We start from the raw sequence: 72,089 nt of genomic DNA, 5'->3' as shown, positions 1-72,089 counted from the left end.
CTTTTTTTATTCGGCTGTTTTTATTTTTAATGTTTTCATTTTCCGATGAGGAGCTATAGTATGGTATGCTTTTGCAAGATCTTTTTTTATATAAGATAAAGTAGAACCTGTGTAGATGATTTTTCGAATGCGTAAATAGATTGAACCTATAAGTCAATGAATTAATGAATACACAAGTGGATTAATAAATATTCATGTGCATTAATTGTATTGATAAATGAATAAATAGATACATGAATAAATAAAACAAAGGTAAATATATTATGCATATAAAATAATAAATAAATAAATGAATAAGTAAGTAAGTAAATAAATAAATAGATAAATAAATACATTTAACTATATTCTCCATAGAAAATAAGAGCGATAAACTATAAAGGTCAGAATGAATAAGAGTGATATCGCAATGTAAAAAACAAAATCATATTTGACTCAATGGTTTTGGAAATCCTCGTGAATTATTGTAAATAAAAGTATATATATTTTTTTATAATGGGTGCAATAATATTTCTGTTTGAGTAATTTGGGGGTGATGAGTCAGGATATTGTGCGTGAGTCACTGGTGTGCTATGCAAACAGAGGAGGAAAATGGGAGAGGGGTTGGGAGGGGGAGAGGGGGGGGGTGAATGGTAAGGTGAGAGAGAGAGATAAAGAGAGCGAGAAGGGGAAAAGGGAAGATGGGTGAGAAGGAGATGGAGAGAAGGAGATGGAGAGAAGGGGAGGGAGAGAGGGGGAGGGGTGGGAGTTTTGGTGACAGAAGGGGGAATGCCTGATGTTTAATCACAGACTGTCGCCCCGGGCCACACATAATTACAGTAACATGACATTGCACTCCATGTATGGGTGGAAGCCTCTCATATCATAGGATCTATGGGGATCAGCCAATATCACCATCCCAGGTCCTTGTTAGATGACATCTGAGAGGTTGCTCACAACAAGGAGAGATTTTTTTCTGTATTTTCAAACGAAAGCATTCAAAATATCCAAAGTATGTTGTAAACAGTCGTTAATTCATTTTCGAATGTGAAATTAGAGTTACTTCCGATATCGGAACTTTCGAAGTAAATAAACTCTTTCTATCTTTTTTTAAAATCATCTTTGAGTAATTTTCCGTCTTTTTTATATTCCTCCTTCTTTCATCTACTGCTTCTTTATAATTACCTTCCCCACTCTCTACACTTAAATGATAAATTTCAAAAGAAGTTCTTAATCCCTTTTTCTTCGTCCCTTCATCTCTTTCTCTCCGTATTATGTTGGTTTATCCTACTTACTGTCCCCCTCTCTCTCTTTCTCCCCCTCTCCTCAGTCACTGCCCCTACCTCCCCTCTCAGCTGCTATTGTAATGAATGCTCCTTTGTACACCCCTCATCATCCCAGGAATCCTAACCATCCCATACATGTGCTATTCATAGTATTCCCTGTCTCATTATAAACCCCCTCTAATAATCCAAATGGGAAGAGTATTCAGACGGTATAGATGATACAAACATATTGGGAAATGATGTATCATCATCCGCTGGCCCCCGGAGCAATGAGCAGTCAATGGGTGAGTTCAAGTTCAGTGATGATGTGTATAAGGAATATGAATCGGGTCGCAGTCACACCGATGTCACCGACTCCAAACCGACCGATGATATGTAATTGGAACATAACGTAATAGCGTTGGTCGATCTGGAATCGGTTTCGACGGTGTGACTGCATGTGTGACTTGATAACAGTTATACTGATAGCTCATCACTTTGTGTTTCGAGTACGGTTCTGTTGTGACCGGTGTCAAAATCGACCCATCATCAACACTTAAAACGTATAAGATACTCCAATGTAAGTCTACCGAGATTCCCAAATGGCTCTATTATTGAAAACTTGAACAAAAGGTACGAATATGAATTATTCAATAATGGATTTTAACAGTTTGCTAGCTGTTGGTTCGGTGGGAGAGCACTGAACTACTAACTGACAGGTTCAGGGTTCGAATCCAAGTCGATGCGACACTACACTTTAAAAAGAGATACACTGATCTTTGTTAAAACTGTAAATAATACTTCACGAAGAACTGGCTATTCTAGCTAGGACCCTAATACTTTTCGATCAACTGATCATCAACGCCGTAAAACAAAACATTAGAACAAAGAAACAAATACTAAAAACATTGTCACTACATGATTAGGAACGATATGATACAAATTCATAAATAATGTCTAACGATGCATACAACGAATCAGCTCCATGCATAATGTAAGTAACTATGTGATTAGAACACAATTCAATGCGGACAGTAGTGTCTTAGGCCCTTTGGGCTCTCACCAGTAATATACAATCGGCATAGTGACCGAGTTGACGATGATACCACCCCTATCACAATTTCTTGAGAGTCTTACGCCCTTCTGGCTCTCACCAGTGATATACATTCGGCATAATGACGATGATGCCATCCCCATCACCGCTGATGAGTCATATCAACTTCTTTGTGAATGAAACCTCTGAGATGTCTCGAGTACATTCCCCCCTCGGAGATGATGGTCTCCTTTCCTTCATCTCCATATGGAAATGGACCTTGAAATTGCATCTCACCAGAACTGACGACTTGATACCATGAAATCATTTTCCTCTGGTAGTACTCCTGCCCTTTTAATAGACAAATATGAAGCTCAGGTCGATCACAGAGCTAATAGCTATTCCTGTGAGTCCTGAACCATTATTGAACGCATGATTCAATCTTTGTTTTGGTTTTTCGGAAGTATCCCGTTTGACAATATTCTCTGATAATCATTATTGAGGGCACTGACATTTCAGATTCAACTATGGGCCAGGAAATAAGTGAAAGGGTGATGGGCCTAAGAAGACAATAAAATTGAATTAAATTAGTGATTGAATAACACACAATAATATATATTACAAAATATGAATGTCTGTTTGGCAGGATGGTTAGGGACTCAACGAACACTAGATTTTTTTTGCGAAATTGAAGGGCAAACCGTGAAGAAAATATCAGTAATGTAAGAGATTTTTATTATACAGGATTTTACATTTGGCAGAGATTGAGCATGCTTGTCACAAAGAGACGGAGCAATGATAACAAAAATTGAAGGAAAGAATTGGAGGAGAATGGGTCCGTCTAGGGGTCAGAAAGACACAAAGACTCCATCAGTTGAACTTGAGTGAACAAAGGTTCTATCGCTCCAACAGACATCCGTTCTCTACCAAACACATCTCAGCGTCACATCCAATCCGCATCGCTAATAGTCTAATCTACCAGACACTCTTTCACTGAAGGACTTTCGTAAATATTTATGATATCCATCTCGGCGGAGGGGGTTGAGTTGGCGAATTCGTTTTATCACGATCAAAAGTTAAGTTAGATTCATATTCATCTACATACAAGATGGACAAGAATTAACATTTTTTCAGTAAAGGCTATGCTGATCTGCAATTGGATTGGTGATGAAGTTGACGAGGAGGAGCTGGGATTCCGTGACATTCGCCCCAGCTACAAACACTCTGCTGTAAATTCCACACACTGATGGAATGACCAACTTCAACCTTAGATTTAACACTATCCTATCCTAAACCTAACCCTTAACATAAAACCATATTGCGACCCCAACCCTATATCTTCGACGAAATGAAGCCCGGAGCAATTATCGCCGGAGCAAATGTCGTGTCACCGGTGATGATGGTGGTGACGTACTGTCGTGTGTCGTCTTTAATAAAAAAAAATATGTCATCGAAATGGGTAATGAAATTTGTCATGTCCTTCATCTTTCATAGTGGCTAAAATCACACCAATTGACAAGTCTCCATTTTGAACAAAGCATTAATAACGATGCACTTGCAGCAATTGGGGGCTGGACACAATAGACTACGTGTCCCATCCGAGATGAACATGAACTTTGTACTCAGCATGACTCCTCTAAGACCTGGCATTGATTCCAGACACAAAGAGAAGAGAGAGAGAGATGAAGACAAAGTGGACAAAGCTTTGTTACGTTACTCACCCCAAGACAACAATGACTCGAAACTGACTTCATCATCAACTGGGTTTATGATTCATGTGAGGTGGTTTTCAATTGAATTTGGTTCGCTGAAACGGGATCGAGATTTTGAAATGGATAGTACAGATTAACATTGTTGTCCTTGTCATTAATACAGTCATTACTACGTCATCATAATCATGACCGATTTAATCACTGTCACTATTAGGCCCATCATCATCATCATCACCGTCGTCACCATTTATTAGCATTCATCATCATCATCATTACCGACGTCGTCATCAGCATTTTTCACCACCATCACTGTAACCACCATTCATCAAAATCAACTCCACCATTACCACCACCACCATTCTCCTCTACAACATCATCTTCATCGCTCACCTCCTCCTCATCATTATCATAAGTGATCATCGCGATCATAATTGTCACCACCATCCCACCACCATCATCATCATCATCATCATCATCATCATCATCATCTTCAACACAACCTACCAACAACACCAAGTACTCCTCCTCAGTATCACAATGATTGTCGCGATCACCATCTTCTCAATCTTCGATCACCCAAATCCTCATCATCTTCAATCATTATTTCGAGGGCACCTGCTTCCCTGCATCCGCTTGCAAACAAACCTCGAAAACAAACCATAAAGTAAAAGATGTCCGAGTTGAGGGTAACTATTTGACCCGGGTCTCTCATAGCCCAAGGCGGCTATAGGCCAAGGGTACAGAGTGACCGTGTTCTTTCATACAACCATCCATTATTCAAAGGCAACAGGTCAGTGAAGTTCACGTTCTGTGGGGTTATGGGAATCATTTTGACCTACTTCGGTTTTAAAGTATTGGAGGACGAGAATGCTAGCAGCATCTTGAAATGAGAGCGAGTGTATCCTGTCAGTGTAATCAACTAAAAATTCTAATAACTCGTTCATTAGACTTTTTTCAAGTACTTTGCACTTCACTCCAGACTTTCATCAATACAGATCTGCCAGAAAAGGTACGGAATTGTGATTATCTCTATATTGGTTATTGATGCAGTGCTACAAGATAAGGAAAAAAACAAAACACAATGATAACGATGACAAATGACAAAAGTATGCCTACAATAATACATACTACGATCCCATTTACAATTGAAAAATAAAAATCCAGTGATAACTTCAAACCCTTTAGTATATTTCGATCTCTTCCAAACTCTATTTGCAGTGAAACACAGAAATTATCGGTATCAATTTTTAATTTTAATTTTTTAATTAACATAAAGACTTAATCTAAATCATGTCATGGCCACAACACAAAGGATGGCCACATAAAATATTTCTATTCTGCTCGAGACAACTGCAATTCATTTTTTTACCAACATAGATGGCGCCATTGCACAAAAACATGAAGTCACTTTTTTCCTCGTCAGCAAGTTGCAAAATAGACAAACATTACGAAATTCGTGATGGAAAATTTTGAAACACTTTCTTTGACAAAATGTCGAAAAGAATAGCAATACACAAAGTACATGGTTGTGAAATAAGATAAATATCGCTTAACGTAAGATGTTGCAATGTCGGAGAAATCACGAGATAATATTTCATCAGAAAATTTAAAAGGAAACCTAGATCTAGTGTTAATCATTAAATTTTGAAAGCAAAGTCTTTAAAAATAGAAATTTAGGACTGTACTATCATCCAATCAAGGCGATGAAAGTAATTATAAATGAGGTGTAATTATAACAAAAGATCGGAATATTAGTTTGCAGTCAAACACTTGCTTTGTATGACTTTGGGGGCAGAGAAGAAAGAAAATACTACTTGGGCAGGCAAGGCGCGCTCAATTTATGATATAAATGACACCGCTCACAAAGAAACTTAAATCACCTTTTATAACAATTAAACAAGACCTCTCTCACTCAGACTTCGAAATAACAATTTGTAAGATATCTTGTACACACTTTGAATGACCCACACAAATGTGTAAGTTTGACGTAATGAAGAGGGTTTTTTGGCGGGAAATCAGCCACTTCCAGGGAGCGAGGAACATTATGTACACAAAAAAGAAAACATTAAAAATATTTCTAACATAACAGGAAAAATGTTGTTATAGAAGTCAGATAATAATGTTAAGTCATGAAAATAAGATATGTGCCTTTCTATTCATATTAAAAAATATAAATACAATATTTCTTTTTCGGTATAATATAGTTATTTGAAAATACACGTTATTGAACCAAAATTAGTAGATTTTAAAGAATATGACACCGATTTCCCTGATTCATGATCATGAGATGGTTGATTTCACACGCTGAAAATAAGCTATATAAGATTCAATAAGAACTAATGGGACATGCAGTGTAAAGTATTTGAGGGGGCAATTATGGATACGAATTCATCTTTTCCCCTGAAATTTCTGATTGAGTGCTGTAAGTAAGCCAGAAAATTCGTTTTAAATATGGCATCCAAAATGTCGAATTTGCCAGGTATTCAAAAAGAGAGTATTGAAAATTTAGTTACTGAAAAAAAAAATAGCAATTTTAATCACAGTTCTTTAAGAGGGCGATTAAATGTTAAAAAGAAGCAAAGGGGGCAAAAGCAAAAAATGGGACGAGAAAATTTTGGTAATTAGCAAGAGGATACAGAGTAATTAACTTAAGGGAACAATATTAATAGAAATACAAGACAAACTTCGAGTTAGATAGATAATGAGATATGGGAAGCTAAGAATAAAGAGAAACTGGGAGGGGTGAGGACTGAACTGGACAAAATTATATTAATTATCTAGGCGAGACACTTAAGGCTATGGTATCTTTAAAAGCTTTAAGGAAATTGAAGTTCATGAAGAGTGCATAGACAAGTATTACTAAAGAGGAGAAAACATCCCTCCACAATACTTTGGAAACTTAAACTGGAGTAATAATTAGCACATATCTCTTACAATGAAACACAATCTGTTCATTTTTTTTGTTTAAAAAATGAACTCCCATTTGTCATGTCCGTTGTAATCATTTCAAAACTAAAAAGTAATCTGTTTTAAAATGAAAAGCTCAATTACTTCAATATCATAAGGTATGGTCAAACAAGACTGGTAGCTCTAATGATTGTAGTCCTATATAGAGCTCTTTATAAATAAATAATTTGCATGTAACTCAATTACCATGGTGTGGTTTAACCAAGGGTTTGAAGAAAAAAAAATCAATTATCTTAATTCCATTATGACATCACAAAGATGATGTCAATGTCACTTGTTGTCCAATCACCAGGAAGTATTCAATTCGTAGGAGGGGCCCCAGAGGAAGAAGAGAATAACCTTTGCTGGGGTGCTGCTACCTGATTTCCCCTCTCTCTACACTGGATGTAGATCACTGTCGTTGCTGTTGGAGAAAGAAAGCAAGTGCCAGAATTCACCTACCTTCAGATGTGAATATTTTCATGTTCTAACAAGTGTGATTTCTTGCTGGGCCAAATCTCAAACTAGAACGGTTTAGAGCACACAATTTACTCCTCTGCTAATCTATCTGAAGATTAGGGTTAGGGTTGTGATATGTTTTTTGGTTCAGAATGATGTCAGGACTACAAGGTCAGGTTTGGGATTTGATGCCATGACATATCTAGCTAAGACAGATATTTGTTTATGGATGTTTGGTCTGAATCATTCGATGGACTTTCTCTTTGAACACAACTGCTAGACCACTAAACCCATTTTGTCCAGTGAATTTTACAAAACTGGCAATTTGTCTGCTTGAGGGTCCAATTCTCTCGGTTTAATTACTACTTTGTTTTATTACAGCACAGTAGAATATATCAAATATAAGTGAATATTTTTTTAACTCTGTTAGTCTCTGTATCACTATTATTAATCTTATTACCAGGACCATTTTATCTATACCAAAGAGCAAATTAATAGTGTAGTAGACAAAGTTAAATTAGCCCAACTGGATGTTAGACAAACTGGCATTTGGCTATGTGTGGAAATTCAACAAAATTATGAAAAGATGAACTGGTTGTAGACAAATTACATCAGACCACATGGAATTGTTATGAAAAATGAGAGATAAACAGTACACTGATATACCAGGCAAGGGATCATGGTATCGCTCTGATTTCAGTGGAGATGATAACTGCTCTTTCACGGGTAATGTCAGTTGGTTCCTTTTATCATTGTAGAGCAGCACACACCTGTCCGTTTTCACAGGATATGAATTTACACACAAACTACCTGACAATTTATATCAGGATGTCACCTTAGGAGTACCTGGCATATCGACAGGATGTCCGTAACGACTCGATCATTGCAGTTATTTCCTCTCTAAATTGGGGTAAAAGTGTGGAGTCACCCCTTGCCAACATTAATGTTTCACATAAAATTTCAAATCAATTTATTTTTCAACATTATAAGAATACAAAGGTGTTACTGTATTTATTGCCAATCATCGCAATTCTTTCAATCTTGCAATCGCTTTGCTCTGAAAGTAATTTATTTGGAATGAAATAGACAAGAATGTTGATTCAAGGGCATAGGCAGGAGGGGGAGTGGGTGCACATGCACCCTCCCGCTGAGGCAGAGGAGTTCCGACACTGGCAAGCAAAACAAATTTGTACCCCTTCTTCTGTTTTCAACAGTTGATTTTCCAAGCTTTAGTTCCACCTCCCTAAGATGTGCACCCCCATACCACTTTATGTCCACCTCCCCATGCTCAAACCAGCCTATGCCCTTTCAATTTATACAAAAACCTCATTCAATCAAGAATAATTCACATCTGATTATTGACAATGCAATGAAATACATTATGACTTTAAAGTAATCTGTGCAAATGTTGTAATTGGATGTCACAGCATTATAACATTTCATTCTTTTTATCTTGCAATTCAAGTATTTTCTCTTTTATCCATACAATTCCTCTCCTCTTACTCCTTTCCCCTTTCTAACTATACAATAATGATTTTGGCTATTATACTACTGCTATTCTACTACAAATAAAACAAAACTAAATATATAACGGTTTCTGACGAATGATCAGTTTCTGGTATTTTAGCTTTATAAAGTCACAATAGTTGACCACCCTATATACCTAGATGTGTTGCTCTCTTAAATGTTTTTCTTTGAGAGTGACCAAATTACTGAAATCGGCTTCCCACAGGAAATGTTATCACACCACAGAGAATAGCTGGAAATGACACACTACAATAATTTCCATGTTGATTTCTCTGACTTGATTCATTGCACGAACAAGCAGATTACAAAAAGAAATGATTAAGTTCTAGAATTACCAAATTACTTAACACCAAAAAATATAAATGGGTTTAGAACTTATCAAAAAGTTCAGTCACTTCTAAGTCAGTATCACAGTGGAATAGATCAGTCACACACACACACAATCATGATAGAATGTAATATAATTCCATTGTTAATCAAAAATACATGTATGTGTATATTTCTTGCAAAATATCATAGTTGTAAAAAAAAATTGGTGATAATACATCATATTTTAAAATGTTGAACAAATCAAAGGCAAATTTTCATTCAAAGAGGAATAAATCTGTATATCATTTCAGTTTGTGACAATAAGGAAATGAATGCGATGAAAAATTGCATAAAGAAATAATCCATTCATGTTTAATTGCCCATGAAATTTTGTTAGTAACAGATTTTATTGATATTTGTACTGATTAATTATTTTTGTTCGTTTGTTAGAAATTAATCATATTCAGTATGAATGCAGAAGAAAACAATAAATCATAACCAAATGTTATCATAGCTACAGTATAATAGAAAATTGTCTTTTCCCCCTAAAATAATAAAAGAATATTGAAAAAAAAAATTCAGTGTAGTTACAACCTGTTATATGATACAGGCCAATCTAACCAAATTACAATGGCCTCATGTTATTCACGAGTGTAAATTATCACCATGGCATCTAAAGTTGAACGTAGCAGCAGTTTTGGCGAGAATTTCTTTTTTTTTCTCTCAATCAAATATGTCTCCTTGTCTTTGATAATAATCTATATCCTCATTAACAGCTCATGTGACAATGACAGTGCTCTATCCCCCTCTTCAATGGGGGTAGCTTTTTGGCTTTGAGACAATTTCCCTTGCTATGTTAAGGTTACAGCCAAGTTGTAGACCTTGGTCGGAATTAAGGTGTCCTTGTGACGGATGAGTGTAAATTACTTGTAATGACAACCCCCAAATTTCATTCTTGTCCCTCTTAAACATTATAGCAATATCATTATTCATGTTAATGAAATAAAAAAATTGATTATTGAATTGAATATCAAATAACAATGATAGAAGTAAATTTGTTATTTCATATTTTTCACAATCAAAACAGTCATAATGCAAGTTCACACATTTTGATTCCTGGTAAACATTAATATGAAGAGTTTGTAATTGGCTATTGGGTGACAAAATATAGATTGATACCTTGCTACAAGGCATTTGGTGCCATGTCAGGGTTTTTTTCAACAATCTTTACCTTACAAGTGTTTTTTTAAGTTATCATCTATTTGTCACTTTAAAACATATTCATATAAGAAACAAGTGACTGGGAATGATAAACAAATGCTATCCTATGTTACTCTAATGATCTAGATATTGCCTGTGTTTTATATATATATATATATATATATATATATATACTATAATTCATTTTTGAGAAATTATTCTCACAAGGCCTCCATGCTTATCCTCAAGTTCTCTTTCATTCAATAATATATAATCAAGGCAATGTCATGTTTATGTATAATATGATGTTATTTTGTATTTTTTTTGCATTTCTTATAGTTTGCATTGTACATGTTTTTTAATCTAATTGAATTTGAATGAATAAAAAATTGATTGATTGAATGCAATTTTTATAGCAGCATACTCAGTGTATCAGATTAAGAACTTCTTATTTTTCTATACATCTATATATTAAAAATATGTTTCTATAACTCAATCTCCAATCCCAAAAGAACACAGGCCTATGGATTCAATATATCTTACTTCAAAAGTGACTGAGTTTGGTATACAAATGCAATTTTTGTAGCAATTATACCCAGTGCGTCAGATTAAGAACCACAATTTCTACTCCTCTATTAAAAGTATTAAAGCTTGTAACTCAATATTCCATCCCAAATTCTCTGAAATAAAATTAGGCCTGCCAATATTTGAAAATGAAAAAAAAGGAGTCCTAATCGCACGGCGCAAATTTTCTGCTCAATATCAGGTGTGTCTCCCTCAGTTTTTTTTTAAAGTTAAGACATGTTAGCATTCTTATATTTAAACATTGAGAAATTATAAGTGTTGAAAAACTGCATTACCCCAACACCCATACACACACGTATCCATACCCCACTACACAAATACATATATGGGCTGAATTATCATTATCTTATAATGAATGGATCTTTTTGGTTGATAAAAAATCTTAAATGGAGTAACTTCTGGAAAAAAGGGGCAGTTGGCAGGCCTGTGAAGTATCATTCAAACAGGGAGTAGTCGTCAGTGATGTAAAGTCAACTTTTTCTGTTGATTCACACAAATTATAACCTTGGCTGGAATACTACATCAAATCCCTTCTGATTTTACTGCAATTATTTTGACATCTGTTCACAATTAAACAATCGTCATGGCAGAGGTCATGAAGACGACCTAGTTCACGCTGGGAAGCAGGAAGACGGAGGTTACATCACAATGCATCTTAACGTCAATCACAATTCTTGGAGAAAATTGAATTTACAATTTGAATGCATGCAAGATCTTATCTCGAACCACACCACATCGAGCAGACATTTCAATTCTAATTTTAATAGGAATGCCAGAGAGCAGGCATCGGGCTGATATAATTGAATTAAACAAACAATTCTACAAATACAGATGATGATGATGATGATGAAGATGACAATTATAATAATAATTGATATAACAATAACAATTATTATAACAATAACGATATTATCAAATAATAATGATAGTAATAATAATGATAATAATAATGATGATAACAATCATCATCATCATCATCATCAACCTTTAGCAGAAAAAATCTCTGATTCAGAAATGTGTTATGTGATTTCCTGAAAATTAATTGCTGTTAGTAATACGAATATGAGAGTATGACAGAAAATTTGATGAGGACGAGATGGGAGAGGTAATTTACAGAGTCGATCACCAAGAAACATTAATTAGAGATCTCTAATAATCATGAAACAATGGGTCCTTTCATACCTGCAAAATAACGACAAAAATCAATAATTTGATTGATTGGTGGGGATTTTTTTACCTGATTGCTAAGAAAGCATGAATGCTTGTAAGCAGGCAACCAGAGGACCGACGGCTTAAGGTCCTCTCCATAGGACCTGGTAATGAGGATTAATGCCACACCAAAGGGCACTAGCGCACCAAGTGGGAATCAAACCCGGATCACGAATCCCCCGCTCTATCGAGCTATCGCGCCTCGAAATTTACAAACTTCATTAGGGGACCTAATAACCAATTGTGTCAGGTATTTTCACCTAATTACACCCAACACATTTGTTTTGTGGGGATATTATGAGAGTTTTATTCCTCACTGATATACCAGTTAGTTTTCCCATCCTACTGGTGTAAAAGCACCCCTAACAACATGATATAGGGGCATCACCATCACATATTGCCTCAAGGCTTCCTCTGACTGATTGCCTGAACTATTCCCCTAGCCAGCATGCAATAGCCACAACAGGTAGGAGGTTGAGAGATTACTCAGCAGCATAACGTTGAACGGAAACACGGTCCATGGCAGATACTATTCACCCACCTTTGTGTCGCAACATCAGGAACATCATGAGTGCTTTCACACTGTGGTATAGAGCATAAGTAGTAGGTCCATGTTCAACATCAGGAACATCATGAGTGCTTTCACACTGTGGTATAGAGCATAAGTAGTAGGTCCATGTTCAACATCAGGAACATCATGAGTGCTTTCACACTGTGGTATAGAGCATAAGTAGTAGGTCCATGTTCAACATCAGGAACATCATGAGTGCTTTCACACTGTGGTATAGAGCATAAGTAGTAGGTCCATGTTCAACATCAGGAACATCATGAGTGCTTTCACACTGTGGTATAGAGCATAAGTAGTAGGTCCATGTTCAACATCAGGAACATCATGAGTGCTTTCACACTGTGGTATAGAGCATAAGTAGTAGGTCCATGTTTAGAGTCACACCATGAATTGCCATTTGGTCTTACCCCACTTGGCCTAATCCTGAATTTGTATGAAAAGATGTATGGTCCCATGCCACATGGTCTAAAGCATTTTCATCTATTCACCGTCTACTGTACTCTATGCTTAATAGCTGGTTCCATGACATTTGCTCTGGTGACAATTGCTCTGCTCTAAATTCCACACACTAATCAAATGACCAACTTCAACCCTCCATTTAACACTATACCCTACCCTAAACCTAAGATAAAACTCTATTGCAACCCTAACCCTACATCTTAGACAAAATTAACCCGGAGCAATTGTCGCAGGAGCAAATGTTGTGTCATCCCACCATTAACCACTCTATAAAAAGCTCCTTTTTCTCATGATTTGATGGTTAAAGAAATTATATATTTATTATCATTCCCCTGACAGCTTTTGGGTGCCTTGTTGTTCTGATGAACTGAACCCTTAATCAACATTGTAGATTTGTTTTGGCTACCCATTGGAGTTCTGAAGATGGGCCCATTTTTTTTAAGCCAAAGTATTTTCGAACCAACATCATAAACATTAGATCAAATGGAATTAGACTGAGTGGCTATAAATCTAAAAAGTTAATATTTTCATTTTCACGACAACATTAATTACAAGAAAACCCTGAAGTGCCATATAAATAGACAATGATAATACCCTGGACCTACAACAGAAAATGATAATACACGTATAAAAAGACATTTTGGGGCAGAGAGAGCCAGAGATGGAGAGAGATGACAAGATCTAATTATAGCATCCTAGCTACCTCTCGGTGGGATTATTCCCCGGGATTATTCCTTCCATCTTCTAAGAACTGAAGTGCAGGAGAGATGACTTGCTTCCGATGGATGAATTTGAATGTCATTGAACCTTCCTAAATGTTGCCCCATTCCCAGCAGGTAGGAATGCTCTGCGGGAGTTTTAAAGTAGGAGGCCTATACTGTTCTTCTGGTTTGAAATCACTAGGGAGCATTTCATGAAGAGTTTGGTCACTGATTTTTCACTGCCTGATGTTATAAGCTACTGAAAATTGGTGCATCTGATTGGCTAAGAGCAAATTAGCCAGTGAATAATCAATGATAAAAATTCTCATGAAATGTGCTCCCTTGGTCTGACATTCCTTTGATAATGGTTACTGTTTTGGAAAACATTAATATGTCTAGTGGTTCTTTTCGGTATTATGATCTTATTTACCTATCCTAATTAAATTAAAGATGTTAAAAAAAAAAAATTGAATTATTGTAATAGTTAATGAAATAACTACCCTCCATCATTCAATTTCATATTAACAATTTTTCTTACAATCTTATCGGCTCTAGTCTATTACATGTATTATTGTGAATCTGTATTTTCTTTTTGTATATGAACCCTTTATAAATACATACATTTCAGCCATTGGCTATCGTATGTATATTTTTTTTAATAAATAAATGAAAGCATATCTAACATTTTGAAAACAAATATATCACCCACTAATGGTGATTACCTGGTATTTATTAAACCAAACAAAAAATAAGATGAACAATTTGTGACAGTTTTTAGCAAAACAAAGTGTAAGACAAAGCAAAAATATCATAAAAAATCTTGAGATCAAATTAAACATACTGTATAACAGAGAAATTTAACAAGTGACAACTTTGTCTCCTAATCATTCTATAAAATATGAATAAAAACAATTGAAAAAAAATTCTCCTCTCGGGGAAAGGTGAATGATGTATGAGCCATAAATGTGATCATTACGAATGTTTCTTTGAAATTTTACTTAGAACTAGGTTATACTGCATTATGTAACAATGGATGGCCTAGACTTCAAACTCTGTGAATAATGATGTGTCATTAGCAAGGAAACAGGTGCAGAACGCAATTAAAACTGGTAATTATCTACTTGCGGATCCCAATTAAAATGGTCTACTGGGAACAATCAAATGAGAGCATCATCTACAGCATGGGTTTTCTTATATATGCATGACATATCTACCATAATATTCTGATCCAGGTCCCATCCAGTTACTAGTAAATCTATCTTTTCAGAATTTTTAATTTTACCGTAAAATCTCTGTTAATGTTAGAAAACAGCATTTACATAGTAAAATGCAACTGTTTAATGTTGCCTACAGTACTGGTAATATATATTTTTTTAAATCAAGTCACTGATAATAACATTGTGTTTCAATCAACCCAGGTGAGGTAAATGGGTACCTGGCAGGAATTTATTCCTTGAAAAGCTTTAGCATGCAAGAGAAGCTCAGCTAAAGCCAGGGTAATTATGCTCCATGAGGTTCAATTTCAATATAAGCAAGTATAATTATTAACATGGATAGTGAGCGTTACAACCCCAATTCCAAACTAGTGGATATCTTACAGGTAGCACTGTATAAAAATAATGATTTATATGTACTTTGCAACCAATTAAACCTGAATATCATTAACACTATATTTTAGCTCTTGACTTTATTTCTTAGAGGTCCTTATTCCAAATTATTTTTACCTGCAGATCTAAAATTATTTCTCTTTGACAGATGTTTGAGTGATATGTGACATACATCATTAACACTTCTTAATTAGAGCCATCAAGATTAAGAAATCCTAAAATAACAAAGTATTTCCTTCTTAACACCCACAAGTTTCTTAACACTAGTAACAAGATTAACACCAACCTGATTACCAACTTGACCACAGAAGAATGTAAAGGCATGCTTCCTTCATAATTGTATCACAATTTCAATTAAATAGATCTTGTTTGACACACGAGGGATATAAAGCAGTTCTCACCAATATTTCCTTCTTATAACACCAACTTATTTCTTGACATTGAGTTAATAAAATAATTAACACCAACTTGACCACACAAGAAGGTGAAGACACGTTCATCCTTGTAAAAATCAAAAGTAAATGGACTTAATCCAACAATAGAGGGCAGAATAGCTGTTTAAACAATAGAAAAGTATTCCATGGACATGTAGTGGCCGAGCGACTATAAACAATTTATGTAATTTGAGATTCTATTTTTGTTGATGATTATCGATTTGATTCATTGAGTTGCAAGTATTCCAAGTACCCACAAGAATGCAAGAAGTGACAGAAAAAAGATGATGCAATATAACACCAATCACCAAGAATTGTGAATTCAATAACATAACCCATCGTTTTCCAAGTGTTCATGGAATCAGGCCTAAAGAAATACCAGTTACAAGGCCTTTAGTTTTAATGTTGGGTTTCAGTGACGAGTTCTGGCCCCCATTCCAGAAGAGTTGCTATTATGGTATTCACAAATATTTGCCATTCAATGCTTATTTTCACAGAATCATTGATTTTGATTGGCTGTTGGCTATTGTTAACAAACTAGTTACCATTTTTATACCATTGAATAGGAAAGATACCATAGTAGCAAGTATTATGGGTCCCGAGAATAATTATCAGATCAGGGCTCCATTTCATACAGACTTGTTATTGTAACAAATGAACAATATCTTTATCAACAATTTTATTATCAGCCGATTTCATGACTTCAGTAGCTTAAAACTGTTATTGCTAATGTGCTATTAAAACAAGTTTTATGAAACTGGCCCCATGGCCGGAGGTTAGACTTGAGCATCAAGACTTGGAGCTGCACCTATCGTCATTGTCACCAGAGTGTAAATTTGCTCAAACCCTTGAAGGACCATTGCAAGAACTAATGAATGAGCTCATTACCATCCCTTGGTTTCTTCTAAACTCCTACAGATCACTGCAGGAAATTATGGGCTTACTACCATTTCTGGGCTCCTTCTAAACTTGGTCTCAAATCTCCAAGAGATCGCTGCAGGAACTAATGAGCCATAATCATCTCTAGGCTATTTCTGGACACACTTCAATTCCTTGTTTCGATTGCTTGGCCATCATAGAGTACATGTACACTAGGGAAGTCGATGGTTAATGACATCCGGTCAATAACTAGGAGTCGCGACTGACAGGAAATGATACGCATTGTCCATGTGGCCGAGTCCCAACAGCGGATATTCCCAATACATTGTATGATAAGAACCAGTGAATGGTCTAAAGTAATTGATTGGCAAGATACATGTGTTTCTTCATCAGCTTGAACTAGTTTGATCTAAAGCTCATTGCCCAATCTACACTGAGATTAATGTCAGGATTCAAGCTAGGAACCTGATCGCCATTAGCCCATATACAGACTTTTTTTTAGGGTTCTTGTTTTTTTTATACAAAGTGTGGTAGTATTGTACCAAATTATTGAGAGCCAAAACACAGGGTGCATTTTCACTCTAATCAAATGCAAACATCAAATTGTTTCCTATCTGTAAATTAGCAAAAAATATAAATGCTACATGTACGTTTTAAAATTTACTCAAGAATACCCTTGAGATGAAGCCCATAAAAAGCCAGCTAATTCATTACACATCTCACCGGGGAAATTTGGCAGAGCAAAAATGGCAAATAATTTTGAACACTTCGGCTGATTGAGTGATGGAAATGGGACTATTATCCTTTCTCTGTGAAGATGCAAAATATTGGGTTGTTAAACACCATACACAATAGAAGACGATTTCCTTAATTTTGATTGGGAGTTGGATCAGAAACTGTCTTGACATGTACATGTATATCTGCATCACATCCACCAAATAAGCCCTGATGAACTACTGCTATCACCATTTTTGCTCCAAGTCTACAAGATGAGAATCAGATATGATACATAGGATTGACCAACCTTCACAATACCTCTCTTTCAATATTCATTGTTTTAAATGACGAAAATCTGATGGTAACCATGGCAATCTGATATTTAAGGACCTCACTTTTTTCACTTATCTCTCTATCTATATTTTCTTGTATTGTAATCTCCTCATCATTTACTTACTGAGCATATCCATGCATTTCACCTAACCTTTCTTCTTTCTACCTGTCCATTTAACTTTCTCTTTATCTCTCAATCATATCTGATCTTCCTGCCTTGCATTCTACTATGATATATTCATACCATCTGTCCATAATATTTCCTCTATCATTCTATCACATTCATTCTTCCTGCCTTGCATTTGATTGAATACCATCTATGTCACATTTTCTCTTGAATACTCTTTTTCAAAGTCAATCACTTTTTGCTTCATGGGGCTGCATATTCATAGGGTGTCCCAGAAAAGGCAATGTCATGGATTTTCAAGTACTTTGCCATCAAGATGTACTTCAATACTTGTATACGTCACTGCTTCATCTTCTAACAAACATAATGATGACCAAGATCGTTGAATTTGATGAATAAATTTAGATTCGATGCAGTCATTTTTGAACCTCCCCAACTTGGGGGCGCAGATATGAAGAGAATTTTGTCATGAACGGTCTTTCAAGGATGTACATTGGTTTGGAGAAGCCTTTTGGTATGACATACCATGAGACAGACAAAACGAAAACATTCTCATATGAAAGGTCATTTTTACCCAAAGTCAGATGCATAACATGGATTTTCAAAATACACCGATTCAAAGATATTGGTATAATTCCTTTTCAGTAGAAGAATGCTTGTAAAATAGAATCAAACTTTTTGAAATCACAACACTTGAAATCCACAATTCTGCTTCATGTGGGATATCTGGCATACTATAAACTGAAGCACAATAAGAAAGTACGTAAAATAAATATGCATGTAAAATAACAATACAAAAGACATTTATTATTCCAACAATTTAACTGCACATGAAACAACAAGTCATTAATTCATCGCAACAGATAAATACGAGAGTGCGTTATATCAAATCCACTTGATTGTCTTGCCAACAACAACTGCAACAATATAGACAGGCCAGGATCAACTGCCCCTGGTGTAGGTAAAAAAAAAAATGTGTTACATGTTGTGCTCAATAAAGCACACAAAAAATAGTTCTAAAGCCTCGGTCACATATGAACACGGATCCTCAGGGATCTACATGGCATTCTGCAGAGGTCCTGGGGCCCGTTTCATAAAGCTGTTCGTAAGTTAAGAGTGACTTTAAGAACGACTGGTGATCCTTTCGTGTGGTAAATGATGTTCACCATCATAATGTTAGTGATTATTTAGCACGTAAGAAAGGATCACCAGTCGTTCTTAAAGTCGCTCTTAACTTACGAACAGCTTTATGAAACGGCCCCCTGGATAGATTCGCCCCGGATGGAGTGTCAGAGATCATTGATGGCTGTACACATAGTATCAACACGGCATCTACACGGCACTTACACGGATCTACATGGACCATGCCGGCAGAGCACGGCGTCATCATCATCATCATCCGTTAAAGTACAGTCCACCAGGTTGGTGTATCATCGTACTTGTAGAATTGTGCAGGAGTATGTACAGTGCTGTGGAACATCTATTCTACGTGCGGTTAAAAAGAATCAGCGCAGTCTTAGCGCAAATGAGTTACCGACGTGCATTTTCGTAGAAATTTCTCTTCACAGACCATCAGGACCCATTGCATAAAAGTTACTATTATGGTAACTTTGCCATACAATGGTAACTTGCGTGGAATCCTTGATTTTGATTGGCTGTTTATCAGTGTTACCATGGTAGTGGATGGCATAGTTACCATAATAGTAACTTGTCTGTAACAGGGCCCTGGGCAGCTAGATGGACCATTCCGAATTGCTCTGCCGAAACGGCAGTCTATGAATGATGCCAGATGTTTTTGACTCCCCAAAAACTGCCGCGTTGGCCTCACGGACCTCCAAGGATGCCAGAGACATCTACATGGATCGGTCTCCCTGATACCCCAGATCTGATCCGGGATGGTCCGGCATCTATGGGTGACTGGGGCTTTAGCATACTTTGCATATTTAAAAACTACAAGTAACATGCAAATGGGGTTTATAAAATGTATCTATGAATTTCATTTTGCTACATGTAACCCATTTTGGGAATCTCTGACTAAATACATGAAGAAGATTTCGTTAAAAAAATCCTAGAACTGACTTTTAAAATTGAAGTATTAAATACATCATGCACATGTATGTATACGTACGGTACACGTACCTCCGGGGAGTATTTCATCAACATTTTCATCCGACAAGTTGTCAGATCTGACATCTTTCTCTGATGTTGATTGGCTGAGAGGTACTGTTACTATGGTAACTATCGGATAAAATGGGACTTGTCGGATAAAACGTCCGACAAGTCCTTTCATGAAACGCTCCCCAGGTGAAGGTTTGTGTAGGCTCCACTACACTTCACTACCGCTACACCTACCTGTTCAGGTAGGTATAGCGAAGTGTAGTGGAGCCTACACGAACCTTCACCTGAGGTAACATACTGTACATGTATCATATTTTGTAACTATTCAGTAGGTATAACCAGGGGGGTGTTTCACAAAGATTTAAGTATGACTTAAGTCGCACTTAAATGCTGACGCGTACATGATATGCAACGCGCGATCGTATTGATAGATACGCAGTGGTGCGCGTCCTCATGACACGATCTGACCAATGCGGTCAAGCCTTTCATACCGTACGCAACTCAGTATTTAAGTGCGACTCTAAGTCATACTTAAATCTTTGTGAAACAACCCCCAGATTATAAAATCACAGGGGGCAAAGGGGGGGGGGGGTGGGGACTCCAATGATAAAATAAATAAAATCCAACCTTGGCTACATAATTCCCAACTTTACTTTCTCAATTCCTGGTATATTTGCATACTTTAACCTCACTATCAAAAAGATGTAAAGTCTTGTACCTGGTCCAACTGTTAAATCAGCTTATATAGGCCTACCTGTCAGTTACAAACTAATCACAATCTTCCTTGATCTTCAACAAGCAGAGTCGTAATGATTTTTAAGCTTCTATTAGACATATTTCATCATTCTCATCTCCTTAGCATTGAATATATTTAATTGACTTGTTGGGCCCATCTTTACATTGTGTCAAAACCCTTGTTAAGTCATCATAGAGATACAGGGTTTGGACTTTTCACTCAAAAGTACCTTGAAGTCTGGAATTTCTTCTGGGTCAACCGTCATGTCTTGTCACTGACTGCTTCCAAGAAAGTTCCATGCATTTTCTGTTGAAAATAAACAAAAAAGAAGAAAAGAAAAGAAATAAAAAGGATGATCTTACGCATACTACTCTCCATAATGTGAGAGCTCATTTTATTTCATTTGCTTCCAAAAAAAAAAAACACTTTCTGTCCAACAAGTTGTCAGATCTGGTAACTTTCCTTGATTCTTACTGGCTGACAAGCACTGTAACTATGGTAACTGTTACACAAAACTGGACTTGTCAGATAAAACATCAGACAAGTCCTTTCATGAAATACTCCCCTGGCTACCATTTGAAGAATTTGTAAGCACTGACAAATTGGCACTCTCATACATGTAGTTACCATAGTAACAGTCAGAGGTCAGCACCTCCCAGCCAATCAAAGCCAAGGATTTCACTCAAATGGTCAGAGATAGTCAGTGCTGGCAACTTTCATAAAATAACCTGATGACCCACTTACAGGATGGTACATTTAATTGTACAATTAATCTTATACATTAAGTCTATGGAAAAAAGATACATTTAGTGTATCTCTCTAGTATAATATATAAAGGGGCTCAGAGCTCTGTTGCCTAAACTTGAGTATTACCACAATTGTAACTATCCTTTCAATGGTATATACAATCAAAATCAAGGTTTCCTTTTTAATTACCAACACCATCAATTGCAATTTTTTTTTTGCACGAGTTCACATTTCCTTGGCCGGAAATCGAATGCCATACTTTTGCGTGTTCACCAGGCTCCTTAGACCACTTGGCCATGTCACCTCCAACTCTGCCATTAATAGCAAAGTTACCATAATCGTAAGTTTTAAGTGATGGGGGCTAGCAGGGATGGTTAGCGAGCTGGCAGACAGACACCCTTTGACCAATGAGTAATAGGGGAAGGGTGCTGTCATGCACCCTTTATCCAGGGGTTCAACTAAAGCCTAGACTTTGATCAAGAAATCCTTAAGTGTTTCCTGCAGGCATGACAGGGCGTCTCACCCTGAGTGATTCACACCCTGTATGAGGACCACACAGGTCCCCGCTTTGCTATAATTACATCGTGAGGACATGCCAATTAAATCCGACCGTCTGTCGCTGTGTCAATTTCATGACAAGAAAAGACAATTATCATTGATCATCAATTGCCCAGCTCATCACCCTCATAAGTCAAAAGAATTTCATATGAATTATACCCAATGTTAAAACAAAAATATTCAATTACTTGATTTTTTTTTGCTGAAATTCCTTCTCTCTTTCTATTTTTTCCTAAGCGCTTAGAGACATGTTTGTGATAAGCTCTATACAAATAATGTTAATTATTATTACTTCCCAACAAACATAATTAACAAACTTCACCTATGATGGAAAAGACGCTATATAAATCCTATGTATTATTATTATTATTATTATTATTATTGCACATATAGCATATGTGGCAAATCAAATTATCATTAACAACAATAGTTAAGTTGAATTATGATCTATAGATACACATGTAATTAAACATTCTTTAAAATATTTTTCTTTATACGCGTTATGATTTGACCTAAATCAATCTGAAAATATTGCAAATAAGTTCATATCTTATTGAAATATCTTAACCACCTGACAGTATGTCCTTTTTCACTTCCCAATCCATTTAATTGTAAACCATAACTTGAACACAAAAACATGCCTCCCCTCTCAAATATAGTCAGCGTCTTTATCTATCTTGGCCCTAAACTTTCACAGAATTAGTTTTAGCTTCGTCTTTCACATCCTAAAAAGTACAGAATACAGGTCACTAGATAGACAGAATGAAATGAAAATTTCTGAGAAATAAAATATTCGAGCTTTGTAAGGATTTACTGTGACATCCTGTGGCCATATTTTTACCATAAGCTCTTTCCTGAACAACTTCTGGAAAGAGAAAGTTACTAAAAACCCTTGAAACAGGAAACAGAGCCCAATGAATCATGTGATTGGTTCTTTAAATAGAGAACATTGGAAGTGATCAATAAATACTTGTAACCCATTTACTTAAAGCCTGTCTACACTTTTTATAAAGATTGAATAATTTTAATTATATTTCAAATCTCTGAAATTGGAATCTTGTTCATATCCATAATTTAACAACTTTCAAAAGCTGCATTTTATGTTGCTCAGTGTAGAAGCCCCTGACAAATAAAGTTTTAATGTGCCAAAAACACAATCTCTTATGTATGCATGCACATGTAGGCTGGAAAAAAGGAAGAACAGAAATAAAGTCTAAGTGCATATGTAGCCAAATTTGTTAAGGAACTTTAATTAAAGATTTCACCTGAAAAAAAATGTAATTCCTGATTGTTAATCAATCCAATTGTAAAGTATTGTATGGAATGCTGCATTTCTAATGCCAACTATATACAAATAAGTACTAAAGTCAAAGTTTATCAATTCAATGATTGTTATCTCATAATCACTAATTTGGTGCAACTTCATTATGAAGTTTTGATTGGAAGAAACAAAGTCAATAATACATGAATAATTTTAACAGACCAACAAAAGCAAGATATTAACTTATAACATGAAGAATTGCATGTAAGATATTCTTGTATTTTAGACAAAATGATATATGAAAATTATCAAAAAAATAAAATAAAAGAACCTGTGTTGCAGTACTAATAAAAAGGTCTATTGAACTTTCCATTCCACAATAATCTAGGCTTAGAAACTTCCAAGTTCAAAGTTATATCTAAACCTCAACCACGGTTGAAGAGTGTTGGTCTTTAATATGAACTGTCCATGCTGGTTTAATCCAGGATTACAAACCGCCAAGTTCATACTTGAATGCTACTAGTCATTGGGATCTGCATTAGATGAGTAATAAGCTCTAAACAGAGGCCACTTAATCCACCAACAAACCACTCACTCATGGAAAGCATTTCATAAAGTAATTTTTCTCTGACAAGTGTTATAAGCTACTGAAATCCTGGCATCTGATTGGCTAAGAGCAAATTAGTCCACTGACAAGATGTTTTGTGAAACACTTTCTTGGAGAGTATTTCATGAAGTGCTTTGACTTTCTCTGACAACTGTTTAAAGCTACTGAAATCCTTGCATCTGATTGGCTAAGAGCAAATTAGTAAGTGAAAACCACTGACAAGATGTTTCGTGAAACACTTTCTTGGAGAGAATTTCATGAAGTGCTTTGACGGTGACTTTCTCTGACAACTGTTAAAAGCTATTGAAATCCTTGCATCTGATTGGTTGGGAGCATTTCCATCAGTGAAAAATTACTGAAAGATATCCTTCGTGAAAGGCTCCCCTAATCAGGAGGAAGTGTCCATCATGGCATGTATAAGAGGCAGAAACAGAACTTCATATTTTTTTTCTGAAAAGTGGAATATAATAAATAAGTGAAATAAGTTGTGGAAGTGTCAATCAGAGGGCTGTGGGTTTGAATCCAATTTCCTTCAGCAAGAAATTTATTTTCATTGGCTTTACTTACACCCGGTGAGGTGAATGGGTACCCGGTAGGATCACCTACACGTCCGTACACCTAGAGTTATAATATGATATCAAGTATCAAGCGCAGTAGAGTATACATATAGTAGCTGTGTTTATATTCATTTGGAACTATCAATTATACTTCGGAAATCAATCAAAATAGAATTTTCCATATTCTAGGGCAAATTTTCTATGGTATATTATCAAAAGACCTTAACTTAACTCTACACCCCGAGAAATATAAAATCTCAATATCCCTTCAGGAATATGATGCACACAATATCCTACTATTCCGATGATGCCTCACAATAAAAATCAACCAATCATGGGTCACAAGATGGCGCTGTTGACTATAAATCAACCACCATCACTTGCAATCTCCTCCACCAAGCTCCATAAAATCCCTATATATTGCATAATTTGTAGGTGCCTATCAGTGTGGTACAGTGCCGGAGACTGTTAATTACAGCACATGATTACCGATCACCACATGCCATGATGTCACACAAACATGTTTTCAAAGAAAGAAATATCCTGGAAGGAAGTCACTGATTCTATTGAGTCTGGGACCTGGAAGACTGTATCACGATCTCCACGAGATCTATCTACACCGACTATCTTTACACAGTGCTATTCTAATTCTTTGTGAACCCTAACATTGGGGTTCACTTCCTTATTGTGTCACAATCCTAATTTCCTCTTGTCAATCGTCCCCCTCCCTCTTCTACTACTGCTGCTGCTGCTTCCAAATATCATTGTTTTTCTATTTCTTAAATCTCGACTTCTTTTTTCATAACATACACATAGCACGTTTGACTATCTGAAATTAACCATTTTGATAAGTTTATATTGACTGTTAAATACAGTTTTTTTCTGTTAATCTCAATAGACTCCATACAGGGTCCACCTGCAGAGCATTACATCATGAAAGGACTTTCAGGATTTTTCTTCCATGTCTATTTTATCAGACAGCAACCATAGTCAGTTGAATAGAAATCTGAGTAACTACAAGCATAGCCAATATTATATGCATTCTGTAAGCAACTACAAAGTAAATCATAAGTTCTCCATACTTGAACTGTAAACATTACACCTTTTAAGCATCTAAATCTGAATAGGTAAATTAACTACTGAATCCTGGGAAAAAATGACACAACATCCCTGGAGAATTTCCAGAGAGTTCAAGATTACCGACACTCCCTTCCGCTTTTCAAAGCCACCAAGATGACGCAGCCTGCCACACCTATGTACATGTACATCCTAAGATTGTCAAGGATCCAACTACTATTAGCTTGAGGAACTATAAACGTGTCTTGATTGGTTAAATCACACACATAGGACAGGAGAAGTCAAATTGATCATCAAGCGGAGGATGAGAGGCGATTCCTGCAAGTCATTTAACCGTTTCATTCCCACTTCCTATCTGTACTTCTTACAGACAGAGAGTTAAGATGTACTTTGCAAAGGAATTATCAATGATAAGTTTGGAATATATGTGCAGGTTAGATCATCTCACTGCTTGGAGATAGAAAGAAACAGCAAGATCGGGAGAGAGGAAGAGATTCAATTGCAGAAGAGGCTCCCCTCCTGGCATGGGAATTTTGCTGACTGGTCTAAATCTGCTTCGTCTACAAACGTTTGGTTAAACTGCCATTTAGCCAAGGCAAAAGAAAAAAAACTATGTATATTTCAAATTTTGGGGGGCTACTTTTAAAAACTTACTGTCTAAATCTGCAACATTGGATAAGCTCTAATATTGCGATGAATGGGGATTTCCAGGGCTCCGGGTTTTTGTTTGTTTGTTTTGTTTCCAGGGCTTTTTTGAGCATTTCGGTGGGTAAATAACCCAAGCCCCCATGTACTTTGTTTTTTATATAATATTGACTGGCCTTGAGGGGAACATAAAATATATTGCCCACAAAAGAATCATATTGGCCCGAGTCTTTAGACGAGGGCAATATGGTTCTTTAAGGGCAATATATTTGATGTTACCCGAAAGAACAGACAGTCAATAATTTTATTATCATCCAAATCAGACATCAAGAGCAAAAATCATAAAAATGGAGATACATGTATTTCTTTCAAGTATATATGGTTCTACTGTGTCATGTTTATACCAGGGGACAGGCTCTCATTATGACATACTTGTATAAATTATTAGATCAAGTCACTAGGAACGCATATCCAGCGCCTGGATAAAGTTTTGTCTTTATTATGACGTATTGAAGCTGCGTGGATCATTATGAAGCAAATCTCTTTCTACACATCATCAAACGCCCGGATGTGAGACCAGGAAAAATGCAAAGGTATATTTTGCTTCGTCTCTGCAACCACTTCACGTAAAGCAGCCTTGTTGCTATGGGAACATTCTCAGTGGGGTGACATGTTTCGCGCGAAATTTGACACCGCAGCGTAGGAATTCCACATACAGTGTGTGGAGTAGCGCGCTCGAAATGTGTGAAGATCGCTTCCCAAGGAACGGTTGTATACGCTAAAAACAGTTTAACGAGGCAAAAACAATCTTCAAAACTACATTGCGAGGTGGTTTTCTGAACCGGTTTTGAAGATCGCTTCCAAGACTGCTTCAGCCTTTCTCATAACACGTTAAACTAGTTTTAGGACGGTAGTCAGAACGGTGTCATAGACACACGAAAATCAGACAGACAGCGTGAGGGAGCAGAGCATAAGAGATCAGAGAGAGAGAAAGAGCAGGAGAGAGCATGAAAGAGCATAGGTAGTAAGGATGATGCACACATCCCTTCATGTGTATTGAGGAGTGAGATAAGGATGTGACCTCATGGTGTTATCACCTGTGCCAAATCTCTTGAGTTTTCCTGGAGATCTTAAGGTGAAAAAGAGTACACTTATAATTGAGATTCTTAATCATGTCCTACACGTCATATGGCATGAAACCAGTTAAAAGTTCATGACAGGTTAATGTGTTATACAGGTCCATCTACATGTATCTTTCCATGACTATAGCCAAAGGCTAAAGGAGAATGAAATGGCATACAAAAATAACAACTCAACATTAGAAGTCTTCCATTGAGCAAAAAGATCATCAAAATCGACAAAAGTTTTCAAATTAACCTAAAATTTATACAGGTATATTTGTAATGAAATATAATTTGCAGGGTTTTTTTTTTTCTAAGGGGGGGGGAGTGGTTGCCAGGATTACAATACTGTGTCAACTTTGGCTATTTTTTTGTGTCCAAAATACCATTTGCCAAATCATTCTGCTTATCGGCAAGTGAAGGTGTACCTGGGGTTTGGCTCCAGAAAAATAAGTTTTTCATTCACGATACCAGACAAATGTATATTATCTGAAACATGAAGCGCCAAGTTACCCAAGGCCACAGACTCACTGAATATTGAACACTCCACTTTTTCTCAATGAGGGATGAATGAGATGGAATCTCTAGACTGAACAGACATAGTCTGATGTAAAATTACCTTTTGTCTTCAGCAGTCTTAAAAAGTATTTCATTACAAAAGCCTAAAAATTTGTTAATCAGAGGCAAGTAATATATAGGCCTACATGGATGAAACCCTATAAGGATTCTTGAATTCACACAGCCAAAATGTATGCCTGTAACAATGCTAGACCAAGAATATTCTTCACAATTTACAAAAGAAAATATATATATCAAATGATGAACTCAGTGACCCTTGACCTTCAACCATATGACTCCCAATTCTGCTTGATTCAGCTTCGCTCACATATCCATCCGTGATGCAAGATTGAAGATGATCCCACAAAAAGTTCTCCAATCATTGCAAGAAAGAGATGTTCACAAATGACATATGACCTTACTGCCTCAAGAGTTTTTACATTAACGGCCCCATGAAGTGTAGACTGTTCCAAAGCTGGATGACACTTTCCACTGACGAGGTAAATGCCCAGGAAGCTTCACCTAGTCAAACCTACAGATTCTTGCATCAAGATCAAACTGGTTATTTGCCAAAGTATTGTCATACAGGAAAAGGAGTAAGGAAGAAAGAGTGAACAATGTCCATGAATCATAAGACAAATATCAAGGCCATCAGGGGTCCGTTTCATGAAAGTTGTCAGCACTGACAAGTTGTCTTTCTCCGACAGTTACCATAGCAACAGTCAGAGGCCAGTGCTTCTTAGGCAATCAAAACCCAAGGATTTCACTGAAATAGTCAGCACTGACCATTTATTCAGTGCCGACACCTTTGATGAAACACACCCAGATCAAGAAAATCAATAAATGTTTGAGACAGATATCCTTGATTTTGGGGGGTTGTACAGATCATGACAGTAGATTAAAAACACACAGGGAAATCTGGAATAAATTCATACCAGAAATTATTTCATTAAATACCCATGTTCACCCTGCAAGTCACTTGAACCTAGAAGACCTTGACTTTTGTGCCAAATATAGCAGTTTCCAAGGAACTTAATAAATTTTCATTTCATAGTGATTCTAGAAAACAAAATCTTTGCAGGCAAGTGTCCTTGAAGAGATCATCTGTTTGGTTTTAAGAAGCAAGGAAGTGATTGTATATAATTTGTGGAAATGGAATTGATTCTGAAGGGAAGAGATATATCAGAGATAACATTTGGGGAAATCATTTCAAAGAGTTTATAATGTTTTGAATCAAACGAGTTTTGGCAGAAAATAAAAGAGGAAATAGAGAACAGAAAATACTTTTTTTGTACAGAACAGTTGAATTGGAGAAACCTCATTTCAGCACAGTGATCTGTGAGATCAGGGGCCTGTTGCAGAAAGAGTTGCATTTAAACGCAAGTCAAAATATCAAGCGCAAGTCCCGAATACGGGTGCCTCATTGGCTGAAAATCAAGTTGCGCAAGATTTTTTTAGTTGCGTTTGATCGCAACTCTTTCTGCAACAGGCCCCTGATCTCACAAAGTACAGAAAAGTTAGTGTTGTTCTTCATTACTGTAAAAAATAGTGATTTGATTCATTATATAGTATTCTTTCAAGTCGTCAGATTTTAATTTTGATATATATCTTTGTCTGCTTTATACATTAAATTATATAAGAAGTATAATTTGGTAGAAGGTATCTGATTGGTCAGATTTGCTCTCCTTAGAGAGCAAATCTGACCAATCACCATTGCACAATTCATTGTATGGAATGATACATCATAACCATTGGTTATTCTTTTCTACTGGTTGAAAATGTGCGAACAATAAACCACTCATATATAACACATAGTGCATGCTTATTGTCAAATATACCAATGAACATTCATTACATAAAACTTGGTTCCTGTCCTGACTAACACTGTATATCTCATCGAGGTATTAGGTCTAGGTGACCTGCAATTGACAAATTCTATATTCATGAGTCCCTAAATAACTAGTAGTATACATTCAACTCCATGTATTACACATAAATAAAAATAACAAACACATATAGGCAAAAAATAAAAGTAAGAAAACATTCTACGAAGGGAAGCTGATATTAGGAACATCCTAAAAAACATATTTCCAAACAAATTAAGGTCTTTCATAGACAGGAAAATCACAATTGTCACCTCCCTGGGAAAACCTTGTCAGAGACTGAGATTTGAAGCAATCAGTGTTTTGCCAACGTCTGGGCACTCTCTTTTATTTTTGGAAATGTTGACAGTCACTCCCGAGGGAGCTAGACTAGTTTTAAAAATTTTGAATGACACAACGGTGAGTAAAAGGAAGAAAGTAGCATATATAAGGAAATCCTACAACCAGATGTTTATCACGATTAAATAATCCAACTTGTGAATCGACCAGGTCTTGTTATAAATTGGTTAGAGACCCCTTCTTTGCATTTGGGATATGATTATAATCCTGCACTTGATGGCTTGAATCTTGAGATAAAAGAGTCTGAATCATGAACGATAATTTGACGTCTTCGGCAGGGGGAGTTCTTGACGTCATTCCTCCGGACAAGGAATTTGGAAAACCTTGCTAATATCAGTTAGCATCTTTAGAAATCATTTGGAGATATTTTAGTCAGACCTACATGTATGACACATGCTCAGTTGATGCGATATTTCCTATATTACTTTATGTTAAAGGTTAGGTATTATGGAAGCACATGCTTTCCATAGTACAGAAATGATGGTAATCAACTGAAACACACACCAAAATGGGGCAAACATACAAAAACAGAACCTCATTTAATACAGGGAGTAACAAAAATTGGAAACCCAATTTTCATATATGTTTATGAGAGAGTATCAAATAAGTGACAATGAATATCAATAGAAAAAGACTAAAAGAGATTATGTAATAGAAACAGCTCGCTCAATTTTACATGTTTTTATTACTTTCATTATAAATGTTTAATGCTCTTGGTTTCCAATGCATGTTGAACAGTGTAGAAAATACATGAGGGTGATTTCCCCCGCATGAAAGCGTCAAATCACTCAAAATCGCCCCTAAAATTCCTCCAAAATGCCTGCTTTGGGGCAACCATTCTTTTTAGAGTCACCCCAAGATCTGTAATGAAAAATATTCAAGATTATTTGGAAAATCAATATTATAACCGTGGCAGAAGAATAATATTTGCTTTTACTGCACAATTACTTTGACCCCTAAAAAGTAGCCCTTCAAATTAAAAAAATTGCCCCCCAAATTCTGCAATCGCCCCAATGTGGAAAAGAAAAATAGCCCCTAAAAAGAAAACATTATTTCCTATACACAAGTAAAACACTGTTTTCCTGGACAAACAGACAGAACTGAAAACAAAACATGTTTATCAGGGTCAGAGCAGTGAGAGATCCAACACAACAAGAAAGATTCATCCATCATTGGCATACTGATGGGGGCTTATGGGGCCATGGACCCCCCCCTTTTAACTACTAAGAAAAAAAGGAGAATAGGAAATAGGAAAGGCAAAAAGCTGAAATACACTTTTATCAGAAAATTAATGTCAAAATCTATCAACAATTACATTTTTGTATAAAAAATGTCAATTTTTTTGCCTGCTCGCTCGCAGCTTTTCAAAAATTTTGTCCAATATGGCATGTCTGGCTCCTTCAATTTTTTTTTACTCATTACACTACTGTCATACATTGGTTCCATGACATTTGCTCTGGCGACAAATGCTCCGACTAACTTCAACCCTGGGTTTAACACTATATCGTACCCTAAAGCTAACCCTAACGTGAAACCCTACTGCAACCCAAAACCAGAATAATTGTCGCAGGAGCAAATGTCATGGAACCAATATGTATGACAGTAGCGTAATGAGTAAAAAAATTTGAAGAAAAAGCTCCTTTTTCTCATGATTTGATAGTAAAATAAATTATATATTTATAATTTCCCAGACAGCTTATTATCAGTTTTGGGTGCTTCATTGTTCTGATAAGCTGAAACCTTATTACAGATTTGTTTTGGCTACCCATTTGAGTTCTGAAGATGGGCCCATGGATTTTATGCCACAGTGTTTTATAACCAAAGCAACATCATAAAGTAGTAGATCAACTTGAATTAGATTGAGTGGCTATAAATCTAAAAGTTAATATTTTTATTTTCATGAGAACATTTATTGATAGTGGAAGCATTGTGGTGCAGTGGAAGTGCCGTGGTGTAGCAGTTCTGACTATCTCCTTGTAATCAGAGGGTCGCGTGTTCGAATCCTACCATGGCCTAGCGTCCTTTGGCAAGGCATCAATCCACAATGTGCCATTCTCCACCCAGGTGTTAAATGGGTAACCGGTAGGATGCGAAAGCCTATGTAGTATTCTTAGCAATTGAGTCTTGGAACTCTTGTTGGAATGCTCCCCAGGGAGTGGAGAAGGTGCATACATTGTATGCAGGCATGCCAGGATCCAATGTCTGGGGTAATAATATATCTGTACAGCACTTAAAGACGTCGTTCCGATGTACTAAGCGCTATATAAAAGCGGATTATTATCATTATTCATTTTTTTAAATCCTGAAGTGCCACTTTAATAGACATTGATCATACAATGCTCTTTAAACATAGCAACAGAAGATTTTTGTGCAAAATTCTTGCTTTAAAAATATTTTTGCAAATTCTGTGAACAATGTCAAGATTCAAGCTCCTATTTTATTTTCTATTCACAAAAATGAGGGGAATGGATCATAACGTCGGTGATAGACACCGAACAAGTTGTTTGTTTATTATGCACTGTTTTGGCCACAAGATGACACACTGTAATCAGCACTGCAAAACTAGCATGAACTGATTTGTAGAGAATAGAGCTCACGATAAACAGACTTGGTCGATCTCTATCATGACCATCTAATCCTCTCATTGCAAAATTTCAATCTGGGCCCAGTTTCATAAAGACTTGTTATAATATCAAATGCTCAGTTACTATAACAAATTTACTATCAGCCAATCAAGTTGAAGGATTTAAGTAGCTTTTAGCTGTTGTTGCAAATTTGTTATTATAACAAGTTTTATGAAATAGGCCCCTGGTTTTTTACCACATGAATAGACAAAAAAAAAAATCGAAAATTGGCTTGTGATTATCCTGGCATAATTAAAAGAATTTGCATATTTTTTTTCAAAGTAAATATTTATTTAAAAAAAAACCCCATTTTAGTCATGAAATTGCAATACTGAGCAGAGCTGTCAGCTACTGTAATGCTTTTCTGACTTTTTTTACAATGAATTTTTTTTCTCAGGTGCACATAGAAGGGAGAAATACTACACAAATGGTAAGACTGGATGTGTACATGAATAGTCATGTACTTAGCAGCCTGTATTAAAGAATATTTAGTCTGTTCCTTGAATACAGTTACAAAACATGTCCCAGCATTCCCAAGACTAATTTTTCGCAAATTTATATCATTTTTTGTGCAATCATAATGAGTTGATAACTTCTAGCTTACTGCTTTATTCAAGCCCTGCTGTTTCACAACCTGTGTAGATTGACATGAATTGACACCAATCATGCTTGAATTCGATAGAACTTACCTTGTTGTACTACCGTTAATCATGAAATATCTGTTGTTGCTATGTTAGGCATCACTATCTTGCTGGGTTAATTGACAGGATGTTTCCGAATGGAAAGTGCTGAATTACCGGACATTTTGATAGAACCTGAAATGGATATGAATGAGAAATAAGTTCATTGTATCACTTATGGGGTGTTGCAAGAAACTTGCGATCAATTGAAAGTCTATTTCTGGTCCCTAAATCAATCATATGTCTTGTAGTTAATTGCAAATTAGTGATTGATTGCTAATCTGCTTCTTGAAACAAGAAGTTTAATCTGATTTGCTACAGCTAAAGTTGATCTATGAGTTGTAAAATTGCAACAGAATATTTGCAATTGATCTCAAAAATTTTCTTGCAACATCCCCAAGATATCATCATGAGCTTGACTGACATACCACAGATTAATCTCTTCGTATGTTACATAACAATTCTCTTGGAGAACTAAATTTAAAAAAAAAAAAATTATTTCTTGTCTACATTTTATTAAAAAAACTCACATTCTCATATTTCCAAGATTTTCTCCATTCCTCCTTCTTTATAGATTAGTTGAATTAAATCTTTGAACATTTTTAGATGTGAGTTGAAACATCATACTAAGGGGGTGTTGCAAGAAAATATTTGCAATCAATTGCAAATATTCTGCTGCAATTTATACCTGATAGATCAATAATAGATGTAGCAAATCAGATTGCACACCTTGTTTCAAGGAGCAGATGAGCAATCAATTACAAATTTGCAATTAGTTGTAAGACATATGATTGATTTAGGGACCCAAAATTGACTTGCAATTGATCGCAAGTTTCTTGCAACACCCCATAAGATATTTCAATTTTCAACAAACATAAGACAGCATGCAACATTTATTCAGGGTATTCAAAATCTTAGTGGTACATGTATTACATGAAAATAGTTGCAATCAATTTCTGTTGTGAATTTACAATTGATAGATCAATTTTACCTGTAGAAAATCAGTTTACACTCTTTGTTTGCAAGCAGCAGACCAGCAATCGATTGCAACTTTTCAATTAATTAATTACAAGAAATTGAATTGGTGACTGATTTTGGGACCAATAATAGATTTGGAATAGGTCGTCAGTTTCTTGCGATGCCCCAATAGACTTTTACTGAATAATACAGGGATATTGAAATCATGGAAACTAAACCGTGACAAAATAATTTCTACATTTCCTATCAATGATAGTTTATCATCACTGACATGAAGCAATCATGAGAGGTGTTGTGGACGATCAGATAAGTCTTCGGACTGTAATTACAAGGTCCAGGGTTCAAATGCCACCACATCACTTGCATCCATTGGCAAGATGTTTATCTAAAATTGCCACTCTCCACCCAGGTGTACTAAATGGGTACCCGGTAGGAAGGAAATTCCTTGAATACCCAGTAGGAAGAAATTCCTTGAATACCCGGTAGGAAGAAATTCCTTGAATACCCAGTAGGAAGAAATTCCTTGAATACCCGGTAGGAAGAAATTCCTTGAATGCCCAGTAGGAAGAAATTCCTTGAATGCTTGAGCGCCTATAGGCAGCCCAGCCAACGCCAAGGTAATAATAACATCATCATAGTAAGAAGGCCTGCTGGTAGTACAGTTTTTGGAACTGAGCTCCCCTGCATAAAAATGATGTTATTATTATTATCTGTATGCCCGTCAAACCAAAGATTGTGGGTTTGAGTCCACCCTGGGCAGATGACTGAAGCCAGTGCGTTGTGTGTAAACGTCTCTCCCATGTTTAATAGATGCAGGCTATGTTACAATGGAAAACACTCTGTCCCTCGGATAGGACATTAAATACAGGCCCCGTGTAGAGAGTCACTTTTGGACGTTAAGAACCCACAGCACTATTCGTATAAGAGTATAGGGGGAAACCCCGGTGTAGTGGTCCACCTGCACTCCCCCCAATCAGTTATATCGGGAGGAGAGACCTGCGGGTCATTGTGATTCAGTTCGCTTTTCGCCTCCCAGGCACAGGTGATGCCAAACAAAATAATAATTATCATTAGAACAAATAAGAGACCCACCTCTGCTTTGTACATCTTAATGAGTCCCTGGTTGACTTTCTTCCAATGTATAACGGAACTGATTCCCCATAAGACATTTGAATGCTCAGCAAAGGGCCCTGTCTTCATCTGCCATACAAGAGTAAATGATATTCAAATCATCAAAGGCGCTAGTAAAAAATGACGAACAGGAGGTACCTTGGCGTTTGGAATGTTTGAAACAAGTGAGTACAATGTAAGTTTCTAATTCTAATGCCCAGGCAAAATTATGTCTATTACATGTTTATAAGATAGTGATGTAGATCTTTGTTTTTTTGTGTGAATCATCCTCATCTCAAAACCACGATTGCTCATTAGTTTTTTGTTAATCCTCATCTCAAAACCATGATTGCTCATTAGTTTTATGTTAGATAAAATAAATGACTTGTCAAGGGAATTGGTAAAATTAACAAGCAGTAGGTACCATGACGTTTGGACTGTTTGAAACAATCATGTGCAATATAAATTTCTAATGCCCAGGCATAATTATGTCTATTACTTGTTTTATAAGACAGTGATGTAGATTCTTTTTTATTTCTTTGATAAACAATCCTCACCACAAAACTATGACCAGTCAATAGAACTGGTCATTACTACCAGTCAATAGCAAAGTTTTCTATTAGCTAAAATGAATTATAAACCTCTCTTTAAGAATCTCGAATAATCCGTTCCTCTGATTGGTCAAAATTGAGGTCATGTAAACGACCATGCCTTCAAAACAACAAACTAAGGTGGTAACCAAGGGCAACGGGCATAGTTAACAAGATTTCTGCCCGTTGCCCCCTGATCCGCCCCTTAACGACGGGCATAGCAAAATTTGGCTGAAATCCTTATTTGATTGCATGCAAAATGTTGCTTTCTGCGGTGATTGCGGATACCATAAATATCCGCGCGATTTGATCGAAAGTTTAAGACAATTCGCGCATTTACGCGCTTATTGCGCAAGTGCGCGCAACGGATATGACATATCGATGGAACAATGCCGATCTTTGACTTTTGCTTGTTAATTCCTGTTAAAATATATGGCATTTATTGAAAAGAAAACTAATTTATTAAGGACATAACGGATGTATCAATCATCAAGTCTTGTCGCAGTTCGCCCAACTGCATGCTCGCAAAAGGTGAGTCGGGTGAAAAGATTAGACGGTCACTGCACTTTCTAACAATAAACGTTATTCGTTCAAATTAACGTTAGGACAGATAGGTATGACAAACGACAGCGTTAGGACGGGTAGATCTAATGTTAATGGTCGTTAGTTAGCTTAGAAGTTAAGTGTAGACTCTAGATCTAACGTTACTAACGTTTTCAGGGCGTACGTAGGTTTAGTCGACTAGATCTAACGTTAGATTACACTCTAATGGAGATTTAAGACTTAACTTTAGATCTAGCCTAGAATCACCCTATTCAGAATCAGAGCCTAATTTGGTAACTAAAATAAAAATATCTAGCCTAGGCCTAGACTAGAGAGTAGGGCCTATCGGTATGAACTGCTTTGATATTCGATTTTGAGATCAAACTTCAGGGTCAGGGCTAAGTTAAGGCCTAGACCTACTAACGTTAGCTTGGGGCCTAGGACTGGGCCCTGGCAGGCTTTTAGATCTAGACCTAGACTAGGCCCTAACGTTAGATCTAATGTTTAATAATTCGGTTCATAAAATATATATGGACTGCTTTTATATTCGAGACATGGTTGTTTCAATTCGGCTCGCGGGTACCGCATCGGCCAGACCATGCCCTCGGGCAAAGCCCTCGGGCATAGTCGCGTTGCGGTCCCCTTGAGCCTCTAGAAACAACCATGCCTCTCAAAGCAGTCCATATATCTATATTATTGGTTATGTGGTAGATTTTGGCCAATAATGTGATTAGGATCCATACATTGTAAGCTGCCTATTAATGACAGGGTACGCAGGAACACCAGCACTCACAGGGGATACACAACTATTTAGTGCCAGTCTAGAATCAAGTGTAATAACTGATAGCTTCAATATCAATCTTTCGACATGGTGGGTAAGTGGTAGAGCGCCCACCTCATGATCTGGAGGTTGAGGGTTCGATCCAAGGCCAATACCAGAGACTCTAAAATGGGAACTTCTGCCTTCTTGTTAGGGGGTCAACTTATTAGAATTGAGAAGGGCAATGATTACATTACGTTATGTAGGGCCTGCTGGGAGAATAGTTCACTAAAGCTGAAGTGGCTTCCCCAGGCAAATAAGAACTATTATTATTATTAATATCAAAATGTGCACTGCTTACTTTATTGATGAAATGAATGCATCCAAACAGCATGTATTGACTAGCAAAGCCCTCTGCTGTATCTGCCTGTGGGATACTCTTAGGGGTGAGCCTCGGATGACCTGTATGGATAGAATCATTAGATTAGATTTCTATTGGTAGAAGACAAATGACCGTTCTAGAGAGTACCGGTATTGAGGGATTTGAGGTATGGTGATGATGCTGAGGCAAAACAAAACACCAGTCATAACACCAAACGTAAAGCAAGATTAGGGTTCATATCAATAACAACTCAATGTTGAGATTTGAAGGTGTTGAATGCTGGCATTGGTGCTTCCCATTCTTGGGTAAACTGATTTAAACTTGCACCAAATGCCAGCTGCAACACCGAACTCGATGCAGGACTGGTGTTAGGATTAATATCACTACTTGTTTAACTTTCAAGGTGTTGAACACATTGGAGTTGGAGTGAAACAAACACCAGCCACAACATCAAAACTGAAGCGAGACTGATGTTGAGATTTCAAGGTGTTGACCTCTGGTATTTGACCAGCAATGTTCACCTTTGTTAGACCAAATCAAACGTGAGGAGAAGGGCTAGTGTTCAGATTACCATCACTCAGTGTTGAGCTTTAAAGGTGTTGATCTCAGGTATTGGTGTTGGACCACAATAAGCACCAGCCACATAATACCCGAAGTGAGCCTGGTGTTTAATTAAATATCACTCAGTGTTGAGCTTTAAAGGTGCTGATCACAGGTATTGGTGATGGACAAGACAAAACACCAGGCACAACACTATATGGGAAGCTAGACTGGTGTTTGAATTAAGAGGAGAGAGAGGGCGCTAGAACCAAAAGGTTTCAAACTCAACTATCCGGCTCATTTGACCCTTTTTAGACCTTTATTTCCTTTTGTCATATAAATCAATGGTTGCTCGCAATATGTAACTAGACTGTGGAATTGTTACAACAGCCAAGACTAGGAGCCGAGTGTGGTACTTCTTTCAGCATTTTTATCAACTGTTTTGGAACATGCACTTGTAAGTGAATTTAACATTTTCTTCAGTCCCATCTATGCCCTCTTTATGCTGTAAATACACACACTGTATAGGTTGATAAATCTACTGGCATTGCGGATGTGATTGAGTCATTGACTTTGTTCTTGCCCTCTGTTCTGTTTTTTTTTTATTTCACTTTACCTGCCTCTTCTTGCCAACTAACAATGTCTAATAAAACAGTCAAGGCTGTAATGGCCGAACTTTTCGAGAAAGAGGAATTCTTTCAGGCAATTTCTGAAGGGGTAGAGAAGAAACTTGGCACAATTCTGAACAGGATTGCTCAACAAGAATCGCGCATCATCGAATTGGAATCAACAACTAAAGTACGAGATGCCAGGTTACACGATCTGGAGTCTAAGCTTGACTGCTTGGAAACCAGATTTGAGAAGCTGGAGAGTGATTTTTGAGTGTTCAAACTGATGGTGATAAGAAGGAGCAGCAACTTGGATCTCTAAGGAAGGAGCTACACACCCGAAATGATGAAGTTAATACCCTGAAATGAAATGTGAATTCATTGGAGCAGTATTCATGCCGTAATTGTATAAGAATTTTTAGAGTTAAGGAGAAGTCAGCAGAGAATACTGATGAAATCGTCCTTGATGTTGCACGGCAGATGGGAATTACCTTCGGCATCAGTGACATCGATCGTAGTCATCGGGTAGGAAAAGCCCCAACCGACAAAACGAAGAGCAGGGGTATTATCGTTAAGTTCCGCTCTTACAAGTGTTGTCAACAACTGATCACCAACAGAAGAAAGCTGAAAGGATCACATATATCTGTGTTCGAAGACCTAACTGCATCAAACTTCAAGTTGCTGCGGGATGCTCAGACTTGTTCTAAGGCTTTAGCAGCATGGTCATCAGGTGGACGTATTTATGTCAGTGTTGCGGCCTCGGATGGATCAACAATGAAGCACCTTGTCAGGCACAAAGAGGACTTAAGTCGGCTATGAACTTGTAATTTTGTTCTCCTAAATAAAGTCTGAACTGATCAAGGACTTGATTAACTTTATGCAGCCATTTGTTATTTTTTTATTTCTTTTAGGTTCCTAGTGGCTTTTTTTTAAACACTACTTCAATACCATATCAACATTTTTTATTTTTATTTTTTATTTTTTTATAGCTTGTTTGTTTGTTATAGGTGTGTCTTTGACTATATGCGTGTTTGTGTGTGTGCTATGAACAATGTCTATCAGACAATGTTATTTGCAATCTTTAAATTCTTTGGATTTGCAAACTATTCATGAATTTCTATCACCTGAAAGTAATGAAAATGAACATATGTGTAATTTTGGGCCCGATCAGTCTTTTTTTACCTCTGATGAATTCAACGAATACAGTAAAAAGTTGAATAAAAATAGTAACTATATTTTTTCTGTCTTACATTGTTATTGCAGGAGCATGAGAAAGAATTTTGATAGTTTTGTTTCTTTCATAGCTACTTTGGATGTGCAATTCTCATTGTTAGGTATAACAGAAACCTGGCTCAAAGAGGTAGATTCTTTTTATAATATTGATAACTATTCTTTTTTAGCAAATGGACGAGAGGAAAAAAGAGGTGGTGGAGTTGCATTTTACATTAGAAATGATCTAGATTTTAAATGTAGAAATGATTTAGATATAAATAATGAATAATTTGAGTCTATTTTTGTAGAGATTATAAATTATAGGAGAAACATTGTAGTTGGAGTAATATACCGTCCGCCAAATCAATCAGTGCAATGCTTTATGAAATCTTTTGAGAAGATTTTAGATGTTGTAAATAGGGAGAATAAATTATTATATTTAATGGGAGATTTCAATCTAAATTTATTAGAAGTCACATCTTGCCAAAGAGTAAACGAATTTCTTGATGTATGCATGTCTCATAATATATATCCATTGATTTATACTCCAACTCGGGTAACCACTCATTCAGCATCCTTATTAGACAACATTTTTACAAATGACTTGCAAGAAATATTTTCTGGTGTTATCCTTTGTGATATCAGTGATCATTTTCCAGTGTTTTCCATATCAAATTTAGAATTGCTTCTTAAAAATGAGAATAGTTCCAATAAACGTATTATTAATTCAGAAAATACACTTTTTGAGCAGAAAATTAGCAGTGTCTCCTGGCATGTTAGAAGTCAAGATCCAAATATAGCTTATAATAATTTTTTGCAGAAGTTCTTAGATATATACAACTCATGCTTTCCTGTTAGACATATAGTAAAAAGAAAATTCAAATATTTAAAATGTAATACTTCAGAGAACTATGGAAAATACAAGCATTTTAGAAATAAAGTATCAAATGAAATTAGGATGGCAAAGAAAGAATATTTTAAATGCAAATTTGAAAATGCTGCTGGTGACATGAAAAACACATGGAAAATTATCAACACATTGCTGGGTAGGGGTGTAAAAAATAAGGTACTACCAAACTCTGTTGTTTGCAATGATGTTACAGTTGAAGGGAAAGGTGCAATATGCAATACTTTTAATTCATTTTTTGTAAATATAGGCCAAACATTGTCTTCCTCGTTTAAAAACAGTGGTGATTTTATGCAATATGTAAATGTAATGAAAAATAATTCAAGTTTGTATTTTACTCCATGTACATCTAAAGAAGTTATTGATATTGTTTCAAAGTTTAAAAGTGGCAAGAGCCCTGGTTTTGATGGTGTTTGCAGTACATTGGTGAAGACTGTTATTCATATATTATGTTATCCACTATGTGATATAATTAATTTGTCTTTGAGTACTGGCACGGTTCCGGATAAACTTAAAATTGCGAAAGTCATTCCAATTTATAAAAATGGATCAAAAGATGAATTGTCAAACTATAGGCCTATATCTGTCCTCCCTTTTTTTTTCAAAAATTTTAGAAAAATGTGTGTACACGCGTGTATATAATTTTCTGGAAAAGTGCAATATTATTACTCCCAAACAATTTGGTTTTCGAGCAGGACACTCCACATCTTCTGCCATTTCTGAATTTATTCATAAAGTATCAAAGAAAGAAATCGAGATTGGATTATTTTTAGACCTTAGTAAGGCATTTGATTCTCTTGATCACATAATTTTGTTGAAAAAAATGGAAAAATATGGTTTTCGAGTGCGTGTGTTTGTGTGTGTCTGTCCATTTTTTTTTTTTTTTTAAATAGGTGTTGATGATTGCATGTATGCACGTACCTTTAAATTTTATCTTTTGTTTAAATCAGTTATGTATACTTTGGTTTATAATCATGTTTGGAGCTTGGCTTTTATATAAGGCTCAGCCTTTCTGCCACTCCTTATACTTTCATTTCTATCCGAGTAAAGTAATTTTTCATTCTTGTTTTTCTTTGTATCGTTTTGCTTACTATTAATGTCATAATTATTACTATTATATATTGTCTATGTTATTATGTCTTTATATATGTTTGTTTTTAATGAAAGTATTAAATAAATGAATTGAATTGAAATTGAATTGAATTGAACATAACTCAGTGTAAAGCTTTCAATAATGCAATTAGTATCAACCTTTTAACTTTTGGAGCCAAGCTCAACAGCATATCTTTTTAAAATCACAGCACCAACAGCTTCTCACACCGTATTTGGAATCACCTACTCACCAATGAGCTGTGAGCTTCCCCACATGAATGGTAGAAACTGGAAGTCATCGAGCCCCCAGACGCCTTGGCTCCCTGCGGGCTCCATTCTATATGTCGTCTGAAGCTTTCGAGTGAGATCCAAGTATCTTTAAAAAACAAAGGAGGAAGATGAAAGACATTGTTTTTAACTGCTTGCCTACCATGGATAACCTTCCTGGACTAATGTATATAACAATTGTATCAGGCAGCATTTCCTTTTTTCGGGGGCTACACTTCACAATCTACGGCCTAAGTCAGCACCCTTGGATAGGCTTTAACATTGCAGTGGATGGAGATTTTTCAGGGCTGTTTTGAGCATTTCAGGGGTGAAATTGCCCAGAGCCCCCATGCATTTCCCCCCTGATATCAGGGTTATAATTATCTTGCCAAATGTGAAAATACAGGTCAAAAAATTATTTGATTCAAAGTTAAAACTAATAAATTACTAAGAAACTGCTTGGGACACTGACTGGACCTATTAAAGCCTATTTTTTAGCACCGGTATTTAAATTCAAGCCTTCCTGCAAAGGCAGGGTTAGGGGGTCGAGTCTGGGTAAATTTGGTAAGCAACATCAGGTGCAATTCATGAAAGGACGTGTGTCCTGTGACAAGTTTGTATTATCTTACAGTTACCATAACAACAGTCAGACACCTGTGCTTCTCAACCAATCAAAATCAAGGAAAGTTGTCAGATCTGACTTGTCAGAAAACAAATGTTTATGAGACGCTCACCTGAACTATTCCCCACAACTCCACTTTTTTATTTTTTTGTTTTCTCTCTCAAGTCATAGGAATATTTTCATCCAAAGTATACAAAATTCTGTCACACGTTTTTGCTTAGTCAATGACTGTTTATCACTTTGTGTCAGGTTGAAACAGAGAAATGTATAGAACAAATTGGAAAGAGTCATATGCCGATGTAAATGATCTTTATTTATTTTCTGACCAACACTGTCTTGAATTATTTATTAAACTAGTCGTGAAGTCTTTTGTTCTGAATCATCATTACCTGACAAAGACTTTATTGACCAATGCTAACGAGTCACTTGGGAATAGGATATTGAGTTTGCAGAGACAGCAGAGGAACGCAGCAAAGGCCATCTCGTGCCCTGTGCCATAGTCTATCCTGGTATGGTTTCCAAAGCCATCAGTCAGGTAGGGTTTCAGTTCAATCACGGCATCCTTCTGATGCTCTGGCAAGATCTTCAATATCAGGTCAGTGCTATTCTGTGTGCAAAATTGTTTGAATTATACAATATTTCATTTTTTTACAGATTTGACGATAAGGACCAACTTGACTGAACCACATAGTATCAAATAATGCTAATTACACATGTTCATGGAGGAATTAATCGTTGTTTCACTGGACAATGAGAAAATTAAAATATTCTATATAATAAAATACAATAGAAATAATGAGTGGATGACATCATCAGTCTCCTCATTTGCATACCGACCAGGATGTGCATATAACTGTTTTGTGAAATTAAGCGAAACTTTAAAATGTCATATTTTTCTTATTTTACATCCGATTTTGATGAAATTTTCGGTATTATGTTTCGTGAAATGCATGAGACCCTTGACTTACATCTTGAAGTTTCTGGTGCCATGTCCTGTAAGCCATGTTGCCAAACCTCTGTGGTTGGTCTACAGGGGGTATATCATCTATCCATGAATTCAATTCATCAAGGAGTGCAACAACCTTCTCACATGCCTGAAAATGAGTCAAAATATTGAAAAAAAACCACATAAATTATATAGGAGGTTACTGTAAAGCATAATATACATTTGACCAAGAAAAACATTTTGAGAAAGGATAAACAAGTATAAATCAGGGAATATTTTCCTGTTATTGCATCACAATTTGCTCCACATTTTTTTGGGACTGCTACACAAAATTTCCTTTGTGTAGCCATTTTATTTTAACATAGGACTGTAAAGTACACGATCAAAATATTTTCGTATTACAACCAGAAATGCTAAATCAAATTTAGGAAGTAAAAATTCTGTCAGAAATTTAGAAATAGAATAATCAATTGTAACTGGAATGATGTTGACATCATCAAAATGTGAGATGTTCATACGGGATTGAACTATTGTCACTTGAGTTCATCAAACTTTTTAAAACTCAATGACAAGACTGCCCTCATCTTTTTTGAACTGATGTCAGTGTCAAAGATATGAAAAAACAATGTACAATGTAGAAAGTGGACAAAATTACTTCTAATGAATGCGAGGAATCTTTTCCTGGTGCATAACTAAGGGCCTTTTCACACATGAATCTTGAATCATCATTGTAATGATGATTGCTATTGTAATCTTGAATGTGATTAGAGTTCGTGATTCTAATCATGGTCTAGTTATGTTTCACACCTGCTAAATATTCGTTGTTAGCCACATGAATCTTGAATCATCATTGTAATGATGATTGCTCTTGTAATTGTGAATGTGATTAGCGTTCGTGATTCTAATTATGGTCTAGTTTGGTTTCACACCTGCTAAATATTTGTCATTAGCCTTATTTTTCACTGGAATCATCATTCAAATTACAATTTTTTTACTGTGTGAAAGGGCGGTAAAATAACTGAAAACTAAGATGGAACAAAGTAATTATACCTCTAAAACTGCGACAAATTAATAACACAAACTTATAGCTCATATACTGTGTGTACAAGAAATGAGAAACCTTTTCTGTGCCTACCGGTGACATTGTACATTGGTCGGTAAGTTTGGTTCCGGTGGCCACATCATTCAGTGCTGTAACAAAGAACATGTAGTCTGCATACGCCTATGAGAAAAGGGGGCGGGGTCATACAACAGAAGAGAAGGGTGGGGGGGGGTGGAGGGGAAAAGACAGATGACATGTGGGGTGGGGCAAGAAAGGAACAGAGAAGATTGGAGAGAAGGAAAGTTTGTTAAACTTTTAAAAACTCAATTTACACTTGAGGCTCTGTAAGCTTCCCTGCGACCCCACCCCCCCCCCCCCCCCCCCCCCCCGTCCCATGATATACATCTTTGCTACAATTTGGTATTCTGCACTTGGAAAAAGTTAAAGCTCAAGTTGTTTTAGAATAACCTATTAAAAGTGATTTTGATTTTCTCTGAAAATTCATTTCATACTCACATATTAAAGGCAAAAGAAAGTAATTGCAGCAAACTATTATTTGATGAGAAAGCTTTTAAATCAAGGTTAATTACCACCATATTATCATAGATTTAGATCTGGTACAATGAAATCAACTCATCATTGTGAAATCATGAAATCTTAGCTGAAAACTGATAATTCTGATGATAACTAAAACAAAAACAAAATACCTGAGTGACATTTTCTGGAATTCTGTGCTTATTTTGCTCATTTCTCAGCAATTACATATTTTCTTCCAGAGCCACTTGGCACATATTTTTTTATTTATACATACAAACACTTTAGTGGACATTTTATTGGATTCTGTTCGAACTCATTTTGAGATTGTTACCACAACTGGTACCATATTTACATGTATCTTAAGTTGCGAAAAAAAAACCAAATGTCTTTATCAGCAATTTCTACATTTTTCTCAATGTCAATATAGATGGGCTGCAGAGGGGTAAAAAATGGGTGATCTTTCAGAATCAAGTTTTACATACTCATTTGAAGTTGATCGTTGTCCTCATCAATATGAGAAAAATTTGTAAGAAAATCAGTTGATAAATGGGACACAGGGGGCTGAAAATTTATTTTGAGGGGACATGGCCTAAAAATGCAGAGTCATCATCTGTTCAGAATGGAATAGGTCATTATTTTGAGCTAATTTATTGATATGTTTTCAAGCCTAATAAATCCAGTGGCATCATCAGCTAGCACATCAATGATGTGGAGCTCATCCGGCATCTCGCAACGGAATTTAACACAATTTTAATTTCAGCCCAGTTGACACTGTACATAGTGAATTATATTGGTGACATAAATTGAAGGTATAGAATTGAAATTGATGAAGAAATTAAATAGAAGCATTTTTTGTGGTCTATGAATAAATTTCATATAAAATAGCATACTTTTCTAGTCAAACTCTCTAAACTCTGTGTACAACCTTGGTGAACCTCATGTAGCTCTCAGATGGAACAAAAATAATCAAAATCAATCCACAAAAAAAAAGAAGTATTTTTTGTGAGTTGTGAAAATATATGAATAAATTAGCTTAATTGATGAGTTTCAAAATTCTGTGTTATAATATTGTATCACCACCTAGAGCTATCATATGAAGCAAACAAAATTGAAATTGATCGACAAATGAAGGAGAAAAAATATTTTGTGTGATTTATAAATAAATTTTGCATAAATTGGCATACATAATTTTCTAGACAAAATTTCAAAATTGTGTGTACAAGTTTGGTGAACCTCATGCAGCTCTACCAGATGGAAGGAAAAAAAATCAAAATCGGTCAACAAATAAAGAAGACGAGGCATTTTCTGTGATTTATGAATAAATTTTGCATAAATTAGCATAAATAATTTTCTACTGAAAATTTCAAAATTCTGTATAGAAGTTTGGAGAACCGCATTTTCTGTGATTTATGAATAAATTTTGCATAAATTAGCATAAATAATTTTCTACTGAAAATTTCAAAATTCTGTATAGAAGTTTGGAGAACCTCTTGAAGTTCTACCAGATGGAAGAAAAAATAATAATCAGTCCACAATTAAAGAAGAAGCATTTTATGTGAATTTTAAAAAATATGCATAAATTAGCTTAAACAATTTTCTAGTCAAAAGTTCAAAATTCTGTGTAGAAATTTGGTAAACCTCATGAAGTGCTACCAGAAGGAAGCTAAAAAATCAAAATTGGTCAACAAATAACGAAGGAGAAGCATTTTTTGTGAATTTTGAAAAATGTGCATAAATTAGCATATTTAATGAGTTTCAAAATTCTGTGTAGAAGTTTTGAATCCCCCCACCTAATGCTATCATATAAAGCAAACAGAAACATGTTAGTTTTTCAAGCACTTTGAAGGGACTTTATCTAAACAAAAATCAAATTGCTACCATACCAAATTTTACATTTGTTTTTGCATCTTCACTCCGTTTTTTAGAATTGGATGATAACCAGATAGTTAATATATCTCTTTTAGCTTTCATTGGTCTTCAGTTTGTTGTCACGTTAAAGCTAGAAAGAAATCATCTATCACACCTACATTCTGGGGTGTTTTCAAATATTCAGGAGCTACAATACCTTTTTTTTAAAGGAAATCCTTTCATATTCATTTCAAGTCAACTATTTTCAGGAATACCTGGTATATTGGGTATATATTTTTCAAATATCCCATCCTCAAACATGTCCATACAAGCGTTGCAAGATATTAAAACTCTTAGATATTTGGATCTTCATAAAATTTGGCATTTCAAGCACTGATTTTTACAAACTCAAGTATACAACGAGATGTTGCTTTGGAATTTTCAAATCTGCATGTATGAAATCTCTCTTCAAACCATCTTAAAAATTCTTGTCCATCGTTATTCATAACTACCCTGAATGCAATTGATTATTCTAACAACACAATTACTTCAATCACTAGACACTGTCTACCAAGAAAGAGCAGACCATACAATCTCTTCTTGTCACACAATCAAATATAAAACGTCTCCAAAGCTTCATTTGATAAACATCAGCAATTCTGGTTGTTGGATTTAAGGTATAACAATATTGTGTTCTTTGAATTAGGTTCCTTACGACATCAGACACACTTAATATATTTATATCTTTCAAGGCAACCAACTCACAAAAATTCACCTTGCTAGCTCAACATTCTCTTTGAAGCCAATATTTATCTACTTACAAAATAACCATTTGCCAACTGTTAAAAACTATTCGAGCACTCCGACAAATACCCAAACCAACATTTTGTCAAAAACCTCTGTACATTAACTCCTCTATTGCTGAGCTGACTGGTACTGACACGTTCAAATGTCACCCACAACTGTGCTCTCCACCATATCAAACTATGCTTTCGTTTGTCGGTGACCAAATGATTGCGTTACCTTGTCCAATTAAGACATCAAACAGCATTTACTGGTCAGTCTCGTTAAAAGGGCAGCAACTATTAACCTCTTTCTTACCAGATGGAGTGAACATTCTTCTTCACCATGTTCTTATTATCTCTTATGTCAGAAAAAACATGACAGGACTTTATAGCTGTTGGACTGAGAATGAAGGTGGTCAAACAAAGTTTACTGTAGAATTACTTGTAGAGGATGATGCTCTTATTATCTCTTATGTCAGGAAAAACATGACTGGACTTTATAGCTGTTGGACTGAGAATGAAGTGTGGTCAAACAAAGTTTACTGTAGAATTACTTGTAGAGGCTGAGATAGGAAACATGAGGAAAGAGACTTATAACCATTCAGTAATAATAGCCAGAAAGTGGAAGGACACACTTGAATGTGGTAACAAACCCTTACATGTGGCTTCAAGTCGATGTAATATCATCAGTAAATCATATAATTCATTGTTTGTATTGATGCTAGGTATCCAGTCACTTATCACAAAGTAGTAATAAGAAAAATAATATTATCCACTCTGATACAAACACAAACACAAATGTGTTTTTTTTTCAATTACAGTATTATGAAGAAAGTAATAATTTTCATTAGAAATCACAACATCACAATTTTAGATATTTTTAAATTTAATTTTCATGAAGGCCTACTAGATTTAGATTTTATTAATTTCTGTTAAAAAATAATACTATGTAGCAAGTGTGTTGAAGTGTCAGTATGTTTGCACAATTGATGCAAAACATCATGTTCTTTTGTTTATAAAGGACAAAATGTACACATCACTGTTGTTTGATAGTTGTGTGCTATATAGAAGTATTTTGTACATGTAGACTAGATTTGTGCATCTTTGCTCAATTTGAAATGTTCATACTTCATTCTTGATATTGTGAATGTGAATGTGTACTTTCATACCCCAGAGCCATATCATATACTGTAGGCCTACATAACTTGAGAAAGACTACATATACATTCAATACTCATCAACTTAATAATTAATTGCAATCTTTTGTTACGGGGGCCAGAAGTTTTGTGTAAGAAAGACTGCAAAATAATCATTGCGATGACTATGTACCTATTGTTAACAATGTTGTAAGCTCTGTCAAGTTTTTACCACCGTACACTGTTCATGGTGGCTCAGTGGTAGAGCGCCCACCTTGTGAATGGGAGGTGGCTCGATCCTTGATGAAGTCATAGCAAAGACAGGGACCTTCTGCCTTCTTGCTATGTGCTCAGCATTTAGATTAGAGAAGGGTAATTATAACATATTATGATATGCAGGGCCTACTGGTAGAGCAGTTTCCTACTAAAGGGGCTACCCTGGGTAAATAAAACGTTATTTTATTGCTTTTATTCATAACACTTCTTATTGTTTAATTAGCGGTTTGTATTTTTCTAGAGTAAGCAATTTTTTAAAGAATATTATATAAATTTTAATGTCAGTCGACTTCAGATATCAAAGGTGTGTAATTATGATATCAATACCCGGTAGTCAATGTTGCATTTTGTATGGAGAATAAAATACAGTTTATTGTCACTATACTGTTCCAAACAATTTGAGTATTCTGCCTAATTCTTATTAGTTGGTATGGTTGACCCGAAAAAATTGCAACAAAAGGTTTTCAATTGTTTCTGGTACTATTTGAATAATATACTACAAATCTACCAAAATCCGCATCTGGGAAAATGGTTATTCCTCCAAGATGGAGGTCATATAATTCACTGAAAACAGACATAACTCACTCATTATCCACCCTACACTGAGATCAATCACAATATACAGTACAACAAAATTAGGTATATGTTAATCAGGTACTTGTCCAGCCTGATAGGGCATTGCCAGTATCTTTTTGTTTAAATGGGAAATCAAGCATAAAGGGGGCATTGAAAAAAAAACTTTTAAGCACAAATACATGTAAATGCCAATCGACTATAAATTAGTTTTTAATATTTTCACTTATGCTTGATTGTGTAATTTACACTTGGTTTGGAATTGACTACTTGAATGCAAATTTAGAGCAATGGCCTATTAGAGTCCATACTTACTTGTGATTCTTGCCATTTCTTTAAATCATCTGGTACTTTGATTTCTTTCACAGGAGTCACAAATTCTGTTGGAATTGAAGGGGCACCTAGTGTAATTTTGGAGGAAAAAAAAAAGGAGAAAAGTCTGAGACCATCAGCTCATACAAATGAACTCACTCATTACACATATCCAGTAAAGACATGCTTCTAGCCACTGAGCTGATTCAACTTTCAGCAAAATAATGAAAATTTCGAAATGGCATAACTTTATTAGATCATATTATCATGCTTTCTAGTTTGGTGTTGGTGTTAGTGATCTTAAGGCCAAGCTGGTGAACAAGATCAGGCAAAAAATCGTTTTTTTCATTTTCCGGGGCTACTTTTCACAAGTTACTGCCTAAATCTGCAACACTGGATAAGCTTTAACATTGCAATGAATGGGGATTTCCAGGGCTCCTTTTCGTGTCTCCAGGGCTCTTTCTAGCATTGCCTAAACCCCTGTGAATAGGCTGATACATCACAAACAGTAAATTGAGCTTTTATAGTTAAAATCAGGGCAGTCATTAGAGCTTTCTTAGTACTACTACCAATAACATTTAGATCTACATTACTTTATCCAATTCTTGAAGTGATTTTAGCCTTTGTTTTGCACTCTGCATGATGAGATTTACTGCAATTTCTCCTGATTTCACTTTCATCGTCTAAGTTTATATTATAAATGTTGAGTCTCTTGAGAATATGAGATAATTGATCACCGATGAGGTTTTTTACCATATCATATTATTTTTAGAATATTAAGACTTTGAAAATGTGTTTTTGACCATTTTTCATAATCTTTCTATGCAGTTTCTCTTTGGTCATGTTGCAAAGTTTTGAGCGTATAAAATTATTTTCTGACGTGTATGATGCGCGCGTTCGGTAATACAAGGCCTGTCGGTAATACAATCACTCACTAGGCCTATACAATACGTGACTATATTACATGATTTAGGAAATTAGGGCTGTTAGTGTTAGATCTTTTAGAAGGAAAGTAGAAATCTCGGGGGTGAAAGTTTCAGGTTTTGGGGTACTTCGTGTAGGTGAATGAGAAGGAAGACCTGGCTTCATTGAGAGTAAGTAGTGCTGTAGCCGAACAGCCGAACCGAACGGTAGTTCGCCGAACATGGCACTTCCGAACCGAACAGAACCGAACCGAACACTAAGACTTGGTTCGGAAGTTCGGCAAAAAAAAAAAAAAAACGGCTTTCAGCTAATAAATTTATAAGTTTACACCCTTTCTAATCATTATATTTGCGCATTCTCTATTGAATCTTCTTTGCAATTTTATGTTGGAAGTATGCGCATATTTTGCGGTTACTAGATTTTGTTTTCATTTTCATGTTGACATTGTGGTTTTTACGGCCCTGATTAAGAAAGGAGATCCGATGAATGATGTTGCGCGAGCTTGCGCTATAATCATTTTACTGGCTTTCATCATCTCTCGCTCTGTGGCCGAATCGCCGAAGCATGGTAAAGAAAACCAAAACTGTATGAGTGTTCATTGGTTAAATCTAATTATCTAAAATATTGTTGTTTTTAGGTGGCGAACAAGATTCTTGTTTGAAAATCTTCAAAGTATTTTGAATGAACGAGCTCAATAAACTGAAAGTGAAAGATGAAGTACCATTAATATTACGAATTACGATACGATGTGATTAAGATCGTAACTCGTGTATTGTTGCGGCGGAGAATAAAGATCTGATTGAGGTGATTGACATTATTATTGAGGTGTCGGCTCGCTACTGTCTAGTTTTCATGATTTTAGGGAGAATTAAAGAGTTTTGAAAACGAGAGATCAAGTGAAAGTGGGAAATAAAGTGAGTGACTGTTAGAGATGGAAAGGAGAGACGCAAAACAAATAATATAGAAATGAGATGAGGTGAAGTTATCTTTTTTATTATTAACAATCAGATGAAAATAAAAATCAAATACTCATGAATGATTACGGTATAGCATATAGCAAGATCCCCTTCCCCTCGTTGACAAGTTGAATGAAGATAAAGCCATGCGGAAACATTCAACTCTTGGGGGAAAATGACCCCCAATCTTTACTTCTGTTTTCCTTTCTTATCAACTTCTCAAATTAACCATAAACAATTCGATGATCACTCTACTCCCCCTGTCCCATTACAGTCATAAAACTTTGCATCCCACTTGGTCTGTATGTTCATGGTCGAATGAAATCTGACCAATGAAATCATAGAAATCTCGGGAATTGCTCTTCAATCAGTGAGCTGAGTTTCGCGAGCAGACAAAGCACGTGGCTGTATGTGCCGATGCGACAATCAGCGACATGCGATTGGTGTTTTAGTTCACCCACCGAGCCAATTAGCGAAAGGCGCATTACATAAGCACGCTTTCTTCGACACGCCCCTGGCCCTACTATGCCTACAGTTCAGTGCACTGGCGCTGGCCGCCTCTTGCCAATCACGTTTGGCCGGACTGTATATATAAATATTCATGAGCTCAGAGGGGACTGCATGCGCTGGCGCATGGCCTAGCTGGTACTGGTACGAGTGCGAGCGTAGTTAATTTGGCAAGTATCCAAAGTGTGGTCCAGGTATATGGACGACTAGGAAGAGTCGCCATTTTAGAACTGTGAGTTACCCAATTAATCTGTCATCAGATAATCGAATTCGAGATAACAGTTGATTCGTTGAGCGCTATAACTTTCATAGTTTCATGTCAACAAGATAGAGATAAAATGGTTTGATGTGACAGAGGTACACGCGAGCACATGCAGTCAATCAAGTACAAATTGTCTACCGGTACGCTACGTATACCTGAATGAACTATAGCTTTATCAGTCTATCATTACCGAACCCCGAACCGAACCAATGTTCGGCAAATTTCTGCCGAACCTTGCCGAACCGAACCGAACCCGAACATGGCGCCTGACTTGCAGCACTAAGAGTAAGCCTACGTTAGTAAATGATTTTTACTCTCTAGAAGCCTCCTGGCTAGTATGTCCTGGACCTGGGCCCGGGCTGGGGGAGCGGTAACCCAGCCCCAGGGAGCTCCGGCCCGCGCAGCATGCCGGAGCCCAGCCCCAGGGGCTTACCCTGTATTTGACCATACTCACGGGACTAGCGTGATTTATGGTCTAAATATTTCTCCAAATTTTGTTATGAATCGTAACAAAATGGCCGATCGAGACTGGGGTACTAGAAGGAGAGAACTTTTCGTTTTTTTGAAGTTCCAGTCTGTGCCTCGATGTCAGCTCAGGAAACTAAACTGCCACTCGTTAGACCTTCATCCATATAATCGCGGTAAGTGCATAATTTTTGTTTTCACAATTCATTTGGAGAAATATTTAGACCATAAATCACGCTAGTCCCGTGAGTATGGTCAAATACACGGTAAGCCCCTGGGCTCCGGCACGCTGCGCGGGCCGGAGCTCCCTGGGTTAGGGGAGCGGAGGAGCTTGCGTTGGAGAGTGGCAGAACACCGCCCGGCAGGCGGTACGGAGCTGAGGCTAGGAAACAAAGTGGATCAACATTTCAATGAGTGACAGTGAATATCCATATATGCCAAACAGGTTCAAATAAAAAGCTAAAAAGTAAAAGGCCTTCAAAAAAAAGCTTGAACTTACCACTTTCTGCCATTTTCTCTCAATAAAACTACCGCCCTGTTGTTCACTAGAATCGATAATTTCGTCTACTCTCATCTCGGCCTCGGCCGGCTTCGGCCTCGCTAGCTCGGCGGCCGCGGCGCGGCCTGCGCCTCAGCGCAGCTCGAGCCACGATCTTTGGTTCGACACAGTAGGGCCTACAGGCAGACACTTTACCGACTGAGCCAACTTCGCTCTCATATCATATCACTGAGTTGTGCAGATAATTGTTTGTTTTGTTTTTGGAAAAAAGGTATAAGCAAAAACTTAAAAATGTCAACTTTTTAAAAGTTTAAATTCGATTTTGATGCATGCAAATTTCTGCCGGTATACACGGTACCGTATAGACGTTTAGCTAAATTAATTAGCTGTGTGTAACTGGTTTGGGGGGGAATTGGGCGTGCAGTGGGTGTGAGTGTGTGTGTGGGGGGGGGGGGGGGTATCCGACCCTCATTTGTGTTTGAACATGAATCTCGTTGTTTAGTTATGTAATTTTACAGGTCTCGCCGACACAAGCAACCGCTCTCTGGGTTTTACACTTTCTTCCATACACACAATTTAAAGGACAAGTCCACCCCCACAAAAAGTTGATAAAAAGAGAAAATTCCAAATAGCATAACACCGCAGATTAATCAAAATCGGATGTAAAATAAGAAAGTTATGACATTTTAAAGTTTAGCTAAATTTCACAAAACAGTTGCACATCCTGGTCGGTATGCAGAGGAGACTGATGATGTCATCCACTCACTATTTCTTTTGTATCTTATTATATGAAATATTCTAATTTTCTCCTCATTGTCAAGTGAAACAACGATTAGTTCCTCCCAGAACACTATTTGGTTGAGACAAGTTGGTCCTTAATTATTGTCAGATCTGTAAAAAAAAAGAAATATTGTATAATTCAAACAATAAAAAAACAAAAGAAATAGTGAGTGATGGACATCCTCGACATGACACTGAGTTGTGCATATCACTGTTTTGTGAAAAATAAGCAAAACTTTAAACTGCCATAACTTTCTTATTTTATATCGGATTTTGATGAAATTATCAGCGTAATGCTAGTTCAAGTGTTTTTTCTCTATTTATATATTCAAATCAACATTTTACTGGGGTAGACTTGACCTTTAATATCGTTTTCGTATTAACTGATTTGTAATGTATTTATTTGTATAATATGGAAAATGGATCGTCAATCGGAAGAAAAATAAATGTTTTGTCATTTGAATAGCAATCCTTGTTTGTTTTGTTTTTGTTTTGCCTTAAGGGTGGCCAGGATTCTTTTAATTAGAAAGTAATTCCAAATTAAGAAATAATTTTAAATAACATTTTAAAAAGTGATACAGCATATTCTTCATATTAACTTAATTGACTTTGATTGATTGACTGCATAAGAGTAGTTAAATTGTTTCTATGGTAACTGTAAATAATCCTGTGTTGAATGTGTTTCGTATAAACTCACATCACTCCCTAATTTTTTGGGTGTTGACCGGTCCAGCCCCTGCTCCAGGCTCAATGAATACCAGACAAACAGCAGCTGTAACATGCCAAGTGATTAAAGACCTATTACAAAATAAAGAGTTCCTTAAAGGAGAATGAAACCCTTGAAACCAGCTGAATCCATATCAAAGAGAAAAATCAAAGAAACATATTGTTGAAAGTTTGAGGAAGATTGAATAAATAATAAGAAAGTTATGAGCATTTGAATATTGAGATCACTAATGCCATGTAGATCCTCCCATTGGCAATGCGACCAAGATCTGTGATGTCACGTACAACTACCTCATTACTTTAGTACTTATTTCACTTATATTCTCACTTTTATAGAGTCTATATCACAAGGTGATGTGTTCTCCAAGTTTATGAGAGGACAAGTACAGAGGTTTCACAACATTGTATCATTGATGAATCGTTTGTCATATGATTAGAATGAGCAAAAAGAGATGTTTTGGGGTATATTTTCAGTGTCCAAAAGGGGAGAGTTGTTCATCTGTGACATCATAGATCTTGGGCGCATTGCCAATGGGAGGATCTTCATAGCATTAGTGATCTCGACATTCAAATGCTCATAACTCTTCTATTGCTAGTCCTATTTTACCCAAACTTTTGTTGAACTTATTCTTTGATTTTTCTGCTTTCACAAAAGCTAACTTGCTCCAAGAGTTTCATTCTCCTTTAAGATTCTTGACTCGGCTGTCAGTAGAGCTGTGGATAAAAAAAATGTCAGAGTTAATTGAGCGCTTGGACAAAATGCAGAGCTCCATCTACGACATGCAAATGGAAATGGATTCCAAGAATAGAGAGATTCAAAATCTAACAAAAATCACCACAACACAAATATCCCAAATCGAAATTATGCTTGATCGAAATGTTAACAGTCTAGAGCAATACTCTCGTAGGTCATGTATCAGAATCCTTGGTAAAAATGAAACACAAGGAGAAAACACAGACAACATTGTTTCAGATATCTGTCAGTCAAAGCTAGGAATTCAGATTGATGTAACAAGAGATATTGACAGATCGCACCGCACAGGAAGAGCAAGGCCCCAGTCCTCAGACCATTCTCTATCGCCGCGTCCAATAATCGTGAAACTTACTTCATATAGGAAAAGTAAAGAAATACTTCAAAAGAGAAGGCTTCTGAAGGGGTCCGGCATCATCATCGTGGAGGATCTTACTGTGAGAAATCAGAAATTGTTGAAGAAAACACGTGAACACATGCAGTAAAGTTGTACAGTGTTGGTCATCCGATGGTCGCAATTGCAACCATGACTTAAACACTTGCATGAATTTCTGTCGCTTGATAATTTAGAATTTTCTCCTTGTAAGAAATATTTTACACCTGATGAGTTTAACACATACATTGAGAGTAAAGCAAAATCAGCATATCCATTTTCATGTATCCACTTGAATTCAAGAAGTCTACTCAATAATTTTGATAATATCATTTTATTTTTAAACAGTGTGAAACTTAAACCTACAGTAATTTGTATCACTGAAACCTGGTTCCGGGAGCACACTATACACCCTTTGTGTAATATAGATGGATATAGTTTTGAAGGCGTTAGCCGTTTATCAAGAAGAGGGGGAGGAGTTGGAATTTTTGTAAATAATAGTGTGCAATATGTAAGACGCTCCGACTTAGAACATAATGATAGTTGTATCGAAAGTGTGTTTGTGGAAATCGTCAATGATAATTCTGGTATTATTGTTGGTTCAGTCTATAGGCCCCCAGATCAGTCAATTGATGATTTTTTTGAGAGATGCTCAGATGTTTTAAGTATTGTAAATAATGAAAATAAAATAGTTTATTTATTAGGTGATTACAATATCAATTTATTAAATGTGGGTAAAGTGCAATATGTTGATAATTTCATTAATCTATTGTTATCACATCAAATGTATCCATTGATTGACCATCCTACCAGAATCACGGATGAAACAATCTCTTTAATTGATAATATAATCACCAATGATATACACGCAGACAAAGTTGAATCGGGAATACTAATAACTGACATCAGTGATCATTTACCTGTATACTCTATTAGCTGGAATGATGTTAAATCACAGCAAAATTTAGACAAACCGCTTCGAATAATCAATGACAATAGTATTAAGTGTTTCTTAAGATCCATTCCAATGGTCAATTGGTCTTGCCACAATAACAATCCAAATGCAAATTGCGTGCAATTTCTAGAGAAGTTTTTAAATGTATATAACTTATGCTTCCCCTTGGAATATTTGAAGAAAAAACCTAAAAAGAATAAACCATGGATTAATTTTGATATTCGAAAGTTGTCAAAGAAAAAATGTCGTTTATATCGACTTAATCTAAAAAATCCATCACCATATCGTAAAGAAGTGTACAGAAAATGTAGAAATAAAGTCAGTAATATGATTAAACAAGCTAAAAAACATTATTTCTTGGAAAGTTTTGCAAATTCCAAAGGAAATATGAAAAAAAACTTGGAATACTGTTAATTGTGCAATGGGTCGTGCAAATAAAAAGTGCAATATTGATTTTCTGAAATGTAATAATCAAGTATTATATGATACCTCTGCTATTTGTAATGTATTCAATGAATATTTTATCAATATTGTAACTGAAATGAATTTTCCTGTTGATCAGGGCAATAATTTAAATTTGAATTTGTGTAGATATTTGGATAGAAATCCAAGGACTTGTTTTTTCAAACCAATCACTTGTACCGAGATAATTGATATTGTGTCAAACATAAAAAGTGATTGCAGTCCTGGGTATGATGATATAAGTATCAAGGTTATAAAGAAATCAATACATATTTTATGTCAACCCCTTTGTGCAATATTCAATCAATGTTTAGATCTTGGTATATTTCCTGATGAATTAAAGATTGCTCGTGTTGTTCCTGTATATAAAAATGGTCCGAGTGAAAATGTTTCAAATTACAGACCCATATTAGTCTTGCCAATTTTTTCAAAGATTTTAGAAAAGTGTATATATAATAGATTATTTGATTTTATAAACAAGTGCAATATATTATCTCTACATCAATACGGTTTTCGTGCTGGTCATTCAACTTCTTCGGCTCTTATTGATTTTGTCCATACTGTTACCAACGCTCTTGATAATAAGAAATATTTGATAGCAATGTTTTTAGATTTGAAGAAGGCTTTCGATACAGTTGATCACGCTATTTTATTGAACAAACTAGAATTGTATGGCATAAGAGGTAATGTACTTAAATTATTTAAAAGTTATTTATATTAACAGAAAACAATATGTTGAAATATCCAAATGCAAATCACAGCTTAAGATTATCTCATGTGGGGTTCCTCAGGGTTCTATTTTAGGACCGCTCTTGTTTCTCCTCTTTATTAATGATCTTAGTAAAGTATCCAACTTATTACATTGTATTATGTTTGCTGACGACACTAGTCTGTTTTTATCTCATACAAACTATCATGTTTTACACAATTTATTCAATTCTGAACTTGAATTAATATCTGAGTGGTTTTATGCAAACAAAATTATAGTTAATCTTGCCAAAACCAATGATATGATTTTTAGTAATTTATTTTTACCAGATAGTCTTTCAATTAGAATGTGCAATACAGATATTAAGTGTGTAACGTCAGTAAATTTTTTAGGAGTAACAATAGATAATAAGTTTACATGGAAAAATCATATTGATAATCTGTGCAATAAGCTTGCCAAAAATATAGGAATAATGTATAAATTAAGATCATTTCCCAAGGAGATTTAAAAACTAATGTATTATGCCATTGTATATCCATACCTCAATTATGGTATTCTAGCCTGGGGAAGTGCAAGTAGCATTCACATTGATAGATTATATATTTTACAAAAACGTGCAATAAGAATTATGTCTCATGCTCCTTACCTTGCCCATATATACGAATCCTCTATTTGTTGAATTGAATGTATTAAAATTTTATGATATTCATGCATTTCAAATTCTTATATTTATGTATTTATGTAACAATAACCTCTTGCCAGATTACATCAAAACATTCTTTAAGTTCAATAGTGATTTCCATGGATACAACACAAGAAATGCAAAGGATTTCCATCTACCTAAGCCAAGACTCTCATCTTTTAAAAACTCAATTTTATTTCAAGGACCACAACTCTGGAATTCTATTTCTGTAGACATCAAGCAATCAGTTTCATTAAATGTTTTTAAGTCAAAATCAAGGCAATTTATTTTAAATACGAATTCATAAAGTTTGTTTGTATAAATTTCATTCAGGCATTATAGGCACCCCCCCCCTTCGTTGTAGTTTAGTGATTTTTTTCTATCTTTGTTATTGAAGTCTTTGTATAATTATTATGTTATAAGTTCAGCTAATCACAAGGCTTGTTCCTTTCTTGCTGTCCCTCTCATAGTCAATCCAATGTTTATTTCTATTTGTTGTTGTTGTTTTTTCTATTTTGTGAATATGATACTTTGTATATGTATGTTTTTGTATGGATTTTTATGAGCAAATAAATCGAAATTGAAATTGAAATTGAAATTGAATCATCTTGCTGTATGCAAGTACCAAATTCCTATATTGCTTTCATAGATGTTTCTTTGTTTTTCTGATTATGCAGCGCGTCTGACATTAAAGCTTTAAAGGGATGCTCCAGGCTGAAAATAATATGATTTAAACAGATAATATAAATCAGACCAAAACAAACACTGAAAATTTTATCAAAATCTGACAAGGAATAACAATTAAAGTTATGGCATTTTTAAGATTTGCATTATTCCGGTACAATTCATGGCATGTTTTCATGAATTAATTAATATTCAAATGAGCAAACTATGATGTCATATACCCACTTGTTATTTTTATGCAATTAAGTTTATTCAGATTTTTAGTAATACCTTCAAGAACTAAAAAAAAATGGGAATGACAAATGTTTTAGCATAGGCATAGGCAATTTTGTTTCCTGCGTCCCCCCTAAAAGTTTGGTTGATAACCTTTTTTTTTTCTTGTCAAAATTTTGTGGTGGTCCCCCCCCCCCTAAATTTTTGGCTTTCGCCGCCAATGTGTTTTAGTGATTTAGATATTCACTGCTACAACTTATTTCATTACAAGCGAGACATATCATTAATTTAGAAACAATTATGATTTCATGCAATAACAAGAGAATGTGGGAATATCATCAGCCCAACTAATATTTACGACGACGGTATATACCCCCCTTTTTTTTATAATACATTACGAAACTTCAAAGTTCAATAACTTCGCTATATGATCAGATTTTCATGATATTTTCAGCATTTTGCTCTGTGAATTTTACTCTATTTATTTAGATATATATATTTTCAGCCTGGAGTGCCCCTTTAAGGTTGAAAAGCATTCTTTTACGACGTGATAGGAATGATAGGAATAACCCAGTCTGCTGTGCGAACCTTCACTCGCGTTAAGGGTCTGAATATGTACAGCCTACTCTTGCATTGTGTCGATCAGCGGCGTATATAACAAGGGTCGGTGGCCAGGGGGGGGGGGGGGGGGGGGCAAGAGCCAAAAATTTCCCGGTCATATCATGGTATGAATAGGCGTAATGGTGTAATAAGGCAACGATTTTAAGAGGGCCAGACATTGCGTATCAGGCAGAATTTATCTTTAAAAAAAAGTTGCGAGCGAGCGAACAAAAATTTTGACATTTTTAATACAGAAATCAAATTTTGTGATAGATTTTGACATGATATCCAGAGAAAAATGTATTTTACTCTTTTCTCTTTCCATTCCTTTTTTGTGTGGTCTGTATGCCATTGTGAACATGATTCTTTGCGGCAGTAGCGTGAAGATTAAAAAAAAAACGAGAGGCGCAGTATAGTTCATAATTATTTGCTAAAAAGCTGCTAAATATAAGTCCCGAGCGAGCGAAGCGAGCGAGAATAAAAAATCACATTTTAACGAGATATTTCATGACATTATATTCAGTAAATAAAATCATATCCTACACTTTTCCTTTGCTTTTATTTTTTCCTTTTTTTTCTTGGTTGTAGAACTTTTTGGGACCATGGCCCAACCCTTCCATACTCATATACGTCAGGGCTATGCGGTTGGGGTCCGTCTGGAGCCCCCGGAACTTCTTGATATCAAAGCCATTTAAACCTCGCAGATTTCCGCTATCTTTAATCGAATCGCTGGTATATACAGAATATAGCTTTTATACACAACACATTTATTCAACCCAGTTGAACCAAATATTTTGAGGGGGCAAAACTTAGCAATGTGGGAAAATTTGTAAAAGGTCGCCAGCGAGCGAAGCGAGCTGGATAAAAATGCCTATTGAAATTAAATTTTAATTATGTGATAGATATCCATTATATTTAGCAAATAACACATTTCATTGTTTCCATTCATTTACGTTGTTTCCTATAATTTCTTTTATTTTCTCTTGGGTGTGGAACCAAGACCGACCCCCCCGCACCTGTACGCCAGTTCCTACAGGGGGCGTTATGGAGCCATTTGGAGGTTATAGATGAAGAGCCTCTATACTGCGTGGGTTCTGGGGCAAAGCCCCGGTAATTATTTGCATAAAATTTAGCAAGCTTATAGCACAATGTTGAAAGCAGTCCATCTTTCTTCCCGCTCTTTATTTTCTACCCTCGGCAGCCCGGTCACTTTTATAAGGTTTTTTCTTGTCCCTTAATTTCTTTGTTTTCCAATTTAGCTTTGACTAATACCATTCTACCTTCATTTCCCGCTATTGTTTGCCATTTTGTCATCTTTTGATTTATTTCCCATTGTGCTATTGCATTACATAGGCCTATTTCGGAATGATTTGTTCTATCTCAAATGTTCTTTCGTTCCTTAATTTTCCCACTTTTCTTCCTTTTCCATTAAAAGTATTTTTTCTTCTTCGTTTTCTTTTCACTTTCCCCTTTCCTTCCCCTTTCCCTTTCTTTTGACCCTCCCCCCCACTCCGGTGAAATCCGCCAGGGGGGGGCAGCTTGCCCCCCCCTCCTGTTACGCCACGGTAAGGCAGTACTTAACTATCCACGAGACTTTCCATCCTCACAAAGAAGGCTCCAAATCAAAGCAGAGTGGCAAAAATAGTCATTTTCTGACTGGTTGCCAACCCAACACAGAAGACTGAAGTCGAAGGCCCGACTGAAAGCCGGCCTCCAGGGGCGTACCTAGGATTTTCCAAAGGAGGGCAAATTTTTCCGACAAAAAAATTGACAAGCAAAAAAAAAAAAAAAAAAAAGGTCTTCAACCGCAAGTAAAGGACATTTCGCACCAGAAAAATTGAAAAAAAAAAAAAAAAAAAGGTCTTCAAGTTCAAAGGAGGGGGCAACTTGTGGCTCATCAGGGATCAGTTTTGACTCGTCAGGGGGGGGGGGGGGGCAGGGATACGTCCTTTGCATATGAGTTGTGACTCGTCAGGGGGGTGGGCAGTCTGCCCCGCTTAGGTACGCTAGTGCCGGTGTCATAGGATTTTTGGCCCGGGTACCGGCGGTCCAAAACGGCTAGTTGATTAGTACCGCCAGTACAAAACGACTAGTCGATCGGGCCCCCCGGATCCAAATGACTGGTTGAAATTTTTGCCGAAACGACAGGAGAGCCGCCGTTTGGTTCCGTATTCGTCAGAATGTAGTAAATGTAGTAAATATATTCTATAAATATCTGCTTTGGTGAAATGTTTCATATATATTGGTGTGATTTTTAATGTAATTTCATCCCAATTATTTATATAATTCGGTCTAAAACTAAAAATGTTGGTACATCTAGATAAGAGGTATTTCAGCCTCGTACGTTAGGTACCGGTACCTTTTTTTGCGCACGTGCAGCGCTGCACTGCTTGGACAGTTGACACGATACGACGCGGCCCGGTACCGCACTGCATGTACCACGTCTCCTTTTGGAGTAGGGTGTACCCTAACGACGTTATACCGGTATTTGTTTTTAACCTTTTTTTATTGTAAAACATGTTTTGTGATTTTGTTTCCCAATGCGAGGATATCTCGCATTGGTTAAAGCAGGCTGGTACTAAAGCGAAGAGATTCCTATCCTTCCTAACACATCCCTTGTCTGCATATTACGCCAAAATCTATACATCACAAATTATATATTTTTTTAATTAAACAGTCAAAATTTTGCTCGCAGCTTAAAAACAAAAATTTGCGTTGTACACCATGTCTGGCCCAAACTTTTGCCTCATTGCACCACTGGGGTAGATAGTATACTATTTTTTTTTTATTGTTCTTCGTATTTAAGTGCGCTTTATTTTGCCTTTTTCCCCTGTGTCCCTCTCCCACTTTAAAATTTGCCCCGCCGCTCCTGATTATTTTCCTCTGTCTTCATATTTCTATGTTTTTGGTAAAATATATAGCGTGAGAAATGACTTGCGGACAGAACGTCGCTGGTGTTTCATACTTCAATGATCAGTGAAATGACAATACAAATTGTAGCTTATTTCTTGTGCCAAGCTTTGATCGAAAGCTTGGTGCAATTAAAGTGATATTAAGAAGTACATAGGCGACGGAAGCGGGGGGGGGGGGCGAGGGTCCATGTCCTCCTAAATTTGAGTTTTTTTTTTTTTTTTTTTTTTTTTTTTTTTGCTTGTCAATTTCGTTCCTGCGTCCCCCCTAAATTCGGTGGTCCCCCCTAAAATTTTGTTTGTTCACCTTTTTTCTTTTTGCTTGTCAATTTTTTTTCCTGTGTCCAACCATAAATTCCAGGTAGACCCCCCCTAAATTTTTTGGCTTCCGCCGCCAATGAGAAGCTATACAACCAATGTTGAGTCATTCATTCACTTCTAAATAAAATATATATATATAGGGCCTACATAATGCCAGCCAGGTGCGGATCCAGGTATTTCCTGGGGGGCAATTTTGTCCAGAAAAATTTGACAGGCAAAAATGTAAAAAAGGGTTAGCACTTGCACATATACGGTACTTTCGAGTTTTTTTTGGCTCTCAAACTTGGGGAGGCATGAGCCGGGTGTGCCCTCCCCCCTGGATCCGCGCCAATTAAAGCACCCCCTCCCTCGAGCTTAAGGTCAGTTTGGTGGCGCGCCCATTGCACGCTCTTTTATTATTATTATTATTTCATCTCCCCCTCTTTTCCCCCTTCATTCCCCCCTTATTCCTTCTATCCTTTTCTCATATACTTTTCCCCATTTTTTGCGATCTCTTCTTCCTACGTTTTTTTCTCTCCCTTTTATTTTCATATATTTCCTCCTTTTTTGACTACCCAGGTCCCGTGCCCCACCCCCCCAAAAAAAAAAAATATATGCGCATAGTGTGTCTCAATGAGGTGTCACTGAGAGTTCCCTGTGTTTTTGGCAGCCTTATTGTTGGACTTATATAGTTTTCTTGTATTGATACATTCATTTCGATTTCTACTTGATTACTTTGGGGGTTCGAAGAGCATGCAGCAGTGTTTACCCCCCCCCCCCCCCATCACCATAGCGCGCCAATCTCATCCTATTTCTTGCTTGGTTATGAAGACCAAGACAAACCAGCCATATTGGTGAAGTTCACACCCCGAATAGCACTGGCGCACAAAGGGAGCGCACACAATGTGAATAGGGCTTCATGGCTCCACAAAGCAGCCGTCCCCGGATGTTTACTATGTAATTGGAAGAGTGCTAAAAATGCATACGACTCCCTAAATAACTTTAGATTCTCAAATCGGCAACTGTATCTGTTCTGTGGGTGTGTTTGACTTGGAGGAGCCAATTGGTTGAAAAGGACGACTGGAATATCACATTCTTGCTGTAGGGGTGATAATGGTGCATGAACAGCGTATCGGAACAAATCGCCTGGTCGGAACAAATCGACTATGACGATCGCATCACACAACAAAATCCGGTACTAATCGACGGGTAAAAGAGCCGTCGATTAGTACCTCCGGCCCTGATCGACTGGCCGGTCCAAATCGCCTATGACACCGGCCTCTCAAACAGGTCCGTGAAGTTAGTTACTTATTCCTTATTCCTTATTCCTTATTCAAAATGTGAAGTTAGTTACTTATTCCTTATTCCTTATTCCTTATTCAAAATGTGAAGTTAGTTACTTATTCCTTATTCCTTATTCCTTATTCAAAATGTGAAGTTAGTTACTTATTCCTTATTCCTTATTCTTTATTCAAAATGTGAAGTTAGTTACTTATTCCTTATTCAAAATACGCAGTTACTTATTCAAAATACGCAGTTACTTATTCGAAAAACGTAGTTACTTATTCGAAATACGTAGTTACTTATTCGAAATACGCAGTTACTTATTCGAAATACGCAGTTACTTATTCGAAATATGCAGTTACTTATTCCAAATACGCAGTTACTTATTCGAAATACGCAGTTACTTATTCGAAATACGCAGTTACTTATTCGAAATACGTAGTTACTTATTCGAAATACGTAGTTACTTATTCGAAATACGCAGTTACTTATTCGAAAAACGTAGTTACTTATTCGAAATACGCAGTTACTTATTCGAAATATGCAGTTACTTATTCGAAATACGCAGCTACTTATTCGAAATACGTAGTTACTTATTCAAAAAACGTAGTTACTTATTCAAATACGTAGTTACTTATTCAAATACGTAGTTACTTATTCCAAATACGTAGTTACTTATTCGAAATACGTAGTTACTTATTCAAAATACGCAGTTACTTATTTGAAATACGCAGTTACTTATTCGAAATACGTAGTTACTTATTCGAAATACGCAGTTACTTATTCGAAATACGCAGTTACTTATTCGAAATACGTAGTTACTTATTCGAAATACGCAGTTACTTATTCGAAATATGCAGTTACTTATTCGAAATAAGCAACTACTTATTCGAAATACGTAGTTACTTATTCGAAAAACGTAGTTACTTATTAGAAATATGCAGTTACTTATTCGAATTACGCAGTTACTTATTCGAAAAACGTAGTTACTTATTCAAATACGCAGTTACTTATTCAAATACGCAGTTACTTATTCGAAATACGTAGTTACTTATTCGAAATACGTAGTTACTTATTCGAAATACGTAGTTACTTATTCGAAATACGCAGTTACTTATTTGAAAAACGTAGTTACTTATTCGAAATACGCAGTTACTTATTTGATATATGCAGTTACTTATTCGAAATACGCAGTTACTTATTCGAAATACGTAGTTACTTATTCGAAATACGTAGTTACTTATTCAAATACGCAGTTACTTATTCGAAAAACGTAGTTACTTATTCGAAATACGCAGTTACTTATTCGAAATATGCAGTTACTTATTCGAAATACGTAGTTACTTATTCAAAAAACGTAGTTACTTATTCAAATACGTAGTTACTTATTCAAATACGTAGTTACTTATTCCAAATACGTAGTTACTTATTCGAAATACGTAGTTACTTATTCAAAATACGCAGTTACTTATTTGAAATACGCAGTTACTTATTCGAAATACGTAGTTACTTATTCGAAATACGCAGTTACTTATTCGAAATACGCAGTTACTTATTCGAAATACGTAGTTACTTATTCGAAATACGCAGTTACTTATTCGAAATATGCAGTTACTTATTCGAAATACGCAACTACTTATTCGAAATACGTAGTTACTTATTCGAAAAACGTAGTTACTTATTAGAAATATGCAGTTACTTATTCGAATTACGCAGTTACTTATTCGAAAAACGTAGTTACTTATTCAAATACGCAGTTACTTATTCAAATACGCAGTTACTTATTCGAAATACGTAGTTACTTATTCGAAATACGTAGTTACTTATTCGAAATACGTAGTTACTTATTCGAAATACGCAGTTACTTATTTGAAAAACGTAGTTACTTATTCGAAATACGCAGTTACTTATTCGATATATGCAGTTACTTATTCGAAATACGCAGTTACTTATTCGAAATACGTAGTTACTTATTCGAAATACGTAGTTACTTATTCAAATACGCAGTTACTTATTCGAAAAACGTAGTTACTTATTCGAAATACGCAGTTACTTATTCGAAATATGCAGTTACTTATTCGAAATACGCAGCTACTTATTCGAAATACGTAGTTACTTATTCGAAAAACGTAGTTACTTATTCGAAATATGCAGTTACTTATTCGAATTACGTAGTTACTTATTCGAAAAACGTAGTTACTTATTCGAAATACGCAGTTACTTATTCGAAAAACGTAGTTACTTATTCGACATACGCAGTTACTTATTCGAAATATGCAGTTACTTATTCGAAATACGCAGTTTCTTATTCGAAATACGTAGTTACTTATTCGAAATACGTAGTTACTTATTCAAATACGCAGTTACTTATTCGAAAAACGTAGTTACTTATTCGAAATACGCAGTTACTTATTCGAAATATGCAGTTACTTATTCGAAATACGCAGTTACTTATTCGAAATACGTAGTTACTTATTCGAAATATGCAGTTACTTGTTCAAAATACGTAGTTACTTATTCGAAAAACGTAGTTACTTATTCAAATACGTAGTTACTTATTCAAATACGTAGTTACTTATTCAAATACGTTGTTACTTATTCAAATACGTAGTTACTTAATCGAAAGATTGAGAATGTGTTTTTGTTATCTTTTATGGAATTTTTAAGAACTGAGAGTGCTGTTAGACTTAAAATAGCAAACAAATAGCACTCTAAATAGATTCTCCATCTTAACGATACAACTATTTTCATGGATTTTGACTGAGCAATATAGGTTTCAATTCATTGTAGTGATCTCGTTAGGTCTACAAATGCCAAATTCTTTTGAATGCGCTATTCTTAAAGGAGAATCCAGCCTTGGCCATAAAATGTTGTGTTGGGAAGAAGAAAAATGAATTAAACAGAATGGTGAAAGTTTGAAAGAAATCAGACTAGCAATAAAAAAGTTATAGCTTTTTTTAAATTAAGATCACTAATACTATGTAGATTTCAAATTGGCAACTGGGGAAGTAAATTATGACAAGGGGCAAGGACAACTTTCCCATAAGCCATGTACTTCATTATCAGGGATTTGTGGTTTTCTCCTAAGTACCCATTCCCCTGGGGCAGTAATCTAAATATAACCCAGGTAGTATATTATTTTATGACGTCATGAAAGAAAAATATAATTTGAAATAAAACTTTTAGGAAAAATGACATTTTACCCATAATATGTATTGGAGTAAAATGAAAGAGTATAGTCCTTGCCTTACATCACTATGACATCCCATATGCGGCCAATTTGAAGTCTCCATGGGTATAGTGATTACCAATATTTACAACTTTTAAATATTCATAACTTTCTTGTTGTTTGTCCAATATTATTCAAACTTTCACCTATCAACTTGTCCGATTTTTCTTTTCCTTATAAAAATAAGTGTTCATTTGGGTTGGATTCCCCTTTAAGAACATCCATTTGGGCGAATATTGAAGCTCTATAGCAAAAAATCAAGCACATGGACTCCTGTTAATTTTTGGATATTTTCAAATATTCAGGTTCTAAAGTAACTATGTGCAAAATTTGGTGAAAATGACGTGGATTTCAATTGTGGAACGTCCTTAACTGGTCACAAAATCTAAGCGGAGTGGACCTTCCTATGCGTCAATGCCCTATACAGTGCATGCGTATAAAAAAACGGGACAGTTTTGAAAAGTCCATACAAAGTTTGTTTCAAATTATAATATCTATATTTTGATGTTAATAGATGCTCTCAAATCTTATCTTTAAAAATGCGATTTAAAAAAAAAAAGGAATTTTGTTCATGCTTGAGCGAACACGGGACGTTTTTGTCGGGGGTTCAAAAAGAGGCTTGCGCCAGAACGGCAGAATATGAGTAATAGATAATCAGACTTTTTGCTAATCAGCAAACTTCCTCTTAACCTTTTCATTATTTGTGCCATAATTTTCGAAATTTATTTATTTATTTATTTATTTACTTGAATTACTTTGTTATTTTTTTGATCAAATCTCTTTTACCTTTGAATTTTCCCTCATAACCCAAGCAAGAAGATTTGCATTGTTGATTGGGAAAACTTGAAATTATTCAAATCCTTTTATTATGTAAAATAAATTGTGTTGTGGTACGTTTAAAAGACATGAATCCATTTTTCAACGGGTTATTGATTCCTTGGCCAAGTTTAATTATATGCTTGACAGGACAAACAGGAAGGGATTCATGTCTTTCAAAGGCAATGGTGTATTGAGTCAATTTTGAAGGAGCTAGATATGGCAGATCGGGAAAAATGTAATAAAAAGTTGTGAGAAAGCGAAGCGAGCACACAAAAATTCCCATCTTTTTATTACAATATCAAAAGGCACCATAACCTTTGTAGCACTGCACAGTGAAAGGATTTGAATACAAGCTCTCCCATACTTTGGTTGAAAAAAAAATGTTTTTGCTTGAAGAAGGAATATTCAAAGCTAAAAGAGAACATATTAAAAAGAAACAACAACAGAACAATTCAAGCAAACAAGTAGATTTGAAAATGAATTTTGACCGCATAATTTGAAAATTGTGGCTAAGATAGTGAAAAGGTTAAGATGAAGTCTGCCGATTAGCAAAAAGTCCGATCATCATATTTATTATTTTATGCCATTCTGGCGCAAGCCTCCTTTTTAATCCCATACGAAAACACGTGTTTGCTCAAGCATGAACGAAACTATTTTTTTTAATGGAATTTGAAAGATAAGACATCAGAGCACCTATTAACACCAACATATCTATAGACATCATAATTTGAAACAAGAATTTTATAGACTTTTCAAATCTGTCCCGTTTTTTGCCGTGTGTTGCTGCCCTCTACGTTCGTTGATTTGATCATTATGAAGAAACTTTTCTTCGACGAGAACTTTAGAGCTATTGAACCACCAATCAGAATAGCCATCTCACGATCCATAGTATACGAGTTCTATTACGAGGTCCGTGATTGGTCCATCTTCCCGCCTCGATCGCCAACTTTTAGCCTCTCCAATTCTGCTAGCTCCACGGAGGTTGAAGGAGCTCCGAAGATGTGAAGAAAGACTGTCTTTTCTCCCATCAAAAGACTTCTGTCATACTCCAGCGTCCTGACCATCTCAGCAGAGTTTAACTGGTGAGTTTATTCACTGAGTGATTAAGTAAGCTTTAATTATATAACCATGATTTTTCTCATCTTTTAGAGTTAGCCATGAAGCAAATCTCTATTTAACTCACATAGGCCTATACAAAACGTTTTCTTCGCCACGTGTTCTACACACACACGTCAGGCATATCCACATCACACACCACACACGTGCAGTCATAATAATTAATATGCACATAGGCCTATAGGCAGTCAGAGGAGTAGCCAGGGGGGGGGGGGGGCGTCGCCCCCCCCCAAAAAAAAAAAGGGGAAAAGGAAAAAAGGAAAAGCGAAAGGAGACAACAGGGCATACTCGTGATATATATTATAGAATAGATCTAGGCCCCGCTCGAGAAAAAAATATCTAGGCTAGTGAGTAGTGTGTCAATGAATAGGTTGCTATAAATAATGCTTAACGTTATAGGCTACTTCAGCTCACTATAATAATTTATAAATGAGTTAATAGGCCCCGCTGCTGTGTTGAATGGCTTAGAATGTCCGTTCGCGGGGCCTGTTTCACGAGTATAATACTATATAGGCCCCGCACTACCGCACTTCAGACATGATAAATTGATAGCGGGGCCTATATCAGGAGTAGGCCTATATTGTAATTCCCAGAAGGAAAAACCAGTTCCACTGGACCAGTTAGACCAGTAGAATTTTAACTGGTAACTCTGGAAATTGGAACATCGGTTTACTGGTCTAACTGGTCATACTGCCTGGTCCAGTTAAAAATTAAACTGGTCTTGAATTACTGGAATTTTATACTGGTCTTTGTTTCCGGTGGTTGTTACTGGTCTCACATGGTCTTCATACTGGTCTTCAAGCTGGACTTTACTGATATTTTCTACTGGTCCTCGAACTGGTCGAACTGGTCCTCGTACTGGTCTTACTGGATCAATTTATTACATGCATTTTGTTTGTTATATACCAACCATGGTCAGTGAAATGTGATGGAAAAGATGGTTACTAAATTAATCTTTCTGCTGTTAGCTAGTTTAAATGTGATATATGAAATTACACATTTTCATTGTGAATTAGTTCACACACTTATTTGGAAAGTTTTTAAACAACAATGAGTGCCATTGCAAGGATATTCCATTCTAAATCCTGATTTTTCTTTTTAAAATAGGAAATATGCAAATGAGGTAAACCACGTGATCAGCATCATCAGAATTACTGGTATTACTGGTCTTGACCAGTTCAATTTCAAACAATGAATTACTTTATAGACCAGTTGACTATATCAGAGGAATATATCTTGCTTTGATCTTAATCATGATTAA

At 36.0% G+C, this 72,089-nt stretch overlaps 1 protein-coding gene across 2 annotated transcripts; it reads right to left on the bottom strand.

The window, feature by feature from the left end:
* Window positions 1-33,566: 33,566 nt before the first annotated feature.
* On the bottom strand, window positions 33,567-54,380 carry LOC129277430 (serine/threonine-protein phosphatase 2A activator-like). Of its 2 annotated transcripts, none has more exons than XM_064110532.1 (9): window positions 54,237-54,329; window positions 50,627-50,712; window positions 45,250-45,336; window positions 44,137-44,262; window positions 43,558-43,775; window positions 42,531-42,655; window positions 37,900-38,000; window positions 35,628-35,735; window positions 33,567-33,692 (listed from the first exon to the last, which is right to left on the bottom strand). In XM_064110532.1, the coding sequence occupies exons 1-9, from the start codon at window positions 54,247-54,249 to the stop codon at window positions 33,621-33,623; spliced, it is 936 nt and encodes a 311-aa protein (XP_063966602.1). In that variant the 5' UTR covers window positions 54,250-54,329; the 3' UTR covers window positions 33,567-33,620. The 2 variants fall into 2 exon arrangements, with proteins under 2 accessions (XP_063966602.1, XP_063966601.1); XM_064110531.1 differs by having other exon boundaries at window positions 33,573-33,692; window positions 54,227-54,380.
* Between the last annotated feature and the right edge of the window lie 17,709 nt (window positions 54,381-72,089).

This window comes from Lytechinus pictus, chromosome 15, assembly GCF_037042905.1.
Source record: "Lytechinus pictus isolate F3 Inbred chromosome 15, Lp3.0, whole genome shotgun sequence".
Lineage (NCBI taxonomy): Eukaryota > Metazoa > Echinodermata > Echinoidea > Temnopleuroida > Toxopneustidae > Lytechinus > Lytechinus pictus.
This window is presented reverse-complemented; position numbering and strand designations above follow the sequence as displayed.

Coding starts and splice junctions, on each gene's coding strand:
- LOC129277430 (XM_064110531.1), bottom strand. CDS start 54,311: ATGAGAGTAGACGAAATTATCGATTCTAGTGAACAACAGGGCGGTAGT. Junction 45,337..50,626: donor AGAAATGGCAAGAATCACAA/GTAAGTATGGAC, acceptor CTTTTCTCATAG/GCGTATGCAGACTACATGTT. Junction 42,656..43,557: donor GTCAATAAAGTCTTTGTCAG/GTAATGATGATT, acceptor TGTTTTTTAAAG/ATACTTGGATCTCACTCGAA.